This window comes from Nicotiana sylvestris, chromosome 11, assembly GCF_000393655.2.
Source record: "Nicotiana sylvestris chromosome 11, ASM39365v2, whole genome shotgun sequence".
In the NCBI taxonomy this organism is placed as follows: domain Eukaryota; kingdom Viridiplantae; phylum Streptophyta; class Magnoliopsida; order Solanales; family Solanaceae; genus Nicotiana; species Nicotiana sylvestris.
Window position 1 is genome coordinate 48217382 of NC_091067.1, and position 72089 is coordinate 48289470.

The window sequence follows — 72089 nt, forward strand, 5'->3', positions numbered from 1 at the left end:
TCGACCGGTATCAAAGCCTCGGACTCGTATACCAAATAGAACGGTTTCTCTCATGTGCTCAACTTCGAAGTTGTTCTGTATGCCCATAGTACTTCGGGTAATACCTCTTTCCATTTTCCCTTTTCATTTTCTTGTCACGCCCCGAACCTGGGGGGAGAGACTGGCACCCAGTGTCTTACCTATCCTTGCGTACCAACTTGCAACTAAGGAAATCTGAACATATGATGTCATACTTTAGCCATGGGCCATATCGCAAGATAACTACGAATGCTGACTAAATGTCAATATATAACTGGGCTGACAAGGCCGTCATAACTATTATAGCTAACAAACCAACCAAATATACATACAAGGCCTGCAAGCCCAACATATTGCACTAACTGACAGGATATGTCTACAAGCCTCTACTGATGGATATACTGTGATCAGAATAGCTCCCCGACCTACTCATAACATATATACATCTATATACAGGATGTACATAAGGCTCTAAACCCGGAAACTCCGAAAGGCATGGAGCTTACCGACCAAACTGAACTCGGGCAACGCTTATTAAGGAGGCCTACCCGTCTGTCTGTCTGACCTACACGCATGAAATGCAGCACCCCCCAAAAAAGGGACGTCAGTACGAAATAATGTACTGAGTATGTAAGGCAATATACTGAAAGCTGAAACTGAACTGAAAATATAATAACTACAAGTATGCAGGAAGTCAAAGATAATTTGAAGATATGCTTACCTGCTGATACTGACTCAACTCTCTCAATATAGTAAATAAATAGTTGTCTGGCCCTATAAGGCTCGGTATACATATAACTGCTCTGCCGTAGTAGGCTCGCTCATAGGCGCTCGGCCATTCTAGGCTCTGTATCTCGACCAACTGGGCTCGCTCATAGGCGTTCGGCCATAGTAGGCTCGGTATATAACTTACTATCTGATCAGAGGTTGCCCAATAGGGGTCTGCCCATCGGTTATAGCTTGATGGTAATGAAAATACTTTTAATACTATATATATGTAAATTCTCTGCTCTTTTGACTGGAAAAAGGAAATACTCAACTGAATATGAAGTCCCGATAAGGAGAATATTATAACTTACAAAACTAGGAAAATATAAGCAATTTGCGAGACTAGCAAAATATACGTAAATTCCGGGATATGAATTATTCTTTATGGCTCATTAACAAAATCGTGTAATGATAAGATCATGCAAAATGAAATAAGGTTTTAGCCTTAACATACATGTTCCTTGAATTATTCGAACAAAGTGAAGCTTCTGCTTCTATGAAATATGCTATAACGAGAGAATGAAGCTTCTGCGTTTTTTTGACTTTGAACGAAATGCTTGGAAAGAGCTCGTGACTTCTAACGTGTTTCCTTTATCAAAGTTAGTCTTATAACCTTTCAAACTAAGAATGGAAAATTTTGTTTGAAATTTGAAATGTGCTTCTGCTTCAAAATGTTGTACGAAATTTGCTTAATTGGTTGAAATTTAGACGAAAATTGTTCCTAATGATTTGAGATGAAATGTTTATGTTTCTTGAGGTTGAGAGTAATCACGTTTCTATTTTTAAGTTGGAAAGGATCAGATTCCTTTGCATTCATTTGATTTATAGTAGGCTTTTGCAGATACTTAGTCATCATTTTTCATTTATGCCTAGGTTGCCACCTAGGCATAAGCGACTTATTAGTCACATTCTTGACATGGTGGATGCTTTCCATGTGTTAGGAAATAATTTATTAATTATTTATCCATTTATTAGTTAACTGGGTAATGTTCTGTTACCCGATAATTAATCAATTACCCGCATAATTTAAAAATTACCACAAATTACTTAAAATTCTATTTATTTTTAATATACTTTATACATCCTACTACCATGGTCATATGGTACCTTGTATGGTACTACTCCATAATTATCGGGTATTTTAGCTCGGGCCGTATTTTACCCCAAAATGCCAAACTTGGACAAAATTTATTTTCTTTGACTTGCTCCCCCTTTTACCTTCACGAATTTACTAATCACTTGTGAAATAGTATAATTCTTATAATCTCCAAATAATATTTTACCTGGGCTGATGTCAATTACCTTACGTCAAATTCAACGTACAATACTTCAGGGTACAACATCGTCATAACTTAATACTGCAAAGCGTAACATCACCGTAATGTATTAATGCAGAGGGTAACATCGATGTAATACTGCGGGGGGTAATATTATTCCCCCCTTTGGAACATTCGTCCTTGAATGTTGACTGATGCACTTATCATTTTCATGACTTATATCTTCCGAACACTTTAGAACTTCCATTTCTATCTTGGCAACTGTTCTATGAATAAGTCCAAAGTCCAGGGAATTTCCCCCTTAGGCCTCCTTCTCACACCACAACTTGTAGTCGGAATCCTTTCAATCTCGTAACTGTTGCTACCTTTCATCATGCAGCCTGTATGATTTTGACCTTGTAAGTGTTGATACCCAATTTTTCCCTATATATTTTTCAATATACAAAATACCTTTATAATAGCATATATATGCATATGTAAGTATGTGCAAGTGTTTATTATTTTTTCCATAAATTTTAAAGGTTTAAATTGATTTATTTTCTCCCCTTTATCCATAAAATTCTCAATAATTATTTCCAAGATTATTATTTTGGTAATTCTACTATTGGATCTTTATATTTATGTCAAAATATGGCGAAGATAATTTTTCTATATTTTTACAATTATATTTAGTATTTTTAAAGCTAACTTGCACATAATTGCAATATTAGCCATTTTAATGTTTAATTGTGTTTTATACGCATAAAATTGGATCATGTATTTTTAAATTGTTAGTTATGTATTATAAATCACTTTAGTACTTTAAATTAGTTTTCAGAAACTATTTACTATTTCTATAAATTAAATAGGGAAAAATGGCTATTTAAAATCTAGCCAGATTGGCTTTCAATTGTAGCCCTAAATTAGACCCCATATTTCCCAACCCAATTCTAATTAAAACTTGACCCTAACCCGATTAAATCTTACCCGAACCAGACCCCTTCTCATCCTGGCTGTTGATCTTTATGATCAACGGCCACCGTTCACTCTTACCTTTTTTAACCCTAACGACCCCCCCCCAAACGCTCTCATTCTTACAATCTGCTGCCCTTGAATCCCCTCTCCTCTCTAACTCTATCTGAAACCTAAGCTAACCCTAGCCGCCGCCACCCAAACTAGCCCTAATCCCCTTCAATCCTCATCCAATCCATGGAGTCCCATGGCTTTTTGAGACGTGTACTTGTCTCCTACATCTCCTGGTGGCCCGTTTTTGTGATCTCGTGGAAAGATCTCGAAGAGATCTAATCCATACCTTTCTCAACTTCTATCCATGGTCTTTTCTGGCCATCCATGGCTATTCGAGTCAGATCCATGGCTTTTCCGGCTAAAACCGGTAACGATCTAATGTTCTCTCATCCTTCTTTGGGTTCTCTGAAACTCTAGCTCTTTAGACTTGTTACTTCTCTTTAGATCTGTCTTCGATCTAGGTGTATCCATGGGTTTTAACCAGTTTTTTCTTCGTCTTTTTTATTTTCTGAAAAAAACTAGTTAAAAATCCTCCGATCTTTTTAGATCTGTGATGGATCTATGGGTTTCTTAAGGTTTTTACTTGTTTTCTTCAAAATGTTTCTCCGATTTCAGATAGTTTCTTCATTTTCCAAACTAGGGTTTCAAAACCCTTTTGCAAAAAACGATTTCTTTCTGATAACTATGATTTTTTGCATGTTTAAACAGTACCTGAGTCTTTCCTTTTGGCTTGATTCATTTTTTGTCAAGAAACCCTAATACTTCTGGGTTCGATTAGAAGTTTGAATTTGTTTGCGGTGTGTTTGCATGACTATCATGAACATTCTGGGCTTTATGGGTGTTCTATATGCTATTGTGCTTCCTGTTTTAATTTGTTTTTAAGGTTTCTTCGATTTTGTCCAAACTCGTGTTATTTATAGGTCCGACCATTTATTTATTTGATCGTTCACATAATTTATGTTGATTCTGTATAATCTCCTTAAACCTACATCTTTGATTTGTGTATTTTCCTTGTAACTCTGTACTGATTTTTCGAAATTGCTTCCTTACTTTTGTGATACTTTCCTTAGTTAGTACTGATTCCCTGTGATTTTCCATCTCATCCATGATTCTTTGAACTGATTTTCAGAATAAAATGGTATTGTACCTTGTTTATGTGTTGTTAACTAACGTGCACTTTCCTTATGATTAAACTATTCTGTATTTGGTCTTTATTACGTGCTACATACTTTTACTATTCTTATTATGGTAAAATCAGTCTGACAAGCAATTCTTTTCCTTATTTGATACAGCTTGTACCCGTTTGAACCATGGCTCCCTAATTGAAGGAAGTCCAGGTCTTTAATTGATTCTGATTCATATTATTTTTATAATTATGCTAAGTCAGTACTTATTACCTTAATTTCTACCTATTTTTCGAAACTATAAATACTCTACCCTCTCTTTAGAAAAACGAACAATTAGTTCAGCACACACATACACACTCAAACTCTCTCTTCTTTCTCTACTACTTGTGCTACTGCTTTGTCTAGCCGGCTAAAAGCCAAGGCTAAACTGTGGAATTCTGATTGCTTTTACTTTTTCTGCACTTTGCTTCTTCAACCGGTATGTTCCTAATTCAAATTCTGAAACTCAACTCTATGTGTTCCCTTGTTTGTCAATACCTGTCTCTTTCTGCACTGACTTAATGGTTGATGTTGTTAAATTGCACTTCTTGTTTACTGCTTTTTTCTCAGCATGCTTAAAATTATGCCCTCCCTTGTTCAAATGTAATCAGCATGTTCACTTGTTCCTGTTTATGTCCCTCAACTAGTATGTCTCCTAATGTACTTGGTTAATACTAATTCATGACTGTTTATGTGTAATAGGCCCCTTTGCATGACTACTCTCATACCCTGTCCCTATGTTTTATTACTGTTATAATTTCAAGCATGATTCCCTTGAAGTAGTTGTTTGTGTTCTAAAGGCCAATCAGTCTCTACTTGTTGGTCTATATGCATCTCTCAGTGTTTACACGTTTTGATTTGGGTCCTCTATGTACCCAACCCCTACTTCCATGTTTGTAATTTCTGAAGCTGTATTGCTCTTTGAGCTTGTTCTGTATGTGATGTTGTATCCTTCTCCAAAAACTGTTCTGTTGCAAACTCACTTCAAAACATGATTGTTTTCAAAACTGTTTTCCAACTCAACTCCTTTAAATCTATGTCAAGCACTCTCACCTATACTCTTAGAATACTAGGTTCTGCCCCTTTTGTGTGAGCCTTGCCTTGGGACCCTTGAGCTCCCTCTGAACTTGAACACATGAAAGCTGGCCTTTCCACACTGCACTTACTCTGTCTTGGCTACAAAATCTGGGTGTGAGCACTTCCCATGATCCCTTGAGGTCCTTAGGGAACTCTGACACACCTAGATATGAGGGAAAGCTATGAACAGTATTGGCATTGAGGTGGTTTATTACATAACTCAGACAGGAAGTCCGGATCAGGCTTCCTATAGTTGCAACTTCTTATTTTTCATTTCTGCTAATGTAATTCAATCACATGGCCTGTAATAATTTGTAAACAAGTATTGGGATGGCTAGTGAAAAGGGATGGGAGAATATGCATGCTATAATTGTTAAGGATAGAAAACATGTTATTAGGTTTATATTCCTAATTGTGCAATAGAAACCATGTTTAGGATTCATACATGCATTATCAATCATGTTCTTACGGCCCACGTTTCTTGCTTCAGCACCTCACTCATTAATCCATGCTTTATGTCTCTCACTTAGAATCCTGCTCCAAGGACAATAACAACATTGGCACAAAAGCTGCTACTCATGAAGTCGTATTTCAACAATTCTGCAACTCTTGTGTTCATTTAGAAATCATGTCTTAGGGATTCTGTTTTTCAACAACCCTGCCATTTGCATGTGCATAATAGATATCATGTTCTAGGATCATGTTTGCATTTCGTTTAAAACGCCTAGTTAATTACTGATTTATGAAAAGGTAGTAAAGTAATAATTTTCACACTGTGATATTTTCTGAATAAAATTGGTAACCATCTTTGCAACTAGAACAACATGTTTTAGGCAAAGAATAATCTCCAAACTATTTTTAATAACTTGTGATAACTACTCCATATCTCTTTACGCCTAGACAAGCCTTAGGTAATAACTTAAATAAAATTAGAATTGCCCTTTCCTGATTATCAACTGGCAAAAATCAGTAGGCAAAACCTGATTCGGATTTCTTTTCAGAGTCATGTGATAAATCTGGTTCTGATGTTATCACTCAAACATCCTGCTTTAGGATTTTAAATTCAGACCTTAATTGTGTATAAGTCATGATGTCTATGTGCATTATCTGTGGAGGTATATCTGAGCCTTCTACTTGTTTCTGTGTTTTCCCCTTTTAAATGCAGTCCTACCTATTTTGTATGTCGCCTTAGTATTTTTCCTTTAAACCTGAGGGTTTGCCTAGAACCTCCTTCTTATAGGATAGGAGTCCCAAATTCCTCTGGGACTGATAGGAAGGGATGGGTAACAGCATGCAATAGGGATCGAGACCAACCCTCACTTTAATTACCTTCACGGGCGGGAAAGGGTAGATATGGATATGATGACCGGTGCGCTAATACCACGTGTAGCCCCTCTTTTGAGGAGTGTCATACCGGGTATTGCATTGATGTGATCCATATTACAAATAAACCTAGGACACCCCCTTTACATTCATAAGCTTACCTAGATTGTAATTCTTTCCGCTTTTAACTACCTGTTTTCAAACACTTGTGTATGTGAACTTAAACCCCCTATTATTTGAGCCTTACTTTTATATTTGCTAATTGCACAAATTCACAAAATTGTCTGGCCGGGAACCACACTAGTGGATCCTGAGGGGTGCCTAACACTTTCCTCTTAGGATAATTTCAAGCCCTTACCCTATCTCTGGTTATCAAACATAGTTAGAAATGAACCCTATAGGTGCCCTAACGCGCCTTAAAATCGTTAGGTGGCGACTCTTCAAAATTGAAAAACCCCTTTCCCAAAAGGAAAGAGTTGTCCCAAAATATCATAAACCCGATTCCGCGGAAGCAAAAAGGGGGTGCGACAGTAAGTATGCCCAATCTCTAGGCTTCATATGTAGAGCTTCCCTTTGGGCATCTATGAGTATACTGAAGTTCTTCGCTCAGTACTTTGTTGAATTCGCGAATATTGTTATATCTTATCACATAGGTCTGTTTAGCCATCCGTATGAATTTACTATCATAACTCTTACTTTAATTTATCGCTGTTGAGGTATGCTACCAAATCCCAGCTTACTCTTGTTGCTTATTCCGTATGTATAAATTTAAGTCCTTTAATGCTTCCTCATTACTGCTCATCTTTAGAATAACGACCCAATTTCATCTCATACTTTGTGACTTTTGTCCATCTATTGTTGATTCACCTCAATATTGATCTACAATATACCACTGATAACTTGAAACTTCTTACATAATACTTTGCCCCTAGGGCTTACGTTACCTCGGAATATTCGAAGTGATTCCCATAATCGTATTTCATAGTGCCTCAATGTGATTCACCTTATGGGAGTATTCTAGTTTCATACCGCCAGCGAAATCTTTTCTCCTTCTCTTCTCTTTTTTTCAAATCATTATTCGAACGAAGACCCAAACGTCATCTTGTATCTATCACAATTATACCCTCATTTTATTACTAGGTCAGCATTTCATTCCTTCTAATGCTATTAATCTTAGACTCCTTTGAGTTCATTAAATCTATAGCGAGCTTTGTATAACATAGAGAAACTATCTACTCTTCTTGTTTGCATGGGCTTAATCCTAAAGACTTATCTGTTCTCGTCACCTTTTCACTTTCCTTTCCTCATCCTTACTCATGCTTCCTTAATACTTTATCGCTCTACCATACTTTAGCTTGCGACCTATACATATCCATTTATAAACTTTCCTTCAACTTGCTTGCACCATAGATTTTCTTATATTATTCTGGAATGTCAAGCGAGACATCAAGTCATCTCCAATTTTTCTCTATTCTCTTAACTAGATCTCTCAGTACTTAGAAACCATAGGCTGGAAGACATGTCGCCGACGATGCTGCTATTATTCCCGGTTATTGGATCCCCATGCTTATAGCTTTCTATCCGAAGTATGGACTATTTACGATCTTCGGCCTTTGAGTATCTCGTACGTAGTTCACTTTTACCTTACTTACCTTAAAATCTCACATCGTATCTTCTATCTCTTTCATGACCTACCTTCCACCTAGGTGTAATTCACATTCATAACTTAAAGCTCTATTATAATACTCGCACCTCTGGTACATACACAATCTAGTGGGAGCTTCGTACTGACTTTTTATGAGGCTGGTACTTCTTCTAACTGGCTTCCTTGTAGAGCCATTGTAGATTATGGTTGTTGTATAATTTCTCTTGAACATTTGATATTAAGAGTGATTCTGTCATGTTCTCAAGCACAACTTCTATAATTTTTCTAGGTCCAATAATCAGACTCCTGATTTACTTAGGTGATGTAATTCTTTAGTTTCCTCTTCCTTATAATCAGCCTTTATATAGGCTTAAGCTATCTTCCGATCTGTGGCTCATGGTATCAGTTATTACCTTAGCTTTTCATGGGCGTTATGGAATATCCATGATACAATCTTCTAACAATTCAATCATTTGTCTATGCCCTGGGCTTAATTCTTTCTTTTAACTTATATCATAGTCTTCTATGGCTGTATGATTATCAACAAATATGTTGCCTAGATAATGCTCCAAAATCTTGAGTGTATCCATAACATACTAACTCTGGATCATTGATCGATTAATTCCTTTCGTTTCATCTCAGCTTTCTTTAAACGTGTGCAATTACTTTTCCTGGTCTTTCTGCCCCTTGTTGTGTCCATACTTAGCTTATCTTAGTACCCACACTTGCCAAAGTTTCCATACAACTCATATGATCTCGAATCTTAATTCTTACTTCCCATTCATTAGCCACGGTAGGTGCCATTTTCCTTTGGAATGCTTACAATGTTGTTGTGAGACTGTTGTTACACGACTATTTCCTCTTTAGGTCGTTGTGCTTAGGTTGAAGCCTTCTTTCTTATCTCCCCAGCTAGTCTTTCGTTGTAGTAATTAGGGAGAACCCTTGACTCTCGTAAAGCTGTAAGCTTATTATGGACCTTTTTGATGTCCTTACTTGCCTATAATCATTTGTAGTTGCTTACTTCCATGCCCTTGTGCTTGTATGGTTGCTTATGAATTGATATTTTGACTGCCTTCCCAGTGGTACTTTCTTTTATCCCCGTAACACTCATACAGTATCTTTAACTACCCCGACTCTTGTTTGAATATATCTCAAGTATTATAATGATATTCTTCGAGGCTGAACTCTTCAGGTTGGGTTCTACTATGTTTATCTCACATGATCTGATGACTCGTCTGTAACCTCCTGTTTAGCCATAACTGGGATCTTCTTGACCAACTACTAACTACTCATTGTCCCATTCTTATATTAATATTCCTCGTAATCTTTCTTGGGTTATTTCTTTTGTCTTAACTTACGTCTTGCACTGGCTTCTTATTTATTAATAACAGATCGGGTAGAAACCTTTACTTTCTCTCCTTGACGCTGTGCTTGCACAATATTCTTGAATCGTAGCGTATCTGTAAGATTTGGATAAGTGTCATCTCATTCCTTTTTCATTTTTATCGCATTCTTCCTTTATCATTCCATATTCCCCCCTTTAGGGGAGTACTAAGACTTGGAGCTATGACGACCTGCCTACAGATATTTTTGCTCTTCATCTTTGGCGTCCTTTCACATCATCAATGACCCTTACTCTCCTTGCGGTAATCCTTCTGTACCAAGGATAACAAATTCCTCACTCGCGATGGTGACACTTAGTGTAACTGGCACATACAATCCCTTAAGCTCAAATTTGCTCATATTGCTTGCTTTAGGGAAGCGTCTCCCGGAATGACCATTCTCTGAATTTATCATGAATCTTCTTCTATCGTCCATTCTATTATCATCAGAATGAAATCTGAAACTCTCATGATGCTGACTATTATCAAATCACTTAGTTCCTAATTCATGTTTAGTTTACCTTGTTCACCTGTCCATACTGATTTTTATTACTCTGGGGTCTAACTTTTCCTTCTGTTAATCACGTTAGAGTCGCAAACTTATTTATCGAAATGAGGATGTGACTGTATGGCCTATAATCTTTTGTTGTCTCCAGGCCTGGCACCCCTCATTTTTTTTCTTCGCTCAATTATCGACTATGTAATACTATCATTTCATTTTATTTTTCCATTGTTGTCCTCCATGTATCAGATCTTACTCATAATTCTTCCTTATCTCTCTTCTCATTAATCTGCTAATATTTTGCTTATCCCTTTCTTGTGAAAACTTTAACAAGACATTCTTTTGCTTTTAGCTCTCCTTGCTTCATTCATCAACTCTTCGGGTTTCTCAACGTCCTCGTTGTACTAGGGACAAGAGTCACACTAAGGTAATATTTATCCCTTCCATGGTTTTAGTGCATATCTTTGTAGTACTCATATCTAGATGTACTATTTTAGAGTGCGCCATCTGGGTGTCTCATAAAGAGATCTATTAGCATATTTGCAATATCCTTCGGAAATGTCAAATCACGAAAACAATTCATCCATCATATCTTCTTATACTACTTCTGTTAACCCCTATAGGGCATATCTGGAATGGGTGCGACCAATTGTATATACCTCTCTTACTATTAAATATAACTCAAAAAGCTTATGTTCCTCTACCTCAATTATAAACGTTGTTAACCTTCATTAATTGGGTGCCTCGTACCCTTCTTCATCTTGCTTCTTTGCTTGTTGAAACTTGTATTTATCTTCTTAATCTCTCATTTTCTTTCACATAAAGATGGATAGACATTCTTGTCTTAAGTCTTCTTATCAGGAAACTTACACATTTCAGTACACCCATGATCTGCTAAAGACCTCACATTTACTTATCATAGGCATCATATCAAAATCCAATTCCTCTGACTCAGCTCTTCCACAACTATCTCTCTTTCCAACCTTCTTTCCGGATGTAGGTATCGTCTTATTACGAATAAAAAAAGAATTTTGGAATTTGAATTCTTATAAGTGAGCTCTACCACACGATCTAGAGTAAGAAGAAAGAGTGACAATCCTAAATGCCTTGTAGCCTCCTGCTTAGAAGTGTGGTGCACGACACACCCATAAACAAGACTCTACTAGACACGGCTTGTAGAATCCCTAGGACAGAACTACTCTGATACCACTTTTGTCATGCCCCGAACCTGGGGGGCGAGACTGGCACCCAGTGCCTCACCTATCCTTGCGTACCAACTTGCAACTAAAAGACTCTGAAAATATGATGTCATACTTTGTCCATGGGCCACATTGCAAGATAACTGCGAATGCTGACTAAATGTCAATATATAACTGGGCCGACAAGATCGTCATAACCATTACAACTGACAAACCAACCAAATATACATACAAGGTCTGCAAGCCCAACATATTGCACTAACTAACAGGATATGTCTACAAGCCTCTACTGATGGATATACTGTGATCGGAACAGCTCCCCGACCTACTCATAACATATATACATATATATATATATACAAGATGTACATAAGGCTCTAGACCCGGAAAATCCGAAAGTAATGGAGTTTACCGACCAAGCTGAACTCGGGAAACACTTATTGAGGAGGCCTACCCGTCTGTTTGTCTGACCTGCACGCATGAAATGCAACACCCCCAGAAAAGGGATGTCAGTACAAAATAATATACTGAGTATGTAAGGCAATATACTGAAAGCTGAAACTAAACTGATAATATAATAACTGCAAGTATGCCGAAAGTCAAAGATAATTTGAATATATGCTTACCTGCTGATACTGACTCAACTCTCTCAATATAGTAAGTAAAATAAATGTTCGGCCCTATAAGGCTCGGTATACATATAAATGCTTTGTCGTAGTAGGCTCGCTCATAGGCGTTTGGCCATACTAGGTTCTGTATCTCGACCAGTTGGGCTCGCTCATAGGCGCTCGACCATAGTATGCTCGGTATATAACTTACTATCTGATCAGAGGTTGTCCAATAGAGGCCTGCCCATCGATTATAGCTCGATGGTAATGAAAATATTTTTAATACTATATATATGTAAATTCTCTGCTCTCTTGACTGGAAGAAGGAAATACTCAACTGAATATGAAGTCCCGATAAGGAGAATATTATAACTTACAAAACTAGGAAAATATAAGCAATTTGCGAGGCTAGCAAAATATACGTAAATTTCGGAATATGAATTATTCTTTATGGCTAATTAACAAAATCGTGTAATGACAAGATCATGCAAAATGAAATAAGGGTTTAGCCTTAATATACCCGTTCCTTGAATTATTCGAATGAAGTGAAGCTTCTGCTTCTGTGAAATATGTTGTAACGAGAGAATGAAGCTTCTGCGTTTTTTTGAATTTGAACGAAATGCTTGGAAAGAAGCTCCTGACTTCTAACGTGTTTTCTTTATCAAAGTTAGTCTTATAACCTTTCAAACTAAGAAGGAAAACTTTGTTTGAAATTTGAAATTTGCTTCTGCTTCAAAATGTTGAACGAAATTCGATTAATTGGTTGAAGTTTGGACGAAAATTGTTCCTAATGATTTGAGATGAAATGTTTCTGTTTCTTGAGGTTGAGAGGAATCACGTTTCTATTTTTAAGTTGGAAAGAATCACATTCCTTTGGATTCATTTGATTCATAGTAGGCTTTTGCATATACTTAGTCATCATTTTTCATTTATGCCTAGGTTGCCATCTAGGAATAAGAGACTTATTACTCACATTCTTGACATGGTGGATGCTTGCCATGTGCTAGGAAATAATTTATCCACTTATTAGTTAATTGGGTAATGTTCTGTTACCCGGTAATTAATTAATTACCCGCATAATTTAAAAATTATCACAAATTATTTAAAATTTTATTTATTTTTAATATACTTTATACATCCTACTATCATGGTCATATGGTACCTTGTATGGTACTACTCTATAATTATCGGGTATTTTAGCTCGGGCCGTATTTTACCCCAAAATGGCAAACTTGGACATAATTTCTTTTTCTTTGACTTGCTCCCCCTTTCACCTTCACGAATTTACTAATCACTTATGAAATAGCATAATCCTTATAATCTCCAAATAATCTTTTACTTGGACTGATGTCAATTACCTTACGACAAATTCAACGTACAATACTTCAGGGTGCAACATCGTCGTAACTTAATACTGCAAAGCGTAACATCACTGTAATGTATTACTGCAGAGGGTAACATCGACTTAATACTGCGGGGCGTAACATTTCTAACCTCTTTTTCAAGTTTTGGATGATGGTCTTATTCGTGGATTCGGCTTGTCTATTTGTACATGGGTGATAGGGCATTGATAGGATTTTCTTGATCTTATGATCTTTGAGGAATTTCGTAACCTTGCTACCTATGAACTGCTTCCCATTATCACATGTAATCTCGGAGGGGATCCCGAATCGACATTGTTTATCTTGAAAATGATAATTACAATTAGATTTGATTTTGTGGTTCTAAAAATACGTGATTTATTTTAATGCTAGTTGTTAGGCAATAGATACTAAGTGTGAGACTAGAAAATAGGGTAAGAGCTTGAAGGTAGATCGCTATGTAAACCGAGCAGCCGAGAATCGGGGTCTCAAGCTAGCCTACGCTGGGCCTGGGGGTCGAGCTATGTAAGAGTAAAATAACAAGTAAGAGATAGAGCAAGTGTTAATAATGTCAAATAAAGCACGTAAGGATAAATTAACACTTGTAAGGGTAGATTAACAATGAAAGATATAACATGTTATGACAATTCGATTAAAGTCATAAAAAGAGTCTAAATAGCCTAAACCGGTCAAATATCACATATAGCTCGTGTACCCACTTGTCACCTTGCATACACGACTCTCACATATCCCAAATGGCACAATTAATCCAATTCCTAAGGGGTAGTTTCCCCCCATACAAATTTAGGCAAGATATTTACCTCAAACAAGCCAAATCAATCCCCTAATAAGTCTTTTCCGCGGATATCTAACTCCGGACGGCACGACTCTAGCAAAAAATAACTTAATACCAAAAATAAAAACCATAGGAAACTATTCCGGACAATAAAGTTGTAATTTGTAAGGAAAATAAAAAAGTCAACTCGCACTTCGAAACCCAACCAAACTCACAAAATTCGAACACTCATTCAATAACGAGTTCAACCATACAAAAATTATCCAATTTCGACAACAAATCGACCTTCAAATACTCAATTTGTAGTTTAGGAGATTTTCACAATATTCTCCAGTTTGTCCAACTCAAAACACTACTTAAATGATAAAAACAATAATGGATTCAGGAATAATAATCAAATCCGAGTAAAAAATACTTATCCCGATCAACTCCTTGAAAATCCCTTTCAAAATCGCCTAAAATCGAGCTCTCTACCTCAAAAGATGAAAAATGGAACAAAACTCACGATCCAGCCCTTTTTTGCCTAGTTATTCCACTTTTGCGGACATTGGGTCGCTTCTCCAACTCCACACCTGCAGAAAATCCATCGCGGCTGCGGCCTCAAATAAGGCCCAGAGATTTACGCTTCCGTGGACAAAAATCGCATATGTGATCAGCTTCTGCCGACCAGCTCTTGCTTCTGCGAGCCCGCTTCTACGGACACCTGACAACACATGCGGTCTACGGTTCTGCACTTGCGGCCCAAAGTGCGCAGGTGGGATTGCACTGGAATCTCAGCTAGACAACAACCATTCTAAGTCCAAAATGAACTCGGATTTAAGCCGAATCACACCCGAGGCCCCCGGGGCCTCGTCAAAACATTTCATCAAGTCCCAAATCACATAACCGACCTACTCGAGACCTAAAATCACATCCAACAACATCAAATCTACGAATCGCAACCCAATGCAAATTTATTGAATCCATGAACGTTCAACTTCCAAAACTAACGCCGATTCATACCAATCCAACTCAATTGACCTTAAATTTTGCGCACAAGTCATAAATGACACAATGGACCTATCCCAACTTCGTGAACAAAAATTCGGGCTCGATATTGATAAAGTCAACTCTCGGTCAAACTTCTCAACCTTCCAAACTTTCAACTTTCTAACTTTCGCCAATTCAACTACGGACCTCTAAATCAATACCGGGCATACTCCTAAGTTCAAAATCACCATACGAAACTATTGGAGTCATCAAAACTCCATTCCGGGATCATCTACATAAAAGTCACACTTTGGTCAACTCTTTGAACTTAAGCTTCCAACCTTGAGATAAGTGTCACAATCTACTCCGAAACTCATCTGAAACCAAATCAACAACATCGGCAAGTCACATAACCGAAATATAATATAGAGAAGGAAATAAATAGGGGAACAGTGCTAATATACTCAAAATGACTGGCCGAATCGTTACAAAATGACTATTTATTTTAAATGTGTATTTTAATTTTCTAATCAAATAAAAAATATATTAGCTAAAGCTTTATTATTTTCTTTCTTAATTATAAAGGTATAGCCAAAATAATGGAGTTGCAATTTTTTCATAAATCCACAACATTCTTTAAATGCTTAAAGCCACCTATTACGTTGATTAAGTAAATAGAACAATTCTCATAATATATTCTGTTTCTTTCTTTGATAAGCACACACATTTTTGTTTCCCATCCAAAAAATTATTTTCGCAAAACTTGGAACAATTTGTACTCTGAGGCGAAAGACTTTACAGTCATTTAGAGTGTGTTTGGTACGAAGAAAAATGTTTTTCTAAAAAATATTTTCAAGGAAAATGAGTGGTTACCACTTATTTTCCATTGTTAGGTTGGTTAGCGGAAAATATTTTCCGAAAAATATCCTTTAGTGTTTGGTTAGAGAGTAGAAATTTTTTTAGGAAAATATTTTTTTATGCTACTCTCATCATCCCTCCCCTCCACCAAGTCTTTAAAAATTTACACAAATCCAAAGAAATTTACATTTTTACGTAAAAATAACGTTGAAATTTGTGCTCCATAACTAAAAAAAATACTCTTTTTTTGTCAAAAGAAAGTACTCTTTTTACAACTTGAAAAAAAAATACTCATTTGGTTGAAATGAAAAAAAAACCTTGTCTACATAAAAAGAAAGTATTTTTTTGTTAAAATAAAAAAAATACTCTTTTATATCATAAAAAAAATACTCATTTGTTGAAATAGAAAAAAATCTATCTATAACATGAAAAGAAAGTACTATTAATAATATTTTTATTTAGGGTGTGGTGGGTGAAGAGGTGGCGTAGGTAGGTGGGGTGGGGCGAGGGTTTGGGATTTGGGGTTTGGGTTTTTGCCAAAATGCTGGGTAGGGGGTGGGGTGTGGGGGTGGGTTGGTAGAGATGGGGAATAGGGTGGGGAAGGTTGAGAAGGAGTTTTGGAAAATGTTTTCCTTCTCTTAATTAGGAAAACATTTTTCTCCAATTGGAAGAAAATGAATTTATGAGAAAAATATTTTTCAAAACATTTAAACCAACCAAACATAAGAAAATTGAAAAATATTTTTCGGAAAATGTTTTCCTTCATACCAAACACACCCTTAATGACTATTGTTTTGGAAGATTCGAAAACCTTAGACAATAATTCTTACCCAAAAAATAATTCAAATAAGGAATGAATTTATAATTGATATTAAATTCCTATGTTAGGAGTTTTCACCTAACTCAAATAAGAAAAAGTTTAATAGTCAAAATTTTAATTAATTCTAAAAGTCTAAATATTTGGAAAATAATCAAATAACTATTTTGTCCAGTGTAAATTATATGTTAAAAGGAAAAGGAAAAAAAAAAAGACGAATGACATTTTGTTAAGGCCTTCATGCTTTTATTATTCGATTCAAATAAAGTAAAATCTTAATTGTAATGTCCTAAATGTTACAACTTAACAGTTCAAATACTGAAAGATTTAGTTGAAAATGTTTCGTTCATTTCAAGATTAATTTCTTAAAATTATATTTAAGACTTTAAGTAACTTGAGAATTTATCACTTTAAATAGTAAATAACGTTTCACCTTCTTAATTAATAAAATGTAATATTATTTCATAAGTTCTAGAGTCCAAGATTGGTATTATTCTAATAACGTGTAGTTATTATAGTAGGAAATAATTGGTGAATTTATTATTTATAGATGATAAACTAATGAAACTCTCTATTTTATCACGAATTAATATTCTAAATATTAGAAAAAATAATTAAATAATTATTCTTATATATTAGGGAAGTAATTAAAATTTTGTTTCTATATCTTAGAAAATAATACTATTTTGTTTAGTGTAAACTTTATTTTAAAAAGGTAAAAAAAAAGACGAACGATATTTCGCTAAGGTTTTTTATGCTTTTATACATAATAAATTATTTAAAAATATAAAAGTCAATTAATAATTTGAGAATATTTTTATCGTTCAATAGCTAACTTCTTAATATTCGTACTTTTATGATAATATAGACATAAATATAGATACTGATAATCTCATAAATTGATCATATGAATGGTGTGAAATATAAGATTTGCTGCACTTGTAATACTAGAAATATTATTACTCATAATGAAAATGCATTTATTATGTCAACAGAAAAGGACCAAGGTCAGATGTAGCATTAACACTTATTTTTCCAAGTCCCCTTATGTTCTTGCCAATTATGTAACAGACAAAATCGCAGATCAGATTTATTAATTACTATGTTACCTTAAGACAAAGTACGGATGACCAGTAATTTCTTTAACTAATTTCTTCTTTGACTTCTGTTCTAAAGTTTCCTATATAAACTCAGACCAATTATTTTTCATTTTATACAATATTATCTTTGACCAAAGCATTCAACAATGGCTGTAAATTTCTCCACGAGTGTTATCTTTTTCATGTTCTTCCTCCAGGGTAATCTTTATCTTTTTACCTATCCTTTAACTCAATTAGCCAATCTACTTTAGTTTCCTCTTTTAATTAGTATCACAAAGCAGTCAATCCCTATACCATGTTGGTTGCAGGGCTTTATATCAATTCAATCTTTTCTTTTTCCACTTTCCAGTATTGAAGGAGAGAACGTGGGAAAAGAACATTTAGCTTGTGCATTAGATTTGTAAAATAATGTTTCTGTTTACGGGGCGGATGCACTTTTAACGAAACGGTATTACGCGATACCGTCAGAAAATTTTATTAAATATATGTATTAATACTATGAGAAAACAGATAAGTAGGAAGAAAATGACAACATTTGACATAAATTGTCTATTTGTGTATTGGATATGTGCTTCATCTTGCTCAAAGAAGGGTCAAAGGTTCAAACCTCAACGATCACATTTTCTTTTGCAAATATTTGAAGATATTTGCAAATGTTCATGCTAATGTTTACAATGTTATTATTGCAGGATCGTATGCAGCCAACATCGTAATAAAAAATAATTGCCCTTACACAATTTGGCCAGCTACACTTACTGGTCAAGGACCCCAATTGCTAACAGGATTTGAATTAGCATCACAAGCTTCACAAACTCTTCAGGTACCAAATTCATGGTCAGGAAGAGTATGGCCAAGGTTCGTTTGCTCGAATGATGCGACTGGAAAATTCACTTGTCTTAGTGGAGATTGTGGGACTGGCCAAGTAACTTGCAATGGTAATGGTGCAGCTCCACCAGCATCCCTTCTCGAATTCACATTAGCAGGGTTTGGAGGCAAAGACTTCTATGATATTAGCTTGGTTGATGGTTTTAATTTACCAGTGTCTATTGTCCCTCAAAATAGAGCTGATTGTAACTCAACAAGTTGTCCAGTTGATATCAATAATCACGGATGTCCAGATGAGTTATCAGTAAAAAGTCCAGATGGTGGTGTCATTGGGTGCAAAAGTGCATGTCTGGCATTTCAACAGCCACAATATTGTTGCACTGGTCAATATAGTTCTCCACAAACTTGCAAACCAACCAAATACTCTTTACAATTCAAACATCTGTGTCCTCAAGCTTATAGTTATGCTTATGATGATGCAACTAGCACATTTACATGTACTGGAGCTGACTATTTGATTACCTTCTGCCCATGAGTTTGTTACATCTGAGAGATTACATGTAATAGAGCCATGATTTGCTTATCTTTTGTCCAGCCACCTAGTTGATTTATCTGGAAATAAAAATATTGAAGTCCTTTTTGTTAAATTTGTTTTACTCACTCTACCCTATTTTACGACGCTTATTACTATTTGGGAAGTTGGAACTTTTTTTTACCACGAAGTTTCCAAACATTTTTAAATATCTTTAATTACTAAAATTATATTTATATTATTTTTCATATAGTTTCTAAATAGGCAAAAAGTATTTTTTAAAAAAAATTAGAGATTCAACGTCTGAATTCACGTAGATAATTAAATTGTTAACCCTCTAATTTCGAATAATTACTTCATTCTTTTGAAATGAAAGGATACTTCTTAACTCTTTCATTTACGAACCTGCTCATTGTTTAGGGTAAGATTGGTTCACATTAAATACTCATATAATAGAGCGACATGTTTAATCGGAGATAGTTGGAAAGTGAGACAAGTGAAAACCAAGATCAGAAGCAGCAGCTTCGGTTGGCACCGGAAAGGCCCTTCGGGAATATTGCTAATGAAGACAAACGAATGTCTGCCACCAGATAGCATTCAATGAAGAATATTATGTAGTATTAAATATATAGCCTGTTATAGAGAATTATGTCATTCATAGTCTGCCATTACACATTCTTTAATGGTCCCCATAATTGTCATTTAAGAGTGACTTGATCCTACGACCTTGTTCCCTGGGTGCAACTATAAATAGTGATTTCAACCGCCATTGTAAGGACATGAATTTTCTAACAAACTTATGCTATACATTATTCTAAGCTCAATAATATTTTATTCTCGTCTATTGATATTCTTATTATTGCCTTCAGAAGCTTTGCTCCCAGAACCAAGTTATTTGCTGTCTTATCTTGATCTCAACGCTAAGTCTTGTATTTTTATTTAATTTATTTATCCTTTTGGGATTAAATCGATTTATTTGTCTATAAACCGCATACAAATTCAATTGTACCGTTTTATGGGTAAATAGTTTGGCGCCCACCGTGGAGCTTAGACAGTTGCATAATTGAATTGATCATTGCATCTATTAATAACCTGTTTAAATCATAAGAAAGTGACAGATAACAATGTCAACATTACACACAACGTTGAGGCACAAGGAAATACGCCTCGACACAAAGGTTCGATCAGTGATACCCGCAACGATGAGGGCGTAGCCACGCCGGTTATGGCGCGCAATATCCACAACACGTTCGAGAGGCAACTCCTAATTATGCTGAAGTACGAGCATGTTGTAAAAATGGTGAGAATCCTAAGGGAGCAACAAAGGGCTATTATGGGTCATCTCTCACGACAAGATCAAGTCATGACAGAGTTGAAGCAAGAGTTGTCGGGTGCTTCCAACAAAGCGAATGGAAGAGGTCTGGTTCCTCTTGGTGCTACCGAAAACCAAACAACACAAAGGGTTGATAACCATACCCCGAGGGGTGAGGTCGACTTCGACGAGGTCGGGGGTGGGGGGGACACAGAGGCTGATCCAGAATTTGATGGCTACGGGTGCCACTTTTTAATACAAACCTACCATTAGCCTAAGAGATTGAATTATGGTGTACATTTTATTGGTTTGATCCATTTTGAACTACTCGGTTCACTTTGGTTTAGTTCGATATATTTTGAATTAATTAGGTTCAATTTACCAGATTTTTGGTGCATAAATAAATATATAACCATCAAACCGAATAAATTTTGTCTAATTCGATTTAATTCTCTAACTCTATTGAATGATGTGATTAGATGCACAAAATTACAATAAAATTTTAAATTAGCAAATATATTATATGGATAAAAAGAGATAATATTAAAATCACATTCAATAAAATATTGAAGATCAAGGCAAAGAAAAAAAAAGCAAATATATTGTTTAATAAATAATAAAATAGTTGTACTAAGAAAATAAATCAAAAGATGAAGAACTACAAAAATTTTAAGAGAAGGAAAGGGGGAACATCAGGGATTCGATCCTGCATCTAAGATCTGGATTTATTGGTTTTTAACCGGCACCTAGAGCCAACATATAATACCAGGTGCCGTCCTTAAAATATATAGGTACTTGTTTGTAAAATGTCAAAATGCATATATACACGCACAAAATTTTACCCGAGCGTCCGGGTGGCATACCACCCCCGACTCTGTACATAGATCCGCCCCTGGGGGGACGGCAGCGGATCTGGTAACAATAACGGGAATGATCCTTCAAAATCAAACTCATGTGATTTATGAGTTAAATATATGCCCGAATGGATCATATCCTGGGTGTACTGCCAGTGTTGAAAGGACCGATCTAAAAAAAGCACACCTGTTGTCGTTCAAAGCAAGCGCGACATCAGAGTTAATCCCAAAGTGGTTAATGCCAGACGTGCCAAAATATGATGGGACTACGGATCCTCAGGAGCACATTGCCACCTACACAACGACGGTGAAAGGAAACGACTTAACTCCGCACGAAATTGAGTCAGTCTTGCTGTAGAAGTTTGAGGAGACCCTCACAAATGTGGTCTTGCTGTTTTTGCTTCTACCGAGCACTCAATAGATTCCTTCCAGATGCTCATGGATTCATTTATCAAGGCCCATGCCAGGGCCAGGAAGGTTCAGACCTGAAAGGCTAACATATTCAGAATTGCTCAAGGAGAGTCTGAATTGCTATGAGAGTTCGTGACCAGCTTTCAAAAAGAAAGGATACTACTACCGGCCATGTCGGATGAATGGGCAGCTGAGGCATTTATTGAAGGGCTAAATCCAAGGAGTTCTGACGCTTCCTGAAAATTGAAAGAAAGTCTGCTCGAGTTCCAAGCGACAACATAGACAAATGTCCACAACCGCTACAAATCGAAGATAAGAATAAAAGATGACCAACTCGGTTTCCCGGCATCAACTAAGGGTCGGGACCGAGAGAAGAATAAGGAAAAGTTGAAGGATGATTTTGACTCAAATCAAAGGTCTTCCAGAGGTCAGTTTTTGCCCTATGAAAGGGCCGAAGGACGCGGAAGAGGCTTCTGGTTAATGAATCGGTTCGCTACTGATAGGAGAGCGGATCGCGGCCGGAATAACAGATCGTTGCAGGACAAAGAGGTATCGGGCTCTCGAGATTCCACCTACCCCATATTGTCCGAGTATAACTTCAATGTCAGCATAATGGAACTAGTATCAGCAATGAGGAACATTAAAGTAGCACGGTTCTCGATGCCGATGAGATCCGACCCCAGTAAGAGGGATCCTAATATATGGTGTGAATATCATGGGATTAACAACCTCCAGATTGGCACTGCCGACATCTGCACGAGGAGGTGGTAACATTGTTGAAAAACGGCCATCTCAGAGAGTTCTTAAGTGATTGGGCTAAGAATAACTACGGCCGCAACCAGAATAACACTAAACCCTCAAAAGCAGGAAAAGATCCTCCTCATCTAACGATCAACATAATTTTTGTGGGAAAGGAGATTAATGGGGTAACCTTTTCGGCAGCAAAAAAGACAAAGGTGTTTGTGGCCCAGAGCAAGAGACTCCAGGAAATCGGCGAGGACGATATCACCTTCACGGAGGAGGACACAAATGGACACCTACCACTACCACACAATGATGTACTGGTAATTTCTCTTAATGTTTTAAATTTTAAAATTAAACGTGTTGATGAAAAAATCTCTATTTATTTAATTTTTCAATAATATTTTATTTAAGAGATGTGAAAAAGTAACACTAAAAATAAAAACGCTTACCGGAAATTATATATTTCAGATATTGTGACCATTTTATTATTAATGTGTAGTGTTGTGATTTTTAAGTGATAAAATAAAGTTCTATAATATTTGTGAAGAAACCTTATAATTATACGATTATTTTTAAAATTTACCACAACTCGTAGATACCAAAAGACAAAAAAAAAAAAGGGGAGTAAGCGAGAGGAAAGAAAAAGATAAGGGTGTTTATCGGACGGGCTGGGATGGGCTGAACGGGAAAACCCCCAGCCCGTTCGGTTAGCGGGCGGGCTGTTATAGGGCTGGGATTTTTCGGGTTTTCGTGGGCCCGTACGGGTTAGGGCTCTGGCGGGCCGGGCTCATTTTTTTTTTAATTTAAATTTTATTTTTCTTATTCAATGTTATTGATAGTTAAGTATTTGCAAACTTTTAAGGGTTAGAATTAAACTTTGAAGTTTAAAGTTTTAAATTTGAAATTTGTATTTTATAATTATAAAATTGAAATTGAAAAGTATATGGCTACAAAAAATTATTTAATAAGAGTATAAGACCAATAGGCAAATGTAAGGAACAAACTCCGAAGACCAATAGGTTCTTTTTTGATTTTCTTTTATTTTTGAACTTGCAAATTAAAACTTAAAAGTTTACAATAATTATAAAAAATAAGAAGTAGTACATCACATGCTTTGCATCATTTTTGTAAGTTCTTCCATATCAACATGAGGTTCTTGGTTTCCGGGATTGATTGAATCGGAACCATAAACCATTATATCTCCAATTTCTTGGTCCTCCTCTTCATCTACCTCGTCACGCCCTTTATTTCGCCGTTCTGATCTTATCCAATCTCCGAAGCACACTAGAATTTCCAAATCGTTGCTGCCCAATGAATGACGGGTATCTCCTAGCTGCTGTCTTGCTTGGCTAAATGCGCTCTCTGATGCGACTGTTGAAATCGGCACATTTAGCACGTCTCGAGCCATGGCCGAAAGAACAGGAAATTGATTTGAGTTGCTCCTCCGCCAACTCAGCGATAGAAAATCCTTTGTGAGGGGCTCTGGTGACTTTTGTAAGTAGAATTGTAGTTCATCAATATTTGTGCTACTGGTTTGTTGATGCTCTCCTAGTGTAGACCAAATCTGATAATCTTGAACACAATCATCCTCATCCATAGTTGTTCCAGATGTTGAAGGATTAGTTGAAGGAATATTTGCATCTACAACCGAAGAAGCATCAACAATGTTAGCATAATAATTATATAAAGTTTGTAAATGTGTGTGTAGCTCAGAAATACAAGTGTCAATATCAGAAGTTTCAGTTGGGCCAATATCCATATAAGTATATAAAGCTCTAATTAATTGGCGACACTTTATCATTTTGACAGTAGGGTTTAAAATAGCACCAATTAGGTAAATATAGGGAATTGGGTAGAAATACTTTTTAAACTTATCTAGCATAGATTCAACAACAGTAGCATATCCTTCTTTCTGCTTCAAATTATGTAGTAAAAGAGAAATTTCAGCAATATGAACTAAACCATTTGAAATTAATAAAATAAGTGTACACCAAATAAGAGAAAGAGATGGAACGAGTGTACCGGGATTCCTTATGCCGCACTAATTTTGAATTTTTGATATCAAAATTCAAACTTCAATTGATAGACCGAAACTTGATAGTTGATAATACTTGAATACTTGATAATTGATACCACACTTCACTTGAATAATTGATATTTGATAATAATAATTTTGTAATGGCTAAACTAAATAATTGATGAAACTTGAAATAATAAATAATTGAGAATTTGAGATTTGAGAATTTAAGAACTATAATATCAAGAGAGAATTGAGAGTTTGATACTTAGAGAGAATTAGAGTAGTAAGAGAGTGAATTGTGAGAAAAAATGAAGAAGAAGGGGGGCTATTTATAGATTTTAAAAGGTTAAAAATATAATTTTTCAATTATTAGGGGGCGAAATTGGCCGTTTCTGCAATTTCTGGCCGTTTCCCAACGGTCATTTCTGAATTTGACCGTTGGGAACGGTCCAATTTAATTGAAAAAAAAAAATTTCAAACGGAAATCGAGCTGTTAACGGGCTGCAGCCCGTGTTCAGCCCGTTAAGGAATTCGGATTTAACGGGTTCGGGGTACCGTTAGTCTAAACGTGAACGCACAACTCGGCCCCCGTCCCAACCCGCCCCAACGTGAATAGTAACGGGCTGAAAACGGGTCAGCCCGGCCCGTAAACACCCATAGAAAAAGAGTAAATAGCGCAAAACCGGGATTGCATTTCTCCTAAATCCTTCCGAGGAAAACAATATCACTGTCTCTTCTTTGTTCAAACTTCAAAACCCTTCTACTCTCCTTCCCTTAACGGGACGATGACCGACCGTGACCGAACTCGATACCGTGACCGTGAAATTGACCGGGATCGTGACCGTGACCGGGAGAGAGAGCGAGAGAGGGACAAGGATAGAGACAGAGATCGGAAACGTGACCGGGATGACCGTGACCGGAGAGACCGTGAACGTTCTTACACCCCTGACCATATAAAAACCAGTCGACACACTCGCTCCCGAACTCGTTCCCCTTCCACTGACCGTCACCGCCACCGCCACCGTTCTACTTCCCGCTCCCGTTCTCCCACTGACCGCCGCAACCGCCACCGTCACCACCGTCCCTCAGTGGAAAGTCCTCCTAGAAAGAGACGAAAAGACGATGGCGATAGAGATAAGGATAGGGATAGGGATACGCGGAGAGAGGTTGAGGATTTTGTGGACGGGATAGCGAAAGAACAGAAGAAGCAGAAGAAGAAGGAGGAGGGGGGGAGTGGCGATGAAGAGATGATGGATGAGGAAGAGATTGAGATGATGAAGAAATTGGGTATACCGGTAGGGTTTGATTCGACAAAGGGGAAGCCAGTGGCAGGGAATGATGTGGGTGCTGTAAGGAAAGTCACTAAACGGCAGCCTCGACAGTACATGAATAGGCGTGGTGGCTTCAATAGGCCCTTGCCTGCTGAGTGCAACCGCTGATTTTCCCAGGTTTTTGTTCTTATTCTCTCTAGAAACGAAGAGTTTAGTTCCTCATTTTTTTTCTTGTGGGTGTGTTTTTTTTTTTGGGGGGGGGGGGGGGAGGGTTAGTTTGAAATTTTAAGTATTAGAGAGTTGATTTATGTATATTTAGTGTTTGGTTGAGCTTCGTAATGGAATTATGATGTTATCCGTCAAATAAGGAGTATACTTGTTTGGTTAGGGACTAGTGATAAGAAAATGGAAGGGGGGGGGGGGTTAGTTTTGAAATTTTAAGTATTAGAGAGTTGATTTATGTACATTTAGTGTTTGGTTGAGCTTCGTAATGGAATTATGATGTTATCCGTCAAATAATGAGTAGTGAACTCTTACTTGTTTGGTTAGGGACTAGTGTAGCAAAGCAGTGATAAGAAAATGAAACTTGGGCCTAACTTAATCCCAAAAGCTAGCCATATGGGACTCAATGTCATTGTTTTGGATTAGTTGAAGAGTTGAGATGAAGGAGAGAAATTTAAAACAGTGTTATTCAGTGAAAATCCGACTATTTAGTGAATTTTGTTTCTTATTGCGAGTATAAAACATGTGCATGTTTAACCCTTTAAGCTTTTAATAAGGCATGATATACATTTTTACAAAGTGTCGGACTCATGGGTTTTTTCAAGCTTCAATTTTTTTACCCCTTCTAAATAAATTAGATAATCTGGAAGTGCATCTGAAGATAATATCCCCGTCCGAAAAGCTTTTCTTTTAAAAGTCCCTTCATTGTAGCTTTGCACTGTCTTTGTCCTTATGCCATGTTCATGAAAAAAGATTGTTTAGAAAGATTATGTGTCTGGGAAATGGTTACTTGCAGATTTTGGTGGAAAATTAGGAAGAGAGTGCAAAAGATATGATAGTCATGGAATTAATCCATTTGCATTAGTGGAATTAAGAATGCATAGCAACATTGATTCTCTTTCAATGCATACTTATACAATTTCCACACAAATTAAACTGAAACAAACTGATGCCCTTAAGTGTAATTACATGTATGCAGGTTGCGATTTTTTTTTTTTGATAATGGTAACATGTATATTAATAAATAAAACAGCACTAGGGCAGTGCCAAGCCATATTTACAAGGAACAAAAACCAGCTATGTCAACCTAAGATTACAGTGCACCTATCAGGTCCACTAAAGGTTCTGCCTCCTCTACACAACTTTCTTTACACCAGAAATGAAACAAAAGTAAACTTTTCATCTTGATTTTCTGTAAAGAATTGCTTCTGTCTTCAAAAGTTCTTAAATTTCTCCTTCCAGACTGTCCACCATATGCACGTAGGAACCAATCGCCACCATTTCTTCTGTTTCACTATACCCCCATTGTAATTCCAACACTTCAACAGTTCACAAGTGTTAGCTGTCATGCTCCATTTAACGCCCACAATATTAAGAAAGAGCTGCAACAGTTGGTCAGTAAAAGGACAATGAAGAAACAAATGGCTATTAGTTTCTATAGCTGTACCACATAATATGCATCTAGAGTATAGCTGAAAACCTCTTCTTCTCAAGTTCTCTTGGGTTAGACAAGCCTTTCTTGCAACTAACCATGAAAAGCATACCACCTTGAAAAGTGTCTTTACTTTCCAAATATACCTCCAGGGCCATTGTCCTAACTGTTGGTTTGAAGCATCAATTAGAGTATATGCGGATTTGACCGTAAAATTCCTACTCCTGCAAAGGTTCCAACAGAGTTTATCTTCAGTTTCTCCAAGACCTTGGAATTGTTCCAATATATTAGCGAAATCCACAACCTTCTCTAATTCCCAATCATTCAAGGCCCTTCTAAAAGTAACATTCCATCCTTGCTGACCCCAGGCAATGTCTAAGTGGATGTAGGCGATGTTGCAATGCTGAAAAAATCAGGAAAAAGTTCTTTGAGAGGATCATGTCCTAACCAGTTTTCACTCCAGAAAAGTGTTTTCCTTCCCTTACCCACCTTTATGGTTGTATTATAAGCCAGAGTATTCCAGTGAAGTCTGATTGACTTCCATACCCCAACCCCATGTGGACTATTAACAATGTTAGAGCACCATAGTCCATTTTGTCCGTACTTGTCACAGATGACCTTTCTTCACAAAGCATTAACCTCCAGATTGTACCTCCAAAGCCACTTCAAGAGTAAACTCTGATTGTGGGCTTTAAGGTTCCTAATACCCAAGCCCCCTTTGTCTTTGCTTGTGATAAGAGAATTCCAGTTAACCAAATGAATAGCTTCCTTCTCTCTGTTTCCTTGCCATATAAAGTTCCTTCTTAGTGCATCCATTCTTTTCCTTACCTTGCTTGGTAAGGGAAACAAAGACATTACATATGTAGGAAGTGCATCCAAGACACTATTAACCAATACCACCCTTCCACCCAAGGATAAATACTGGCTCTTCCATATTGACAGCCTCTTTTCACATCTTTCAAGAGCCCCATTCCATATTTCCTGCACTTTGTTCTTGGAGTCTAGAGATAAATCCAAATATATAGTTGGTAGAGAACCCACCTCACATCCCAGTATAGCTGCTAGGGCCTAGATATCATCTTCTTTAACTGGGAACAACATGCTCTTCCTCCAATTTACATGGAGCCCTGAGACTGCTTCAAATATAACAAGAATGACTTAGATATTTTAGTTGATCTGCCTTTGCCTCACAAAAAACTAAAGAGTCGTAAGCATATAGAAGATGGGTGATCTCCACACTATCTCCCTCCCTGTTTGAAGCTTTAAAACCTTTCAGCCAACTATTGTTGTTTGCATTTCTTAACATTTGGTTCAATCCTTCCATAGCAAAGAGGAAAAGAAAAGGTGATATGGGATCCCCTTGTCTCAAACCTATCTCAGAAGGAAAACAGCCCTCTGGAGAACCATTCACCAAAATGGAAAATCTGACTGTTTTGATGCAGAAAGATATCCAGTTGATCCACTTCCTACCAAAACCCATATCCTGAAGAACTTTGAGTAAAAAGTTCCAATTAACATGATCATAGGCCTTCTCAGTATCAAGCTTACAAAGAATTCCAGGAACCTGCCCTTTAAGTCTGGAGTCCACACATTCATTTGCAATCAAAGAAGCATCCATGATTTGCCTGCCTCTTATGAAGGCCATTTGATGCCCTTTCACTAGTTTGTCCGCCACTTTCTTGAGCCTCTCTGTCAACAGTTTGGAAATGATCTTGTAAATGCTTCCTATAAGACTAATAGGTCTGAAATCCTTGAGTTCCTTAGCACCTTTTTTCTTTGGAATAAGGGCTATGTAAGAAGCATTGAAACTTCTCTCAAAATACTCATTGTTGTGGAAGTTCCTGATGGCCTGCATGATATCTTCTTTCACAATCTCCCAGCAATTATGGAAAAACCCCATAGAGAAACCATCAGGGCCCGGTGCCTTGTCAACTGCACATAGCTTCAAGGTCTCAAATACTTCTTGTTCTTCAAATACACCTTGCAACAATTCATTATCTTCCTCTGTACTGCTGCATTCACCTTGGAAGTTAAAATCAGGTCTCCAGATTTCTGTTTCTGCATATAGTTTCTGATAAAAAGACACTATCTCGGTTTTAATTCCATGTGGCTCAATAATTTCTTCCCCTTGAACCTCCAGCTTATCTATATGATTGGCTCTTCTATGATAGTTGGCAATTTTCTGAAAAAACTTGGTGTTTTTGTCACCTTGTTTCAGCCATAAAGCTCTAGATCTTTGTCTCTAAGATATTTCTTCATTCTTTGCAATCTCTTGGAATTCCATGTGCAAGCTTGCCTTCTCAAGTAATTCGGCCTCATTTAATGGTCTTTGTTCCTGCAAAAGATCCAAGTTTTGAATTTGATTCAAAAGCTCAATCTTCTTCCTTTTCAAGCTCCCCCATTAAGCACATTCCACTCCTTTAACTTAACTTTCAACATTTTGAGTTTATAAGCCAGAATATAATCCGGCCTTCCAGTGATCTCACATGAATTCCACCATCCTGCCACCCTCTCCTAAACCCTTCCACTTCCATCCACCAATTCTCAAATTTGAAATAAGATTTTGAGAAATCCCATTCCCCACATTTCAGAGAAATAGGGCAATGATCAGAGACAATTCTAGGAAGAAGAGACTGCTTAATATTGTTAAACTTCTCGTCCCACTCAGCTGAAAACAAGAATCTATCCATTCTTGAAGAACAATCATGATTGTTTCCCCTATCCCAAGTGTACCTACCTCCCAATAAAGGAGGGTCAACAAGCTCTAGATCTTCTATTACTTCTGAAAAATCCTTCATAGCTCTGGTAATACCCCTGCTATTCTTCCTTTCAGTAGCGTATCTAGTAGTGTTAAAATCACCACAAACCACCCAAGCACCTTTACAAACTCCTCTAATCGCACCCAGCTCCCACCAAAGCTCCTCTCTCTCCCTTCTACAGTTTAGGGCATAGACCCCAGTAAGGAACCAAGAGAAATTCCTATTTAGAGAAGAATGTAACCCAGTATTAACTAATTCCCCGGCCCACACCCTTTGTCCCACATAATTAGAATACCTCCACTCCTCCCATTAGACTCTAAACCTCCATAGTCTCCCCATCTATTGCTACACAAAGACCTAACCACCGCACCACGCTCCCCTTCCATCTTTGTTTCTTGAAAACAATAGATATCTGCTCTCCATTCTTGCATTAAAGATTTTATTACCCTCTATTTTCAAAGTCATTCAAACCCCTCACGTTCCATGAAATAATTTGTACCTTCATCAAGAACTGGTAGAGTTGTTTGTTCCCTTGCTCCTTGATCCACTTTCTTTGAATTTGATGTCAAATTGTAGATTCTTGACTTCATTCACCCCTTTTTGTTTTGGGTAGATGGGTTAGAGCCACTAGTTTCCTTTCGCTTCTCGTGCTTCTTCTTGTCCAATTTCATGAACAGAGACCAGGCCTAAGTCCACCCCAAACTGCTTGCTTAGCTTCATGACATTTCGGTGAACCCATAATGAAGCTTCTAACTCAGCCATCTGAATTTGAACATCTAGCGGTTGGACATCTTCAATTGGCCAGTGTTGAGATTGTTCCACTCGAATTAATTGTAGCCCAGAATTTTCTTGGTTTTCTATGCCCGTTCCCTCGATATTCGGCCCTGCATCATAGTAAGTTTCTTCGTTTCCTTCAGAAATTCGAAGAAGATTTTGACTCTGATAACTAACATGAGCATCTTCTTTTGCAACCTCCGCTGAATCCACCATTAATAAAGAGTCGCTTGACTGAGAAGCTTGGTTAGCTTCGATCTCAACGAGGAAAGAATCCACTATATTCAGTGGTCTGGGCTCTAGAGGAGTGAAAGAGCACAAAATTTGGTCTGGCCCAATTTCCTGCCTTTGGGCCCGGCCCAAATCCGATTCTTTAGCCCCAAGAGACGGTCCATTTAAAACTAAATCCTCCACGTGCTCAGCATGCCCTAGCAACAATCCGAATTTGGAATTAGATGACTCCCCTTGTTCTCCCCCATAACCAGCCATTACAAGACTCGGCTTTTGTGGGTTACTCAAAAATAATTCTGGCCCAATTCCTTTCTGCAATATAAATGGCCTTTGAACCAAGCCCAAACATGAGTCTTTGGCCCCAGAGTTTGTTCCAGCAACAGGAGCCTCCACGTGCTCTGCATGCCCCTTTAGCTGTCCAATTTTAAAGTGTGACACTCCCCATGCTCTCCCACGCGACCAGCCACCCTAGCCCCTATATCTTCTGCCACCAGATGTGACTGTACACAGACCATAGCCCTAGAATCCCTTTCCTCAGTAATCCTCCGATCAACAGTCACCATCGGAGTAGATTCACACCAAATTGGCATGGAGAAAACCAGACCGTCGTTTTCCACTTCAATGCATTTGGGAATTTTGTCAATTGGCCCTCTTACTCTGATTCTTGGCCATTTCAGATGGTTTCTGAGATGCCTTTCTTCTGTTTCTACCCATCCGCCGCATTTCATCCTTATCTCCTCCATGACCTCTTTTGACCATAAATGTAAAGGTAAGCCGATAACCCTAATCCAAAGAGGCTCACTAACGAGACCTGCCGGAGAGCAGCTGGCCTCCGGCGACCACTAAATCAGTTTGATGGGTTCTTGTTTCCGTCTCCACACCCCAAGCATAACTTGTTCTGCCATCTTCTTGTTGGGAAATTCAAAAAGAAACTGTTGCTCGTTTAGGTCATAAATCTGGACGCCGCAAGGTAACTTCCATCTATCTGCGGCCCATCTTCTTAGCTCCGACCTAGTAGGAACTTCTGTCTTCCCAGCAAAGGATCCAACCAAACATCTGCTGAGAGTGTCATTATCTGTTAAAGCAACAGATCTAGGGACGCTGATACGCTGACTTTGATGTACGAAAGTGAGATTCCCCTGCTTAGGTTGCCATTTGCTCTGGTTAGTTGCTGCTGCATATGTGATCTCCTGGGTTTGAGGATTCTGCACAGCAACGTTGACTGGGTTTTCGAGGATAAACTTCTCAATTTTTTGCATCTATGCCTCCCCACCCTTTGTTAGGAGACAGTTCAGGAATTATAATGACTGATCTCCTCTCCCCTGCCACAATACTTATGAATCTACTGTATCTGTTGTACTTTTGAGAATAATAGTAGTTATGTAGAATTGTAGATGATCAGTTAATTTCCAAGTATTGTATTTATTACCTCTGGATGCAGATGTCATGTGCATTAAATCGTAAATCCACAGCATTGCCTTCCTACTAACTGTCATTCTACGCATTGAATTCCTTCTCCTTTCAACCCAATCGTACCACCTTTCGGAACTAGAGAAGTCAGAAATATCAAAAAATTTGTCCCCAGATGTGAAAAAAATCTTTTTAGCACTGTTACCATAATCACGAACCATGTTTTAATCAAGTTAGAATAGATTCAAGAAAAAACTCAGTTCCTCCAGTGATCTCCGATGATCAGAAAGCTTCCTAACAGCTTATTCGTACTTTACCTCGAAAGTCGTGCCTGAGAGCATTCTCATTTTTAACGTCCTTAAGATTATAGCACTGAAATTGTATGCAGGTTTAGATTGAGATATGTAAATTCATCAATGGTCAAGAATCTAATCGTGTTTAAGATTTGAACTAAATTTCAGAATAGCGGATGCTTGTCAGTCATTCATGTTTTCCTAGTAAGTTATTAACTCATATTGGGTTTACATTCTCTAAAATTTGGTCAACTCCCCTTTATGGTTGGTTATCTTTGTTTAACATTAAGATGGTTGGTTGAAGTTATTCAATGGGTTATTGCAAAATATTCCAGAATCCGTGGTGTAGCATTTACTGTTTAGTGATGGACGCATAGAAGCCCGGGGTAAGTAGAAAAATTATATAATCTTCACCTAGTGGAGAAAAATGTAAAACAAAAAGAAAGAGATACAGAAAAAAGAAATTTTAGTCTTATGTAGAGCTTTGGGAGTCAGTTTGATACAGCACTCTTATAGTTTCTTGATCTTTGGCTTTCCGTGATGCTTAGTGCTGCTATAGCCTTCTTAACATGGCCCAAAATTGGCAAAGGTTGGTTGGGGGCAGGGGAGGAGTATCTTTAATGTGCCAATGGCAAGCTATACCTTAGTAAGTTGTTTCACAGTGTTGATTTTCTTTTTATCTAGTTGCCAAGCAAAATATAAAAGAGCCACATGTGTTAGACTTGTTATTGTTTTCTTCTGATACGGTAAAACTTAGCCTCCCAAACCCCCAACCCAGGAGACCAAAAGTCCTTTCTCACTTTGTTTCCTTCGTGAGGCAAACCTCCAAGCTTGTGGTTGGAAGTGAGGGTCAGACCACTAGGCTAACAATGCGAACGCATACCTTCTTTATGTGTTCCCTACAGGGAAGTATCTAATATTGCAGAAGAGCATAACTTCAGCTGCACCCAATATTCGATGACAGCAAAATGACATGTATGATATCAACAAATCTGTTTATTTTTGATAAGTTTCTTTAGTCATTTCTTGGTAAACCACTTTTTAAACAGGTTTATCTGCAAACCTGTCCAAGAAGTGGAAACCTTCTTTTCTGGTTTGCTTCAAAATTGTCCTGATGTAGGAAGCGTGTTGTTTTCATGTAGTAAACGTGAGATTAATTGCTGTTGTGTAACTGGAAAGTCTGCGAGAGTATTGACTATTTGGAGCACAATAAACGAAGAAAAAGACAACAGGGGCTACGTAGATGGCTGATGAATATGGCATGTTTCTGAATGTAATGAGTAAACAAAAAAGTGGAACCTTTGTCACTCTTTTATTCTCATCAAGATTACGGGTCTCTTTTCTTCTTCCCTTATTCTTGCTCTTCCAGCTTCTTCCCGCTGCAGTTGCTGGAAAAGCACTGAATAAGGTAAGGAAGGATGGAGCTCCTGTTAGTTGTCTTTGCCCTGAGCGTGCTTCTTTTGATAAGATTTAGCTAACGTCTTTTGCCCCAATTGGCAGTTTGGTATGCTGAGTCTATTCCGTACTAGGGTTTCAAGCTTTTACCGTGACACATTAAGAGATTAGAATGGTTACATTACCATAATCCGAGTGTATTTTCCTGGAAATTCTTTGCAATTTGGACAGTCTACTGAAGTACAAATATTAAGAATTGTATTAAGGTTTATACATATTTAGCCCTATTAACTCCTGTATTTATTGCATTGCTTTTTAACAATACCTCAATTACTTTCTTAGCTCGATGAGAGTCGGTTTTCTGCGCTTAATGAAGAGAAACTAGAAGAGAAGACTATTAACATGACATGGTCGATTAGGAGTTAACTTTCGTAGTAGCGAAATAATAGAGGTGGCAAAAACATCGAAAACACATCAGACACCTACTTCTCACTCACATTAATTTTTTTGGATAGATAGTATATTTCTAATGCATCATAAAATAATGTTTTATTGAACCCATCCTAATGGGTGATTAGTTGGCTGGGTTGCTCTCCAATACAAGATACAGTTTTTTGCCATCTTTAGGAAGTAGTAGGAAGATGGTAGTAAGCGGTAACTGGTTGCCATCAGTTGTGAAGTAGCTCATGTAAGGATTAAGTTGCTACTGGTTTTTGAGTTTGTTTCATGGATACTTGTCAGTGTTGTCAAAGGTTCATTCAAGGCGCACTTAAGCCCTAAAGCTCAGAAAAGCTCAAGGAGGGTGCTTTGCCTCACTTAAGCTGCGGTTCGGCATTAGGCAAGGCACCAAGACATGCCCCTTATTGCCCATGAGTTCTATCTTAAATGGAGCAATACTAGACTACAAATATAACCGGCAAATAAGTGTATTAGTTGTTAAGGAAAACAATATGAATGAGTTTGTTACTTTTCTCTTGAATTACATGTATATTTTTAATTTTTTCTTGCATTGTGCCTTTTATAATTGCAGCCTACACTTAAATTGCGCTTTGCCCTTAAAGCCCAAATGGACCTAGAGCGCTTTTTAGAGCTTTGGCCTTTGACAACACTGATACTTGTGTTTGTTCTTATCCCCTTTAACGGTATTGATCCTCACCATTTATATGATACTACTAGTATTGACATGATGCGAAATGGTACCTTCGGAATTTGCCTGGACAATTGTTTTGCTCCTAATATTACCATTTATATATGATATAATACTTTATCGGGGTACTTTATCGGGGTTTTTTTCTTGATAAGTAATACACATACTTATTACAGGGTCCATTTTATTCATAGTTTGATTGACTTAAGCATCAAGGAAAGGTTGTATTTTGGAAGATGGAATGATACTTTGACAGATAGGTTTCAGCCCAATTCCCTTTGATCCTGTAGCTAGTTGTTGGATTATTGCTGGTAATCCTTTTTATCTTTATTTAAAACACTTCCACTGGCTCTTGTAAGTGGTCTTTGTACTGTTCTCAACCAATCAAAATTGAGCGCTTAGTTAAATGTAATATTACTGAAAAAAGGAAAATAAGTTTTCATCAGATAAACATTTCATTAACTTCAAAGAAATTGCCTCGTTGTACAGAGATAACAAATGTTATTGGTAAAGGACATTTATTTCCCTCTATACAGTTTGCTCATTTTGTAGTTTCATTTTTTTGTGGTGTTAAGAGGTACTGTGATATAATGAAGAGTGGATAGTGATGAAGCTTATTGCCTATAGGTTAAGATTTAGAAAGGGCTTTGCTTTCATGGGGGATGAGCATGGCTATCATGGTCCGATTTGGGAAGTTTTTAAGTTCACAATTGCATGTTTCAGGAATTTGGAATGAGGCATTTTCGATATGAATATGGTTGGTTATTTGTGAGAAAAATATTTGACAATGTGTTTGCATTTATTTGTTAAGGTTCTTCCTTCTTTGTGCTACTTCTATATTGAAGAACTCAAATAATGATTTTAATGTGATGTTCGCTCTATCTGCAGATGGAATGCACTTTTTGCCTGGCTTCTTATGTGAGTGTGCCTCTTTGTCCAAGTACCGGAGACAATATAAGATCCTTTCAATTGTATGTTTAGGTCATAATGTGCTGTTTTTCTCAAAACTTCATGGTAATTGGACTTCTGCGGTGGAGAATAGGTTCACAGTTTGCTGCAGCCTGCAGTCAAGCAGTAACAGATGCGACCAGTACTTCAGGGTCCTGCCAAATGGTTTGCTGGTTAATGGTGCCCCCTCCCTCCCTTTAAAGCAGTCATCTTTTAGCACCATCTGTTATCTCATTGATGCAAACATGCATTTGGGCTATTGCTTCTTGTCTTACCTGCTCTCAGATCTCTCCCGAATGATAGGCATTTCTTCATAAATCAACTTACATTTGGATTTGACTATAGTGTTGCTCTCTATGCACTTTGGTGTGTGCACTAAAGTCTTGGATTGATCCCTTTACCTTGTATTGATATTTGTAATCTTGGCCATTGGTATGAACTGTCATTTACTTTCTTGATGTTGTAGAATCTGACCCAGCTTTGGGGCATAAGCTATTTAACTCAGGTTGGAGTGATCTGAAGGATATCTGATGGTTCCTTACAGTATGAAAATGGTTATAACGGACAATGAGTTTTCGCTCAGGATTGATGCTTTTTAGTCATTGAGAAGGAAAGAAGATAACGGAGGTGGGAAAATGGTTCTTTTTTTTCCTTTTTTTTTTTTCTGGTAGTTCTATTTTTTCCAAAAATTTTTGGGCGTGGGGCTAGTGGTGTCATTTGATTTTCTATTGCATAATTTGTTGGGAGAGGTTGTTTTTAGAATCAAGGATGATATTACTTGAACAAGTTGTGTAGATGGATAGCTTGAAGCTAAGTTGAGTTACCTCTTGATTTATTTTTAACATTATCCTTTTCGGCTAATTTTGTGATCTTTTTGATATCTTTGGTCAAACTTTAAAAAACTGATACCTTCATATCAATTAATTTAGTACTATAGTGATTTTGGCCATGTTATATGTTTATTCTAGTTTGATTCATGTGGAAATTGCATGTTCCTATTTATTGAAGGTTAATTATACATAATCGAATTACACATGAATCAAAATTGGAATAAACCTATAACACGGGGAGTAAAATCACAAACGTAACTTATGCCTCGCCAGAAATAGGGAGGGGAATACCACGAAAACTCTGATCCAGGATCAGAATGATGAGATTAAAGAAGTAGAAGGAATGCTGTTCCGGAATAGGGATTGCAATAACGCCAAAAAGGTTATTGATTTGAGCAAAAACCACAACACCAAAGGCGAAAGTAACGCCGGTTGACAAATTGCAGAGACAAAGAGCACATCGACCCAACATAGGAGATTTGGCCAGCTCTCCCTTTCGTGCTGAGGGAAGTAAAAGCCTAGCAAGTAGTGGAATTACTCCTGTAACCATACGGAGCACGATAAATAGGGACAATTGAATGAAACAGGAACAACGAATGGTGGCACACAAATGAAATTGCAATTGGAGCAAAGGCAACTACAAGCTAAGTAGGGGGGACAAAGAGGAAAGGAATGAGCTAATGTGTTTGAAGGGAACAAAATGGCAGGTAAAGGTATGAATCTCAATTTTATTGAGGGCATGAAATAGTGGAATTAGAGCATGAAGATGTAGCTACTGTAAATGATAGGTGGAAATTAGCTATCATCCTTATACGTGGTAGGGCGAACTCCAACCATTGGAACAATAGAAAGATTCATAGCTGCACATGGGTATGTTTCGATCTAGTCACAGGCCTATCTCTATAGTGATGGCTATTTCGTGATTAGATTCAGCTTCGATGAGGATATGGACGTGATTATGTGTTTGGGGCCTCATAATTTGAACAACATACCAGTTATGATTAAACCATGGACTTCGAAATTCAATTTCAATGATGAAGTTTTGAAGACAGTGCCTCTATGGATTAAGCTACTTAACCTTTCTTTCAACTGTCGGACTGCAAATGCTCTAAGCAAAATAGGAAGCAGTTTGGGACAGCCAATCTATGTAGATGAATGTACTATTCAAAGTAGTAGGATATCATTTGCCAGGATTTTGGTGGAAGTTGACATAACCAGAGATCTCCCAGATAGTACTAAAAAGATCTACCTGGATGATTTTGGTGTACAAATGACTCAAATACAACTAGGGGAAGGATATCGGTGGCATGGAATCCTAATATAGTTCAAGTTAATGCCATAGAAATACACACACATTTCATATATGGTGACTACTCTAATTTCCCAAAAGGCTTACTTTAATTTTCTTATATTTGAACAAATGTCAATATTATAGGGAAAGGAGTGGGATTGACCGAGTGTTAATTGCTCTCCACTCCTTTTACATCCTCCACTTTGCAAATTATGCCCCTATATGTTTGAAGTTGCAAATACGATTTTCAAAAGTTTTTCTATCTAACAAAATACAACCATATTAAAATAGAATTGTACCACAACAATCAGTTCAAAGTAGCTTGCTAGTACATTTTTTTCTTTTTCGGAAAAGTTTCAAGTAAGCGATAGCTTTCTTTCAAGCATGCTTATTTCTCCTACCATGTAAGGGGGGATGATGTTGCAAATATATCATGCCCCAATTAAAGTAATATTTTGCCCTTTCAATGAACTTAACACGAAACCAAACTACATAATGGAAATCTTAAACATTGCTTTCAACACAAGCTTGTGTCTAAAATTTCTTTGAAAATTCTAAGGTAATTTGCAACAGTTAATACAACCATGTTGATAAATAGCATGTAGCCATCTTCTTATTTTCCAAAACTAGATATACGACTTCAACCATAAACCTTGAGGTCCAGATTTCAAATTCCATGGCTTTCGCCCTTAAGGGATAAGCTTGCTTAATGTTATTCAAACAAACAGAAAAGAGCTCAACAATTACAAACATAAATCTTGTGACTTCTTCTATGCTGCTGCAGGTTTCTGAATGAGAAAGGCCATGCACTGAACCTGTTTAACATTGTCAAATGCCAAACAACGAATGAAAGCATTTGGGTACGCTTTCTTGCATTCTTGGATTTCATTGAGAACTTGGGATGAGTCATTGCAGCCAAACATGGGCAGCTTCCACAGTGTCCAATACCTTCCATCATAGTAGCCTGGCATGCTGCTATTTTCCCTGCGTACATATCCCACCTGCCGCATATCACAAAGCAAACATTAGTGAGTCCTCAGATAATGTATGAGTTTGACTAATTTATGCTGATAATGTAAAAGGTCACCTAAAAGGTAAACTCTATATATATAGCAATTCATAATTGGTTGAGGTCCCAGGGGCCTCGGGTGGATTTCAAATTGCTAACGGATTGAAAATTGGACTTAGATGATAGCTCGTGTTGCAGGTCTGGTTTCCTTATACGTAATCACGGTCTCATTTTGGGCCGCTGCTATGCGGTTGCGTGGGAAGGCCCACGATCGCGAAGCTGTTGGCCATCAGTGCATTGCGAACGCGTGGGTTAAGCCGCGTTCGTGTAGAGGAAAGGAGGGAGCTAGAGATTTCACGCGCTATTCTACGTGATCACATGGGGTTATCCGTGATCGCGTAGGTCTGAGGAGGTTGTGCTTAACGTTCGCATAAGGTTAATTCTTGCCAGTTAATTTTGTTCTTCGCGATCACGTAGGGTAAATGACTGGGCAAAAGAACTTAAGTTCTAAAAATGAATTTGGGCATTTTGAGTTCGGTGAGAGGCAATTTTTCGAGTTGTTTTCAAGGAAAATATTGGGGTAAGAATTCCTAACTCAATTTTGATTAAATTACCCGAATCCATTGTTGTTTTTAGCATTTAATTGTTGTTTTAAGTTGGAAAAGTTGTGAAAATCCTTTTGGTTAAATTTGAGAATTTGAGGGTCGAGTTGTAGTTGGCATTTACTACTTTTGGTATGGTTGGACTCGTCGTTGAGTGAGGGTTCAGATTTCGTAACTTTTGTAAATTTCGAGATGTGAGCCCCACGTTGACTTTTTATTTCTTGCAAATATCATAAATTATTGTTCGAATTAGTTTCCTATGGTTATAATTATAGTATGAAATTATTTTGGCTAGACTCGAGTCGTTCAGGATTGGATAATCAAGGAAAAGGCCTACTAGTGGAGTGAGTTGGCGCCAATTGAGGTAAGTGGCTTGTCTAACCTTATGTAGGGGAATTACCCTTTAGGAATTATGTTGATTGTGCTAAGTGAAAGCCGTATACGCAAGGTGACAAGTGTGTACACATGCTAAATGTGAAAATTTCCTATTTTAGCTATGTAGATTCTTTTCATGTTGTAGCTGAGTTACCTTAAAATGTTATGGTCATCATTTCTAGTCTATTCTCACATGTCTACTTGTCTTATCCCTTTTACATGCTAATTTCCCTACATGCTTAATTGAAGTTCATGTTTCCTTTATTCTACGTTCATTATTTAATTGTTGAATTCTTTACTTGAAATTGCTATTCTGAGAATATTTTGTTGTTGAAAATGGCAATGAATTTATAAGGGTCGTGATTTCCATTGAGGCAAAGTGTTAAATTGTGAAATACTATTCTGTTGAGTTATTCACTTTCAGTTGTTTTGTTGAAACTTTGTGTACATTTCTGTCTGAGCCGTGTGCTCTTTATTGTGAAAAAAATATAGTATTGTTGATTTCTTTGGCAAGTTGTGATATTTGGGCACTTGAGGTGCCATTTGTAATATGTTATGATATTGATACGCATGCGGTGGTATAAGGTTTGAGTGTTGAAATATATGCGGTGATATAAGGTGGGCTTGATACGCGTGCTAGTAGGGGAACTATTAGAAGTCATGCGATGTGATAAAGTGGGCTAAAATATTGGATGCTATTTCGGAAAAAGTGATTCTTAAAACTAAATGTGAAGGCTCCCGCAGTGATATAAGGAAAGATTGTAAATTTATTTGTGATTTGGGACTACGAGACGGTACATCGGGAATGACCCTTGTTGATATTTCTCTATTGGTGTACTTGTCTTTGGTTGTTTTGTAATCCTTAACATGTAAATTCTTGTTTTCTTCTGTGGTGTATTATTTGCCGTTATTCTGTGTAGCTAAATTGTGGTATACTTGTTTCATCTCCATTATCATTATTATTATTATTATTATATTGTTAAATTTTTCGTCCTATTTCTTATTATATTCAGTAGGGCCTTGGCCTGACCTCGTACTACTCTACCGAGGTTAGGCTTGGTACTTACTGGGTACTGCTGTGGTGTACTCATGCTACGCTTCTACATATCTTTTTGTGCAGATCCAGGTACTTCCTACCAGACCAGGCATCATTGAGCTGAGTCCTTACGCGGAGACTTCAAGGTATACTTGCCGGCGTCCGCAAGCCTCGGAGTACCCCTTCTACCTAAATTATTTTAGTTCCTTATCCACTAATAGACTCTAGTGTATAGAGATCACCAACATTATTTCATAGAGCTTGTGACTTGTACTTCGCCGGGTTTTGGGCAATCGTGTATAAACCAGTTGTTGAATTTTAAGATTTTAAATTATTATTTCAGTTATTTACGCATGTTGTTAGACTTACCTAGTCTTAGAGATTAGGTGCCGTCATGATATCCTACGGAGGGAGATTGGGGTCGCGACAGATTATTTTTTCAAAAACTCCACCTACCATCACATCTAACCTAAACCCCCCCTCCCCACAACCTTCTTCCCCTACCCCACTTCTCCCACCCCCTCTCTCCAAAAAAGGCTCTTTTTTAGATTTTAGTTTTTTTTCTTTTTGGTCACTACTCAACCCCGCCCCCCCTCGATGCCCACCCTCCAACCCCCTACCCTTTGCAAAATTATTTTTGTTTATGTTTGCAGTTATGATTTTTTTCATTTTTCAGTTTAAATGTTCAAAATTTTACGAGTTTCAAAGTTATGAGTTCGGAGGTTTATGTGTTTGGAAGTTTGCGGTTTTAGAAATTATAGAGTTTACGGGTTTAAAAGTTTAGCGGTTCGGAAGTTTATGCAATTTTTGGGTTCGGAAGGTTGTTGGTTCAGAAGTTTATGGCTTCATGTTTATTATATCTAAATTATTTATGAATACTCCTGAGAAGTTATTTTCCTTAATTTGCGTACCAAACACCGGAAAATGAGCAAGATTACTATTTATTTTCCAAGAAAATACTTTCTTGGAATATATTTTCCACGGAAAACATTTTTCGTTATACCAAATACACCCTTAGAGAGTGTTTGGCTAAGCTTATAAGCTGGTCAAACTAGCGGATAGATTTCACAAATGGTCATATAACTATGACATTTTTTCACCAAAGTCATATAACTTTGTTTTCTCTCACAAAAGTCATACAACTTTCATTACTTTACTCAAAAAATCACAGTTATCGGAAAAGAACACTGTCCGGTAATATTTTCTTATTCTATAATTTTTTTATTTTTTTATTCAGTCTAATAAATTATGACTCAATTAAAATATGCCTGACCCGACCCGACCCAATATCCATATCCACAAATTAAAACATCCCCCACAAATTTGTTTTCATGTTGGGAAATGCGTACCTGATCAAATTCAAGGCAAGGAATCCAACCCTTTTGGATCATGTAATCAACCTCCTTTGCAATCGAATCTTCTGATAGAGGTGGCAGATATGAGAGTGTCTCAAATTTCTTGTTGTCAATCGGATTCCAAGTCTGCTAATTTAAATTTTAAAAAAACAATGGTAATGAAAAGAAAGAAAATTTCGAAATAATAATAAAGACGAATTGCACTTTTTAATACTCACGTTAGCGGGCTTGGATGAGGAGGTTAAGAGGCACTTTTGGGAGGGTTTGGACGAGATTATGCGCAGTATTCCACATACTGAAAGGTTATTTATTGGAGAGGATTTTAATGGCCATATTGGGTCAGTTGCTGGTAGTTATGGCGAGGTGCATGGCGGCTTTGGCCTTGGGGATAGGAACAGAGGAGGTACTTCGCTGTTAGACTTCGCCAAGGCTTTCGAGCTGGTGATTGCGAAATCGACTTTTCCGAAGAGGGAGGAGCATCTGGTTACTTTCCAAAGTTTGGTGGTGAAGACTCAGATTGATTACCTTCTCCTCAGAAGGTGTGATAGAGATTTGTGCGAGGGTTGCAAGGTTATCCCGGGAGAGACCCTCGCGACTCAGCATAGGCTCTTAGTGATGGATGTCGGCATTATGATGAAAAGGAAGAAGAGGTATGCTCGTGGACGACCGAGGACTAGATGGGGAGCTTTAACTAAGGATAAAGCCCAGGAGCTGGATGGGAGATTATCTAGGAGCTTGGAGGAGTAGTGGAGACGTGGGCACTATGTGGTCAACAACGGCGAACTATGTGAGGGAGGCGGCAAGAGAGGTGCTAGGGATATCGAAGGGTTTTTCTGGTAGGCACCAAGGCGACTGGTGGTGGAATGACGTAGTCTAAGGTAAAGTGGAGGCGAAGAAGGTAGCGTACGCGAAGTTGGTAGGGAGCACAAGCGAGGAGGAGAGGAGAGCGAATAGAGAGAGGTACAAGGTGGCAAGGAAGGAGGCAAAGCTGGCAGTCACGGAGGCTAAGAATGCAGCGTCTGACCGCCTATACGAGGAATTGAGGGAGAAAGGCAGGGACAGGAAGTTGTTTCGGCTGGCTAAAGCGAGGTAGAGGAAGGCCCGGGATCTGGACCAAGTAAGGTGCATCAAAGATGAGGATGGTAGAGTATTGACAGGAGAGTCCCAGATTAAACAGAGATGTCAGACGTACTTCTATGGTCTTCTAAATAAGGAGGGGGGCCGGGATATAGCGCTAGGGGACTTGGGGCATTCGGAGAGTCTCCGAGATTTTAGGTATTGCAGGTGCATTAAGGTGGAGGAGGTTGTGGGGGCTTTGCATAAGATGAGTAGGGGTAGAGCGATCGGGCCAGATAAAATTTCAGTTGAGTTTTGGAAGTGTGTGGGTAGAGCAGGATTGGAGTAGTTGACTGGGTTGTTCAATGTAATTTTTAGGACGAAGAGGATGCCGGAGGAGTGGAGGTCGAGTACAGTGGTACCGTTGTACAAGAACAAAGGTGATATCTAGTGTTGTAACAATTATAGGGGTATCAAGTTAGTTAGCCATACCATGAAAATCTGGGAGAGGGTGGTGGAGGTGAGGGTGAGGAAGACTACGTCTATATCCAACAATCAATTTGGGTTCATGCCAGGTCGCTCCACTACGGAAGCTATCCACCTTATTAGGAGGTTGGTGGAACAGTACATGGATAATAAGAAGGATCTACACATGGTGTTTATTGACTTGGAGAAAGCGTATGACAAGGTCTCTAAGGAGGTGCTCTGGAGATGTCTTGAGGCAAAGGGCGTGTTGGTAGCCTACATAAGAGAAATCAAGGGCATGTATGATGGAGCTAAGACTAAGGTTAGGATCGTGGGAGGCAACTCAGAGCATTTCCCGGTTGTTATGGGATTACACCAAGGCTCTGCGCTTAGCCCGTTCTTATTTGCCTTGGTGATGGATGCATTCGCATACCATATTCAAGGGGATGCACCATAGTGTATGTTATTTGCTGATGATATAGTTCAATTGATAAGACGAGGGTCGGTGTTAACGAGAGATTAGAGGTTTGGAGACAGACCCTCGAGTCTAAGGGTTTCAAATTGAGCGGGTCTAAGACAGAGTACTTGGAGTGCAAGTTTAGCGCTGAGTTGAGGGAAGTAGGTAGGGACGTGAGGCTTAGATAACAGGTCATCCCCAAGAAATATAGCTTCAAGTATCTTGGGTCGATGATCCAGGGGGACGGAGAGATCGACGAGAATGTCACTTACCGTATATGGGCGGACTGGATGAAATTGAGGCTTGCATCTGGAGTCTTGTGTGACAAGAAAGTGCCACTGATACTCAAAGGTAAGTTTTATAGAGTTGTGGTTAGACCGGCCATGTTGTATGGGGCATAGTGTTGGCCAGTTAAAAACTCCTATATCCAGAGGATGAAGGTAGCAGAGATGAGGATGCTGAGGTAGATGTGTGGGCAAACTAGGATAGACAAGATTAGGAATGAAGATATTCGGAAGAAGGTGCGCGTGGCCGCTGTGGATGACAAGATGCGGGAAGCGAGGCTCAGATGGTTCGGGCACGTGCGGAGGAGAAGCCTTGATACTTTGGTGAGGAGGTGTGAGCGGTTGGCCGTGGTGGGTACGAGAAGAGGTAGAGGGAGGCCTAAGAAGTATTGGGGAGAGGTGATCAAGCAGGACATGGTACAACTGCAGATTTCCGAGAACATGACCCTTGATAGGAAGGTCTGGAGGTCAACCATTAGGGTTGTAGGTTAGGGAGTAGTAGAGCTTTCCTTACTTCATACCGGGGGTGAGGCGGGGTTGGATTAGGGTTGATCTTAGATGGCTTGCAGTTTATGTTGAATCCACACTATCCTTGCTGTTCATCTTAGCCCCGGGCCTTAGTTACTGGTTACTGTTATTGCATGTCATTTATCTTTTGGTTGTTATGCTTCTGTTACTATTATGGTTTCTACTGGAGTTACTAATGAATTGTCTTTTCTTTTTCTTTTTTTGTTTTTTTTTGTTTTTATTTCCGTCTTTCTGAGCCGAGGGTCTATCGGAAATAGCATCTCTGCCCTATCGGGGTAGGGGTAAGGTCTGCGTACACATTACCCTCCCTAGACCCCACTTTGTGGGATTTTACTGGGTAGTTATTGTTGTTGTTGTTGTTACAATATGATTTCCGAATAAAAGAGACCTTTAAATTCGCTCTAAAATGTGCACTAAAGATTTTCTCACAATCAGTTCAATTTAGAAAATAGTTATTGATAATTTAGAAGTCCCTTTTATAAACTTTAATTGATAACCTGGTAAAAGTCATAACTAACCTGTAAAATTAAAAATAGTGTTCTTTAATAATGTAAATTTTTTTTATATTATTGGTGTATATGGTTTAAATCCTAAAATTAAACAGTTCATTTGACTTTTATCAATGACCTTGCATTCCAGATTTACAGCTCATTCCCATCATCACTTCGATTTCTTCTAACACCCTTTTCAGTATTCCCTATACCTTAGTTTTACATTATCATGTTATTTTATTGTTGCGTAATATAAAGCTCAAATGCGTTAAGATTGTTAAAACACGAATTAAATAAAACTTAGCTTAAAAACAGGGACAAAATTGTAAAGAGAACCAAAAAACCCATTTCTATAAAGGGCAAAGAAAAAGGATGACAATATTTGTGTACCTTCATGCAGCAAGTTTTAGAGCCATTGGAGATAGTTTTTCGACTCCAACTAATTGTATCCTTAGCAGGAAAAAGGTTGATGCTGTTGGATTTCAAACCAAGATAGGTTGATCCAGCAATTGGAGCTGCAACAAAACTTGAGACAGACATGTTCACCTTGACTTTCAACTACAACTTTTGTTATGATAAAGAAATATGTATAAAATACTCAAACAAAAAACTGAGTTTATATGAAAGGGAGAGAAGTGATGCTTCAAAGTTAGGTGGATTTTTGTAAGTATACTAGAAACGGTTACATAAGAGGACAAAAGAGAGTGAGGTAATTAACAGAGAGTAAGGTGAATAAGGGGTTAGGGGTGTGTAGGATTGGGCGGAAGACGGTATCTACGAGGGTTAGTTAGGCATAGTGACATAGGTTTCATCACCTTTCTCTTTTGCCATTTTAATTAGGCAAAACATATGTGTATGGCAAAATCGGGGGTAATGTCTACCCTGATTTTTTGATGAAAAAATAGAGAAAGAGCACGCATATACGAGATTGTAATCGAGGTTAGAAACCCTCCGTATTGTGATCCATGAAAAGCGAACGATGTGCCTGTCATAGGGTATGCGTTCTAGGCCAAGAATGAGTTCTAAGATCTCGGGAGACACGATAAACGATTACATATGGCAAATAGAGGTTCTTGATATTCGCAATTAACCGGATATCACGGTGCGGATCTCGCTCGATGTCGATCATGGATCAGTAATAACCAGGAAGGGAAGATTTTTACCTTTTTAGACTTATACTAGAGATGAAACTCTCCTACTATATAAATGGGAAGTTTTTCTTTTGTAACACGAGTTGTAATATGTAAATCAAAGCAATACAAGTTTACTTTCTGCCTTTTAGCTATTGTTAGAGTTTTTGCTCATTTGCTATGTTCTTCATTCACGGCTGGGCTAAAATCGAAGGTCCAACCGAGGACGAGGTCATCGGTCAGTTTAAGCTCAGGCTTGGCTATAATATTGCAATTGGTTTAAATGTTTACTTTATCTCTAATTTGTTTATTTGATATTCTTAATTATTCGTGTTGAGTGAAACCACATATCCTTAAAATCATGTACAAATTTAATTGTTACCCGATTTCGGAGTAAATAATTTGGCACCCATCGTGGGGCTAAGGATAATAGTGGTGATTTGATCTGAATCTCAATAACACCATATTTTACGTTTGTTCTTTGAAGTCTTAATTTCAGGCCAACCCAAAAATGTCAAACTCTCATCCTGCTCACTTGAACGTTGACGCTGAGTCTAGCTATTACGGCAAAAATAATAATTTGGTGCCCAGCAATGAGGTACCTCCTGCCGATCACAACAGTGTCCCAATTGCTAATCCGGCCGATGTTAACTTGCAGGTGGCCATCATTGTCAATTTGCCAACTGATCCTGAAAACAACATTCGTGGGGGACCCCGACCAACAACTCGTGAAGCGCCCAAGGGAGAATGTGATAGGGTAAGACTTCGACTAATCTTCTAAATGTTGCAGGCTCTACAGGCGGCGATAGTACAACTGCAGAATCAAAGTCACGCCCCTAATAAGGTCGAGCCCAAATGATCCCGGGAAAGCACTTGAAGAGATGAGCAAATTATCAAGAGACCGGGTGAAGCTGAGCCCGGAGTAAATCTTGAGGTGTTGAAGATGCTCGAAGAGTTGACAAAATGAGTGGAGTCGGGTGAGAAGAAGATTGAAGATAATGACAAGAAAGTGGTAACACACAACTCCAGGGTCGATCAGATCACGAGGGTACCCCTGATATTGAAGGGACCAGATTCCAAAAACTTTATCCAGAAGCCCTTTTTCTCTAAGTGCGGCACCAAAACCGATCCCAAAGAGGTTTTGTATGCCCAACATCCCCAAATATAATGGGACCACAGATCCAAACGAGCATGTAACCTCCCACACATGCACAACCAACGGGAACGATTTGGAAGACGATGAGATTGAGTCGGTATTACTAAAGAAGTTTGGGGAGACTTTGTCCAAGGGGGCAATGATATTGTATCACAACTTGCCCCCTAATTCCATTAATTCATTTTCTTTGCTTGCAGATGCTTTCGTAAAGGCCCACGCCGGGGCCATCAAGGCCGAGACCAGAAATTCAGACCTTTTCAAGGTCAAACAAAGGGATAACGAGATTCCAGCTGGAACAGATGGACCTACCACCGGTTGTAGATGATTGGGTCGTTAAGGCATTCACTAAAGGGCTCAATCCTCGAAGTTCCTTGGCTTCTCAATAGCTAAAACAAAATTTGGTGGAGTACCCAATGGTAACCTAGGTCGACGTCTACAACAGGTACTAGTCAAAGATCAGGGTCGAGGACGACCAACTCGTGGCCCCTTCTGGGTCAGTTTAACTTTTTCAGGGCCGATGATAGATCTAAGAGAGCCATTTATCAAAAGGCAAGACTGGTCCGAGATCGGTATCAACCATACAGTGTGGACTGAAGGGGAAATGGATCTGGATGTCATCCCGTAAGAAATGAGAAGAGAAGTGATCGAGGTCTTGGCGACCGAGGCCTGATGAGCAAAAATATATTCAATAGGCCGCTCGGAAGTAGGGAAGCACCGAGGTTGTCGAAATACAACTTCAACATAGACGTTGCCAACATCGTGTCAGTCATAGGACGCATTAAAGAGACCAAGTATCCCCAACCTTTGCAGTCCAATCCTTCCCAGAGATATCCCAATTTGATATGTATGTATCACGTCACTCACAAATACTGGACTGAAGATTGCCAACATTTAAGAGAAGAAGTTTTCCGGTTATTCAACAACGGGCACCTTCGAGAATTGCTGAGTGATCAAGCCAAAAACCACTTCAGAAACAGGGACACCAACAAACAGGTCAAATAAGAGGAGCCTCAGCTCGTGATCAACATGATCATCGGAGGAGTCGATATCCCCCAACGACCAATGATGAAGCATACTAAAGTATCTATCACAAGGGAAAAATACACCCGGGATTATGTCCCCGAGGGAGCTATTTCGTTCAGCGATGAAGACGCCAATGGCATCATACAACCTTACAATGATACACTGGTAATATCCGTACTTATCGATAAATCTCGAGTTAAGGATGTATTGTGGGTCGGGACCAGCCCGGGACCGCGTGCCAAATGGGCCAAATAGGCCAGTTCAAACGGGCCGGTCTCTAGAGGTGCAAAAAGCCCACAGCGGGCTAGTCCTCACCAAAAAGCCTGCGAGCCCGGGACCGTTTAGCCCGAGACCGGAAGGCGGGCCTGGCCCGGTTCAACCAGGCCAAAAGGGCCCAACGGTTATTTTTTTTTTTTTTAAAAAAAGGCCAACGGTCAGAATTTTAAAATGTAGTCGTTGGCCTTCATTTTTAGCCGTTTGGCACTTTCAAAAATAGCCATTTGGCCCCCAAACTTTGTTTTAACCCCAAACCTTTTATAATTATACTTTTTTCCTATTCTCAACTATAAATACCCCCTCATTCTTTTATTTTTACTCACAAATTCATCAATCTCTCTCTAATTTTCTTCTATAATTGCTTACTTTATTATTGCAATTTCGTGAAAAATTGTGAAGTTGGTGAATTGAAGTATTCAAGTCTTCAATGATATTCAATTTTCAAGAAGTTGTTCGTCAATTCGGTAAACTCGTTCCAACTCTTAAGTTTTAATATTATAGTTTTGTTTGTTTTATTTAGTATAATTATAATTAATATGGACTTTTGGAAACAACCAAAAACAAGAGGTAAGGTCTACGGTAAGCGTAAGCAACCTCCACTTCCAACCAAGAGGTTGTGAGTTCGAGTCTCCCCAGAGCAAGGTGGGAAGTTCTTGGAGGGAACGATGCCGGGAGTCTATTTGGAAACAGCCTCTCTACCCCAGGGTAGGGGTAAGGTCTGCATACACACTACCCTCCCCATACCCACTAAGTGAGATTATACTGGGTTGTTGTTGTTGTTGTTGTTGTTGTTGTTGTTGTTGTTGTATAATTAATATAGACTTTTTTTTGAAAAAATATTTGGTGGTAAGGGTAAAGGAAAATCTAAAATTGCTGAATCTAGTCGCCAAGCTACTACTCTTCCCCCGGCTCCCCGACCCAGACCTGTTACCCGTCCTCCTCCACCTGTTATTCTTGATAGTGATAACCCTTGTTTTCAATTTTCCGATAGTCAATTTTGCCATGATGTTGCACCAGGTCAACAATTAAATGAAGAAGTTATGAATGCTCTTTATCCTAATCAAACTATCTTTGAAAATGATGAGGAAATTGATGATTTATATGAAACGCAACCGGATTTAGATGATACACCTACTAGTCCTGTTAATAACCCAACTGATACCCCACCTGACCCTCCTGTAGTAACCCCTAATTTTAATAGAAAACCTTCTAAACGGCCCGAAACATCTCTTGTTTGGCAATTTTTTACTCAACTAAGAGAACAAAATAAGGCTAAGTGTAAAACTTGTGGGTCTTTGATGGCTCATAAATATACTGGAGACCGTAGCGGTACGGGTAGTTTGACTAGACACATATTGAAACACCCTAGAGATAAAGCTAGATATTTACAAATGAAAGATGCTCAAGAGGGCACAAGTGTAGATACTATGGTTAACCCTAGTACAGGTTCAAATCTAGTTCAACCGGGAATTAACACTGTTACCGGTGACATTTTACATTATGATCCAAATAAAGATCGTGAAGAATTGGCAAAAATGGTTACTGTTATGTGCTTACCCTATAGTTTTCCTTCTAACCCTCATTTTGTGCATTATATTAGAAGAGTTTTTAATCCTACTTATAAAGGATGGCCTCGCGCAACCGTAAAGAGTGATATTTATAAATATAAACATGAATATGAAAAATATTTGCGCTATTGCTTACAACTACACTAAATCCTACATTTAGTAATATTTTTCATGTTAGATGTATTTGTCATATTTACCATTTAATCGTCGGTGATGGTATGGAAGTTTTAAATGTAGAAATTGAAAAGGTTAAAATGACTCTTAATTGGCTTTTTTATTCAAACCGTAGAAGTAGACTTAGAGACTATTTTAAAAAATGTGATGAATTTTGTCTTAGAGAAAGAAAGGTTCCTAAACCTTGTCCGACTAGATGGAATTACTTGTATGAAAGTTTAGTTCTTGCATATGAATATATGAACCCAATAAGCACAACGTATAATGCTCGTGCAGGTGATGATGATGATGAGCACCTTAAAAATCAAGATTGGAATAATGTTAAAATGCTTGTAGACTTTTTAGAACAATTTCATGTTGCTACAAATGAATTATCTAGGCAATATTATCCAACTATTTCTAACTGTTTGGTTTATATTGCAGCACTTGCAGATTTGTTTACTCAATTTTTAGAGGGTGGGGTAATTTATCAACTTGCTATTGATTATATGAAAGCTAAGTTTAAAAAATATTTTTTCCCTATCCCCCTATTTTTGGTGTTGCTGCAGTGTTAAATCCTACAATGAAATTAGGAGGTCCTCACTTTTGGTACTCAAAAATTTATAACGCTTTATCACTTTCAGCTGAGGAATTTGCTACACTTGGAGATGCAAAAGCCTCAACTAAAATAAATGCTCAAACAATTTATAAGGCTTATCAACTTGCCTTAGATCATGCTAGACCATATGTTCCAACTCCTACTTCGTCTAGTTTGCAATCATCTAAAAGAACTACGAGCCTAAAAACCCTTAGTTCTTGGACGGAGTTCAGGGGTTCTCAAGGTGATAATATTGGTGATAGTTCACAACTAAATGAGCTTCAAGTTTATTTGTCGCAGGGACTTGAATTAGAGAATCCCGACGGCTCCTTCGATGTTTTGGAATGGTGGAAGGACAAACAAAAATACTATCCAGTTCTTTCAAGGATGGCTCGAGATATTTTAAGTGTTCAAGCTTCAACAATGGCATCGGAGAGCGCTTTTAGTCAAGCGAGACTTCAAATCGGTGATCATAGAGCGTCTATGAGGAGAGGTTGGAAAAATCAGTAATCTTCAGAGATTGGATCCGTTCGGAAAGAAGAAATTTTGGACTTGCAGAATCACAACCGGAGATAGACCAAGCTTATGAAGAAATGCTAGCGGAACTTGCACAGGATGCTGCTTCGCCCCGAAGCGGTGATGAACAAGCTTCTTTTCCACCACCACCAATGGAAATTCCTCCGGACCTTGAAGGATTTATGAGATTTGTTAGAGATAATACATAGACTAATATGTAACTTGTATTTTGGCACATCTTCCTTAGTTTTTTTCCTTTTAATGGTGGTATTAGTACCTTGTTGTGCTCATTCCATTGGGGGGAGGAAGACTAACAAAGATATTGCCATTTTTTTGTTAATGTCGTAATAATAAAAATTATAAGACATTCCCTTGAATATTCTTTGCAATTTATTTTGTGTTTAAATTTGATATAGTATATATATATTATATATCTAATACATATAACTATAACTATATATAACTATAACTATAACTATATATATATATATATATAATACATATATATATATATGTATATGTATATGTATATCTAATACATACATATATATAAGTCAATATAGATATATATAAACTATATATATATATATATTTGTAGATATATATATTATAGATATAGATATAGTATATATAATATATTTAAGCTATATATTATATAAGGCAATATATAATTATATGCACATGCTATACATACTATATATAGCTATATATAAGCAATTTATATTAGTATATACATATATAGTTTACAAGAAATTGCCTTAGATAAAAAAAATTTAAAAAATAGCCCGGAACGAAAAAGCCCGTTTAGGTCCGTGGGCCCGGCCCATTTAGCCCGGGACCATGTGGGTTTAGGACAGCAGTGGGCCAGTTCCACTCATTTGGCCCGTTATGCCCGGGACCATTTGGCCCAAGACTGCCAAAGCCCGGCCCGCCAAAGCCCAGGCCCGTTTGGCCCATTTAGGCCCGAGCCCGGACCACAATACAACCTTATCTCGAGTTAAATGTATACTAATTGATCTAGGTAGCTCGATTAACATCATCAGATCGAGGGTCGTAGAGAAATTGGGGTTACAGGACCAAATTGTACCAACAGTCCAGGTGTTGAACGGATTTAACATGGCGTGTGAGGCCATTAAAGGAGAAATAACCTTGCCAGTGAACACCGCCGGGACAATCCAAGAAATAAAGTTCTACGTGATCGAGGGGGACATGAGGTATAATGCTCTATTTGGAAGGCCATGGGTTCACAACATAAGGGCGGTACCCTCGACCTTGCACCAAGCGTTGAAATTTCCCTCACCTGGGGCAGTCAAGATGGTCTACGGAGAACTGTTAGCCACAAAGGAGATGTTTGTTGTCGATGAGGTAGTCTCAATGCTCGCAGTTTCGACATCGAGGAATGAGGGACCGAACAGGAAGGAAGAGATTAAATAACAATCACTAATACTATCCTCGATCGAACTGGAGAAACAGGAGGAACGAGGAGCAGACGAAGAGGGCGATTTCGGCATCCCGAGATCCTTCACAACTCCTGATGACATCGGTACCATCAAATCGACGATTGAAGAGTTAGAGCAAGTCATATTAATCGATCACCTACCAGTTTGAAAGGTATAACTGGGCACATGATTAACCCCCGACCTCAGGAAAAAACTTATTAATTTTCTTAAAGCTAACGTCTATTGTTTCGGTTGGTCTCATCTTGACATGATAGAGATTCCATCGTAGGTAACCACTCACAAGCTGAGTTTGGACCTGAAGTTCCATCTGATTAAGTAAATGTGGAGGCTATAGTCCGAGATCAAACATATGTTCATCTAGGATGAGGTATCCAAACTTCTAAAAATAGGATCCATCCGGGCGGTTAAATACCTACACTGGTTAGCTAACATGGTGGTAGTGCCTAAAAAGGTAAATAAACTAACAATGTATGTAGATTACAAAGACGTAAACAAAGCATGCCCTAAGGATTCTTTCCCTTTGCCTAACATCGATTGAATGATTGACGCGATGGCCGGGCACGAGATACTCAACTTTCTCGACCCCTACTCCGGGTACAACCAAATTTGGATGAATCCGGACGATCGAGAAAAAACTTCTTTCACTACCAAATTTGACACCTAGTGTTATAACGTAATGCCGTTTGGATTAGAGAACGTCAGTGCCACCTACCAACGCCTAGTAAATCGGATGTTCGAAGAACAAATCGAGAAATCAATAGAGGTTAATATCAACAATATGTTTGTCAAGTCCCTGTGAGTAGAGGACCATTTGAAACATTTGCAGCAAACCTTCTACATATTAAGGAAATATAACATAAAGCTAAACACGGAGAAGTGTGCATTCGTGGTTGGATCGGGATTCCTCGGGTTCATGGTATCTAATCGGGGGATCGAGATCAACACCAACAAAATAAAGGTCATAGAGGATATCACCGTGGTGGACAACATCAAGGCAGTTCAAAGACTGACCGAGTATAGACGCATTGGGCCGGTTCATCTCGAGGTCCTCACACAAGAGCCATCAATTCTTCTCACTATTGAGAAAGAAGAACAACATTTCCTGGACCCTGGAATGCCAGCAAGCTTTGGAAGAACTCCAACGACACTTGTCGACCCCCCCCCCCCCGCTATACACTCTGAAGGCATACGAACAACTAGACCTCTACTTGGCGATTTCTGAGGTAGCAGTAAGTGGTGTCTTAGTCCGGGAGGAAGAAGAATATACGCAATTTTCTATTTACTATGTCAGTAGAACTCTAGGCAAGGCCGAATCAAGGTACCCTCACCTGGAAAAGTTAGCGCTCGTTTTGTTTAGCGCTTCCAGAAAGCTAAAGTCGTACTTTTAATGCCACCATATATGTGTCGTAACCTCTTACCCACTGAGGAATATCATGCATAAGCCCAAGCTCTTAGGCCGGTTGGCCAAATGGGCCATGGATATTAGCGGGTACGATATCGAGTATCGACCCTGAACCGCCATAAAATCTCGAATTTTGGTAGACTTAGTGGCCAACTTTACGCCGACCTTAATACCCAAAGTTGAAAGGGAACTATTGCTCACCTCGGGGACTACTTAGGGAATCTAGACCCTCTTCACGGACAGTGCCTCCAACGCGAAGGGGTCCGGGATCGGTATCGTATTAAATCCACCTACAAGAAGTATAATTAGGCAATCTATTAGAAATGTGAAATTGACTAACAATGAGGCCGAGTATGAGGCCATGGTTGTAGGTCAAGAATTGGCTAAGAGCCTTGGGGTCGAAGTGATCGAAGCCAAGTGCGAGTTCCTCCTTGTGGTAAATCAAGTCAACGGAACGTTCGAAGTAAAAGAATAATGGATGCGGAGGTACTTGGAAAAATTGTAGGTAACCCTAAACCAATTCATGGAATGGACCCTGCAGCATGTACCCCGAGATCAAAACAGTGAGGCTGATGCATTAGCTAACTTGGGGTTATCTGTCAATTCCGATGAATTCAGATCGGAAGCAGTGGTGCAGATAATGAATTCGGTGATAGAAGAAGGTCATGCCGAAGTTAACTCAATGAGTTTAACTTGGGATTGGATAAACATATACATAGACTACTTGAAGACAGGAAAATTGCCTTTGGATCCCAAAGAATCGAGAGCCATGCGTACTAAAACTGCCAGATTTTAGCTTGGTCGAAGGGGCATTGTTCATGAGGTCTTTCTTTGGCTCATTATCCAAACGCTTGGGACCACGAGAGACCGGATATGCCATGAGAGAAGTCCATGAGGGCACTTGCGGGAACTATTTGGGGGCAGAATCCTTGGTTTGGAGCTAATCAAAGCCGGCTACTAATAGACCGAAATGGAGAAGGATGCAAAAGACTTCGTAAGAAAATTCCACGTGTGCCAAAGACATGCCCTGATGATCCATCAACCGGGAGAAATGTTCCACTCGGTCCTATCTCCATGGCCATTTATGAAATGGGAAATGGACATCATCGGTCCCCTGCCATGGGCACCGAGTAAAGCTCAATTCATACTCTTTATGACCGATTATTTTTTCAAATTGGTCGAGGCCTAGGCGTTCGAGAAGGTCTAAGAGAAAGAAGTCATTAACTTCATCTGTGATCACATAATATGTTGATTTGGGATACTAGCCGAGATTGTTTGCGACAACGGAAAACAATTCATCGGCAGTAAGGTGAGTAAGTTTTTTGAAGATCACAAGATCAAGAAGATACTATTGACACCTTATCACCCTAGTGGGAACAGACATGTTGAATCAATGAACAAGACTATACTCCAAAACTTGAGAAAGAGGTTGACCGGTTCAAAAGGAAAATGGAAAGAAATCTTACCCGAAGTCCTATAGGTATATTGTACGACTTCGAAATCGAGCATCGGGGCCACCCTATTTTCTTTGGTCTATGGAGCCAAAGCCTTGATACCAGTCAAGGTGGGAGAACCGAGCCTTAGTTACAGTATGTTACCGAAGAGTAAAATAGCGAGGCCATGATCATGAGCCTGGAACTGTTGGATGAAAGGTGATAGGCCACCATGGTCATATTGGCTGCCCAGAAGCAGCAAATAGAAAGGTATTACAACCGAAGAGCCAGCCTCCGACACTTTCAAGTCGGGGACTTAGTATTAAGAAAGGTAACACTACACACCAAGAACCCAAACGAAAGGGAAAGTAGGCTCGAATTAGGAAAGACTGTATCGAGTTGTCTGAATAACCGACACATGCTCATACAAACTCAAAGCGGGAAATGGTGTACAACTACCAAAAAACTGGAATGTGTCACACTTAAAACGGTACTACTTCTAAGGTACGGACTTTATTACTTTTTTGTTTTGCTACATTACGGGCTAACGTATGCAAGTACTTGGCCAGGGGCATATGTGGCAATTAGTTCTGAAAGCACGAGTTGCATTATTTTTCCCTTAAACCGGTTTGTCTCGAAGTGGGTTTCTTGGCAAGGTTTTTAATGAGGCAACAGTAAAACATGCTACCTTAGATATGAAGACTGGCTCTAAAATTGGAGTTAGTGATCGTTGGCATCAGATCAATAGTATCCGAGCCCTCACAAGTTCGACCTCGAATACTGGGGGTCATTACCCCTAGATTAAGATCGTTAGTAAGGGGAAAGAAAATTTTATGTGCCAAAATCTAAGGCTTGATGGTTAGGATTCATTGTAAGGGTCAAACAGTCATGCAAACCATACGGACATAGTCCACTCTAGCCACGACACAATGTTTTTTGTGCCTTTGATCATGTACCTTACATATTAAGAAATGAAAAAAATTTCTACTTCCATTACACTTTATTACTATGCATTTTATTTCTTCAAGCTACCCCTACTCAGGGACTGTCAAGCCCACGGGCTATCCCTACTCGGGGACTGTCGTCCAACTAAAATTCGAATGACCCGAGCTATCGAATCCTGGAGGCACCATGCCTATTAGGCAGTGCCCGAATATGAAAGGCTATGGCCACCATAAAGATGGCTCAAAGATGTCTGAAGTCCCTAATAAAAAAGTAAGTCCTTTACAAAAAATCAAAACCTTTTAAAAGCTTACCCCGACAGAAACATCGTCTAAAGTACTTAAGCATCACAAAGGCCTTCACTTTTATCAAAGACTCAAAGCCACAAGTAATCATTAGTCGCCATCGAAATCATATGGGCCTCCAAAGAATAGATGCTCTAGACTACATTTGATTTTATGTTAAGGCATTAAAAATGATGAACAAATAAAAAATTACAAGTAGATGCTGAAATGATATGACATTTCCATAGGGGAAATTTTATATATTCAAAGAAAATTATTTACAAAGTCACGATAAAACGGCCTCAAAATAAAATTAAAAAAAGGTACACAAGGAAAAACTAAAAAGAAGTAAGGTAAAAATGGTCTCTCTTTGGGATAGTCGTTTTACGTATTCGGTCTTCGTCTTCAAGCGGGCCTCAACTACCACCACATTAGCCTTGTAATGGGCCAACATTTCCTCGATGTTAGAAGAGGTTGCATCCAATTTGGACCTCAGTGCGGCATATTCTTGTCTGAGGGCATCCCGTTCCACAACGGCCAAGCTCAACTGTGCTCGAAAATCAACGTTTAGCTGAGACCACTTATCGGTTTTGTCCTTTGCCATCCTGAGTTAGTTCTCAACCGATTCCAACTCTGCTTTTGCAACTTCTTTCTTCGAAGCCAGCATGTCCATCCTGCCCTTCCACACCTCCGTCGTGGCCTTGACCTCATCCATCTCAGCCCGAAGTTGATCGATCAGGTCTATCTTCTCTTGGACCTGTGAAGTTGTGTTGTTAGTCACCACGACTAGCTTCTCATTTTTAGCCTCAAAGATCTTTACCTTCTCAACCAGGTTGGTGTGTTCCCACTTCAAGGTCGAGGCCTCTTTCTGGGCCTTTTCCAGCTCATCTTGTAGAATCGAGAGGTCCTTAAGGGCTTCGTCTTGCTGCTCACTAGTAGCCATGTACATGTACTTCTTCTGGACTTGCACTTTGAGCTCAAACTCGAGATGGATAATCTCCAAGCGAGACCGGAGGAGGATTACATGATAAAGCATTGAAGCTTGAAAAAGCGATGAAGTTATTAGAGCACATCAAAAAACCAAGTAAGTTCACAAAAGGGTACAAAGGGAAGACGCCTTACCCGGTTCAGTTCCTATTGCACCTCATTGAAGAGGCTTCACATGCCCACTTTGTTCATCTTTGTCTGGTTCTCCTTGGTCACCAGGCATCGAAGGTAGCTGGCTACGCCACCGGAGTAGACAAAACTGGGGCGTTCACCAGGATTGTAAGAACGACCATCCTCTTGCGCTCGGGGTCTATGCTCGGAGCAGGAAATTGCTTCACTAATTTTGGGATCGAGCTCGGCTCGCCTTGCCCCTGATGGAAAATCCTTTTTTGGGATCTCTAGGTGACCAAGCTCGGAAAAATCCTCCAATGTGGCCATATCCATGTCGTCGAAGAATGTGTTGAGGGCATTGTTCGGGCCCTGCACCATCTTTCTTGATTTCTCTTTGCTCACTAGTGCCTCTTCGATCATGGACTCGGTGTAGGAGGGGGTTTCCACGATATCTATGACACCAGCTACCTCCTTTGGGACAAGAGGGGCTTCCCGAGAGGCCGCGACCTCCGTCTCTCCATTTGGTTCTCAAGATAGAAGGGGATCAACCTCGTGGTCGTCCTTCCCAAGTGCTGCCTGATCCCCCTTGTTAAGGGTCAATCCATGAGCAATTAAAAGGTCATATTCCTCGAGCTCATCCCTAAGCTGGTAGAGGGAATCAGAGTTCGGTATCCTGGAACCAGTACTCTTTTTGATTTTTTGGACCCGGATAGTCACCTTCTTCTGTTTTTCCTCAGTATCCAGGGAACCCGAGGACTTTATTTTCTTCTTATTTTTCTCCTCCTTTGCGGCAGCCCCGGGTTGTACCGAAGCGGAGGGTTCAGCAAGAAAGGACTAATCTTTGTCCTCATCCAACGGTATGAGTTCGGTGGTCTTGGGCAAACCTGTAAGAAAATAGGAGACTTAGAAATGTGTAAGCTAAAAGTACGAAAGAAATTATTTGGGAAAGAACCTCAGCATAGGAGAGGTCCTCCCATTTGCCCCTCGAGAGCTTGCGCCATGTGCTCTCGGAGCATGGCATCTGTTTGAAGATCCCCTCGATTCACTCCTTAAAGTGGGGAACTGCATTAGAAACTTGGGCGACAACTGCATGGCAACAAACACAGGCAGTGAGAGGAAGAACGAAGGGAAATGACAAATACCCGAAAAGGAAAATACTTATGGTATGCGTTCCACTTCTCGGGGAACGACAGGCATTCGGAAGGTATGAGGTATTCGGTTTTCACCCAAACTAACCTCCCCTACCAGCCTCGACCTCAGTCCTTGTCGATGCTCGAGAACGGAGCCTTGCTTGCTCGATAAACGACTTGATCAACCCCCTCGGAAGATTCAGGTATTGTATAGGCGAAGCAGATGTCAAGGGTGAACCGAGGTGCTTTAGTGTTGTTCACGAAGTGTTGTAAAAGGATTACGATCCTCCAAAAAGACAGGTGGATTTGCCCAACGCAAACGTTGTACCTTTTGCATAAGGCAAGGACTTGAGATCCACCGGGGCGAACGTGAAGGGGTAAGTGGAAATACTTAAGTACTCCTCCACGTGAGTAGTAATGTTGTCATCGGGCCAGGGGACAACCACCTCTTTATCCTCCCAATGATAGTTCGCCCGTACTATGGGTAATGTTTTCTCTGTAACAGAGCATATGTATCTCCATGCTCCCTCGCCTCGGTCCTGTTGACTAGAGGCCTTCTCGACGTTGAAATCGTTCCAATAGAGCAGCCCCCAGGTACAAAGATCTTCAAAGGGGATTCCTGAGCCACCTCGGGAACTGCCACCTCGGCATCTGTGGCCGAGTTGGAAGATGAAGGAGCAGTTTATTGGGGAGGACATGGAGGTTTTTGCCATCATAATCTGGGAAATATGAAGGTTTGAAGAAAAGTATGAAGATTTGAAGATAGTATGAAGGTTTGAAGGTCTGGGTTAAATATCCAAAGAAAATGCATAAGGATTGAAGGTGAAGATATGAAAGTTTAAGCAGAAATGTATGAAAAATTGGAGGAGTTAAAAGCAATTACAGAGTTCGAGGGTAAATTCTGGAATCGGAAAGTGGAAGAAGTGAAAAAGGGTCGGAGTTTTTCTAGGGGAAGAACAATTAATGCGCGATGTTACGTATTCGAGCATAGTCAACCAGCGATTGACACATTTCTGAAGTTAGTACGACACTACTGATGGGACGTTTCGTTGACCCTTCAACTTGGTTGTAACATACAAAGGAAGGAACCGGGGTTCATCTTTCACTCCCCATTATTTCGGTGAACCTACTCTTTGGAAAACGAGAGGATAATCTGTGTACGGATAAAATTGGAGGTAATGCCTACCCCGATTTGCCGATGAGAAAATAGAGGAAGAGCACAGATACACGAGATTGTAATTGAGGTTAGAGACCCTCTGCATCGAGATCTAGGAAGGGAGAACTATATGCTAGTCATCGGGTATGCGCCCCGAGCCAAAAATGTGTTCTAAGGACTCAGGAGTCACGATGAATAGTTACACATGATGGATAGAGGCACGGGATACTCGCACTCAACCGGATATCACGGTTCGGATCTCTCTGGTGTCATTCATGGATCAATAATTACCAAAGGAAGATTTTTACCTTTTTTAGCCTTATATTAGGGTTGAAACTCTCCTACTATATAAAGGAAAAGTTTTTCTTTTGTAACACACGCTGTAACATGTAAATCAAAGTAATACAAGTTTAATTTCTGCCCTTTAGCTATTATTAAAGCTTTTGCTCATTTGTTCTATTATTCCTTCACGGCTGGGCTTAAACCGAAGAACCAACTGAGGACGAGCTCATCGGCCAGTCTAAGCTCAGGTTTGGCCATGATATCGTAAATGGTTTGAACGTTTATTTTATCTCTAATTCGTTTATTGATATTTTTAATTGTTCGTGTCAAATTTAACCATATCCTTAAAATCACATACATATTTAATCGTTACCCGATTTCAAGGCAAACAAGGATAAATTTTCTCCTGCACTATTCAAAATTGTTTAGTGTTATTTTTGTTATATTTTTCATTTTTATATTTTTTCCATTAACAATTATTTCCCATTTACCATACTATTAGCGGAGCTCCGCCATAAAATGGGGAACTCCATGTATCTACATTTTTCGGAAAAAATTATCTAAATCTACGTACTCGTTATCTATTGAAGACCTTTGGTTGTTGGGACCAACAAACTGGTATGGTGCTAATAACTTATTTTACCGAATTATGATATGGAGAACGAACTACTCCCTTATATTTTACTCTCTTCGGTCCATAATATTGACTTTTTAGCTTTTGATATACCCCTTAAGAAAATACGAACTTCTAGGGGAAAAAAGATGTATTCACTAAATTACTTTTAATTAATTATTACCTTTTTTTTGGAGCAAAACAGGATATTTTATATTAGTACTACAACGGAAGTAAAATATTACAGATATTGTTTGTGTCATTTAGGACACATTGATTCCCTAGTGAAGCTAATGCATTACAAGCATCAGTAGTTAGATGCTTTACAAAAACATATTGTTCCCTCTTGTCGTTGATTACATAGGATTCAACACAAAAAGGGGGTTGCACAAAATATTTTTTTGTCCTTGTTTGCTGGTCGTCCATCTTTGCTAGCTGATGGACCACTTCATTTCCTTGCCGGAACACGTGCCTGAGGATCACTTCTTTCCCTTAGTGGATTAATAACCTGCATGTGTTAATAATATTATTATACATTTGATTGCCTTGGTGTATGGATTATATTACCTCAGTGGAGTCCGATTCCACTTCCAGCGGGAACAAATTCCATTCTTGAGCAATTTGTAGTCCTTCTTGTAGAGCCATTAGTTCTGGTTCTAATGAGCCATTTGTATGAGTTCATTTTGTAAATCCTATTATCCAATTCCCATTGGAGTTCTTGAATACGCCTCCCAGGCCGCTCTTGTGGTTTACTTTGTAGCTGGCATCAACTATTTAATTTATTCCAATCTTTTTGGGGTTTAAACCATTTTATGTTGATTGCTGTTTTTTTGATAGGGTAGTGGTGATTTCCGGTTATCAGCTTGTATTTTATGGCCCATTGCATGATGAATTCAATATCTATTGGGTTTGAAGTATTGTTTTGATTATTATAATTTCTATTAATCCAAATGTTCCATAAAAGGGAAAAGACCATTCCAGTTGATACAACTATGGTGTAAATCGAGATTAAAATCTCTTACTTTAGTAAGCCACTTTGTTTGCGTTAGATTACAATATTTCGACCATCCCACGTTATTCCAATAGGCACTAGTTGTTTTGCAATAAAAAAAAATATGCTCAATAGGTTCTTCTTTTGTCTTGCATATTGGACACATGGGGTCTATATTGTTCCCTATATGTGCTAGGTATGCTCTACATGGAAGTCTATTGTGGAGGCATTGCCATAAGAAGAAGTGAATTTTTTTTGGACAATTTAATTTTCAAATCCAATCGAAATCTATATCACTGTCTTTAGGTGATTCAATTAATTCTTAACAAGATTTTGTAGTGAAAACACCCTTTGTATTTCTTGACCAAATGTGTGTGTCACATCGGGCACCCCTAGTACGAATATTAACCTTATAAATATTTTCTTTAATATCCTCAGGTATTTCTATTGATAAAATATCCAGGTTCCAATCGTGATTACTATAGATGTCTTTAATTTTTAGAAAAAGATCATCGAAAGAGAGAGGACCCTCTACTGTGCTTCTAAGATTTTTAATGTTAGGAATCCAGCTTGTATGCCAAATATCCATGTTGGAACTCAGATGGGGTGACCAAATGATACCTCTATTGAAATATTCCTAACCTTTCAAAATGCTCTTCCAGACAAACGAGTGGTGATTTTTAGCTTTGCTAGTATCATAGGAGGTGATTATTAAATTTTTCCACGGAGTAGTTGTGTTAGTGAGCAATCTCCAGGCTAAGCTTGTTAGGGTGGTGAGATTTTTTGCACTGGCATATTTTATACCGAGCCCCCCATTGGACTTATGTTGGCAAACTGTAGACCATTTGATTAAATGGAGTTTTTTCTTCTCCATAGTAGAACCCCATATAAAGTCTCTTTGGATCTTGTCTATGTTCTTTAAGGTTTTTTTGGTAGTAAGGTGTATTGCATGTAGTGATTAGGAATTGAATTTAGGCATGCTTGAGCTAGTGTGGTTCTTCCTGCTATATTGATAAACTTTGTTTTCTAGTTTGCCAATCTAGCCCTCATCTTGTCTATGATGAAATGGTAATCTTTAGGTCTTGGGCTATTTTCTAGAATTGGAAATCCTAGATAAGTTCCAAAGGAGTTGCCTTTTTTAAGACCCAAGGTGTTTGTGATGTCCTTAACAGTGTTAGGATGACAATTGTTAGAGAAAATAATTTTTGACTTGGTAATATTAATGCTTTGACATGATAAGTTACAAAAATTATTTAGACCATTTTTTATGGCTTGGCAAGATATATCATTAGCCTTAGCCATCAATGTTAGGTCGTCTGCGAAAAATAAGTGAGAGAATTTTGGACTATTCCTTCTTATAATAATAGGATCCCAATTGTTTATATCTACGTGGTGGTTTATAAATCTAGAGAACATTTCCATACAAAGAATAAAAATGTACGTATATATAGGGTTTCCTTGCCTAATTCCCCAGCTAGGTTCAAAGAAGTTTGTGATTGAACCATTGACTAGAACACTTATTGAACTAGTAGAGATGCAGTTTAGTATGAGTTTGGTAAATTTTGGGGGAAAATTAAAATATCTAAGGGTACGATAGATAAAAGACCATTTTAGGCGATCAAAAGCTTTTTCAAGGTCGATCTTTAGGATCATTTGCCCCTTTTTCTGTGACGACCCGAAGGGTCATCACCGTAGTTCTTCCTTGTTCCGCACTTTTGAGGCCTTGAAAACCTCGCTTTTAGTTGCCTCGATTGGCGTGCGCAATTCGGGCGCGTAGCCGAAAAGTTTTTATGTTAGAATATGTGAATTATGTGAAGATTTTGATGAATTTCGATATTAATATGCATAATATTGACTTCGGTCAATATTTTGGGTAAACAGACCCGGACCTATGATTCGATGGTCCCGGAGGGGTCCGTAGAAAAATATGGGACTTGGACGTGTGCCCGAAATTAAATTCCGAGGTCCCAAGTCCGAGAAATGAATTTTTGTGTGAAATTGTTTTTCTGAAAATGATATGAAAACTTGAAATGAAAATGAGTTAGAAAATATAGGTATCGGGCCCGTAGTTTGGTTCTGGCGCCCGGTACAGGTCTTAAATATGTTTTAAGCACTATCTGTAAAGTTTGGCTAAAAACGGACGTCATATGACATGTTTCAGACTTAAAGTGGAGAATTTGAGTTTTATGAAAGTTGAGAGAAAAATCATGTGTTTTGAGGCTTGATCCTAGGTATATGATGTTATTTTGGCGATTTGATCGCACGAATGAGTCCGTAAGATGTTTTTAAGATCATATGTATGTTTGGTTTGGAGCCCGAGAGCTCGGGTGAGTTTTGAGTAGGGCCCGGGAGGTTTTAGACTTAAGAAAATACAGGTTCAGGTGTTGCAGACACCAGCGCGGCCGCGGTCATTTCCGCGTGGTCCGCGCTGGAGCCGCACGGCCGCGATGCATTTCTGTGCGGTCCGCATGGCTGATTCTAAGGGCTAGGATTTCAGGTTAACCAGTGCGGCCGCGCACCAAAACAGTGCGGTCCATGCTGGAAGGGTTCAGAGAAGCCCCAATGTTTCTCCCACTCGGCGCGGCCGCAACACATTTTTGTGCGGTCCGCGCCAGGTCCTCAGAAAGGTATACAAGTTCGGAAAATCTCAGTCATTTTTCACTTTTCAAAAACCCAAAACCTAAGAGGCGATTTTCCAAACAACTTTTCTTCTCCAAAACGATTGGTAAGTGATTTCTAACTTAACTTCTTTATCCCTTAACATCTTTTAACATAATTTCAACTTCAAATCAAAGATTTTCAGTGGTGAAATTGGGTGTTTTGGGTAGAACCTAGGTTTTCTACAAATTGAGGAGTTGGACCTCAATTTGAGGTCCGATTTCAAAACAAATCATATATTTGGACTCGTGGGAGAATGGGTAACCAGGTTTTGGTCCGAACCTCGAGTTTCGACAACGTGGGTTCGGGGGTGTTTTTGACCATTTTGGGAAAAACCTTGTAAAATTTATTTTCATGCATGGGGAGTGATTCATTTAGTAATTATTAATGTGATTAAGTAACTTATGACTAGATTCGAGCGGATTGGTGGTGGAATCAAGAGGTAAAGCTATACTAGAAGCGTGAGTTGAGTTTGGAGCATTCGAGGTAAGTGTTTGTTCTAACTTTGGCTTGAGGGAATAGGATTAGGATGTTATTTGCTACTTGCTAATGTGGAGTACGGTGTATAGGCATGGTGACGGTTATCTATGCACCGGAGTCTAGCATGACCGTGAGTCTTAATTGCTTTTAATTCGAATAACGTGACACAACCTCCTTGTTTATTTGATGAGTTTCATATAATGTGAACGGTTGAGGTAAAATTGTGATTGGTGTACTTTTGGAGTGTTAGCTCGAACATGAATGTGTTAGTTGAGGAAGAATGGATTTAAAAAGAGAATGTGTTGTGATTACTCCCTTGCCGGGATGTGTAGACCAATATATATACTCTCCCTTGTCGGGATATTTTGGGCTGTTAGTTGTACCCTTGCCGGGTTAAAGGTATTGAGTTGTTATTCTCCCCTAAAGGGGTCTACTATATGAAGTCAGATGTTTCGAATTATATTATGGGATCGTGTGGCACGCCGTCCACTTATATATGATATTATGGGATCGTGTGGCACGCCGTCCACTTATACATGATATTATGGGATCGTGTGGCACGCCGTCCACTTATATATGATATTATGGGATCGTGTGGCACGCCGTCCACTTATACATGATATTATGGGATCGTGTGGCACGTCGTCCACTTATATATGATATTATGGGATCGTGTGGCACGTCGTCCACTTATATATGATATTATGGGATTGTGTTCAAATAAGTCTAATAGGCATGACTCCCTACAAGTGCTATAGCACAAATTTTAAATTCACAAAAGGAGAATTTAAACACATAAAATTTTCACCACCAGGACCTCGTCCTTATATAACATCCACCGCAGCTTGTAGCCCGATTTAAATATTTCATATCATATAAAAATGTGAGGATCTCATCCTCAACTCTGAATCACAAGTATTTTGCACATTGTGCCAACTAAAATTTTTCATTTCCTTTCTTCCTTCTTTCAAATAATTTCGGTTAAACAAAATCACAACATACAATGATCCCTCTTACCGGTAGGACATATAATTTACAATGGAAATCAATTATTTAGAAATTAAATCAAACTCATCGAATTAATTCACAAAAGTCACTTTTAGCCTCACAACTATTTTTAATGACCAACAGATAATGATAGACATGACTATCTCCATATAATCTCCCAGCAGAAGTATTCACAAATGTAGGTTTAAGAATTATGAAGCTCACTCATAAGTGGAGCACAATAGGAGAACTTTCCTCGATACTCAAAACCGAATCAAGTTAAGGAAATTTTGAGTTTATAATAATTCGAGACCGTACTTATAACGATACCGTCTGGTGTAGCAACCTCAGCCATACCATAGAAAACATATCAACGGACTGAGTCTCCACCTCTAGGAGTCTCACCTCCACCTCTAATATCCTTACCCCTACCTATGGTTGGTCATGCAAGTGGAGTAGTAACTGCAATGGGGCACGTAGCATGAGTGCTTTGACAAAATTTGTCTCTCCCAAGTCTAGGATAATTTTTTCAAGATGTTCCTAGTATCTCCATTTTCATAACAACCCATCCGCTGTTCGGCTGCTCATACTAGGTCTGTACCGGATAACTTAAATAACCATTGCAAGAAATTTCATGCCACTGGTACATTAAAGATGACTGCCCCACGCGAGTGTTGTGATTAACTTAAGCACTACGAGTATACTGAATATGTTTTCATGACCCCGCTGATACTGAAATGTAGAATTATTAAGGACGCGGGAATACCTCAAGTCTCATCATCATCCCATTCAAATCTCAGCTCTTGATCATATACAAGTTTTAGAAAACCTTTCAATACCACATAAATAAATCTCAGGCCCAAAATCGGTATAACACACGACCCTGCAATTTGATCATAGATAGTAGACTCCCCTCACTTGGCACGAAGCCATATGTCACAACATCTGATAATCCATAATATTTGACCTTCACAACTCAAATAAATCAACCAGACGTCAAGGTACGTTGAACCCCAACATGATTCATTAGGTGATATTTTGAGACGTCTACATCTTCCGTCGGAACCACAACTGGTCTAGTAAATACATTATCTTTCCACTACCTCTACTTGTCATCTCCAACACAGCAAAATCAACCCCATCGCTTTCGACTATCTTCACGTTCTGCAATACTTCATAGCAACGGTCAAGAAAATCCCGCGGGTCCTCAAAAGATGCACCGCTGAAAGTGGTAGCGAAGAGCTTGGTGAGACCTATCCAGCCTCCGCAAAGTCTCCGAAGACATAATTGATCTATCACCGGTCTGTGACATTGTTTGGCTGAAAAAGCGGCACGTGACCTCGCCATTTGTGAAAGGACAAGAGTAGAGGTTTCAATTTAGCAATGAGAGAACAAAATTGCACAACAGAGAAGAATGGGAGTGAAACTTTTTCTAACTCTGTAGCCTCTAGGGGATAAATACAGACGTCTTCGTACCGATCCCTCAGACTCTACTATGTTTGTCTGTGAATTGTGAGACCGATGTAACCTAGAGCTCTGATACCAACTTGTCACGACCCGAATTTCCCACCCTCGGGAGTGGTGATGGCGCCTACTAGTGAAAGCTACGCAAGCCAACCAACTGAACTATCTACCTTATTTCCATTTTTAATTCGATAACGGTTAAGAGCCAACAATTAGATAACAATATAATTGAATAAGCGGAAGACTGCATTGTAGAGATTTAATAATAACCAAACCATAACAAATCTACCCAAGACTGGTGTCACAACTTCACAGACTGTCTAGGAGTGCTACAAATAAAGGTCTGAAAGAAATAAAGACAATACTGTCTCTGGAAATACATGAAAGAAACAAGAATAGTAGATAGAAGGAGACGCACCAAGGCCTGCGGACTACCTCGGATCGCCTGATGAACAAGAAAACAACAATCTCACTACGGTCCGAAGTCTACAACCCTGGGATCTGCACAAAAGAGTGCAGAGTATAGTATCAGCACAACCGACCCCATGTGCTGGTAAGTGCCTAGCCTAACCTCGGCGAAGTAGTGACGAGGCTAGGACCAGACTACCAAATAAACCTGTGCAATATAGCGTACAAAAATAATATGAAGCAGATAAAAATGATGGCAACAATGACCAACCAGTGATGTAAATAGCAGGCCACAAGAACACCATAAATGTTTCTCAACAAATAATAGATACAAGTGCAATCAATTCATCAAGTCCTTCAAATATAAATCTTTCGCCTATAAATCCTTCAAGTAATAATCTCCAAGATAATATGCTTTTCAATGAATATATATCGAATATATTTCCTTTAAATAAAATATCTTTCAAATAAGCATCTTTCGAATATAATTCTTTCGAGTAAATGTCACCTTGTGACGCCTCATTCACTTAACATAAAGTAGAGTACAACTTCCAACCCAATTAGGAAATCAACAAGAAAATATGAAGTTATTTTTAGAAATCATTTGATAAAGAAGATACCCTTTTCAATTAAAGTACAATATCGAATGAATCCTTCACCTTTAATACAAGAAATCAATAAATCAAAACATAGTAGAAATTCCTTTTTTTGTAAAGTACAACCTCAAACGGTCTAAGGAAAATTTAGTTGAGAAATCAATTGAGTTAAAAAAAATGTAACAATTGTTGAAATTTGGAGTATTGAACATATATAAAAAAAAGTAAAAATAGAATATCAAGAAAATTATAAAGGAATCAAAATCCAATCACTAACAAGAATAAGGGAAACAAAAGAATATTTCACTTTCTTTTCAAATCTTGTTGCAGGCGTGCAACCCGATCCCATTTCATGTATCTCGTGGCAGGCGTGCCACCCGCTCCCATTTCATGTATCTCGTAGTAGGCATACCACCCGCTCCCATTTCATTATGTCTTGTGGTAGGCGTACCACCCGCTCCCATTTCATTATATATCTTGTGGTAGGAGTACCACCCGCTCCCATTTAATTATATATCTTGTGGTAGGCGTACAACCCGCTCCCAGTTACAAGCCAACAATAATCACAAGGAATCCCGGCAAGGGAACAAGAGCAATATAACAACTTTCCGGCAAGGGAACAATAATATTTCAACAACATCCCGGCAAGGGAACAATACTATCCAAAAAAACATCCTGGCAAGGCAACAATAATATCAAACAAACATCCTGGCAAGGCAACAATAATATCAAACAAACATCCTGGCAAGGGAACAATGGTGATAATAACATATGAAGCGCAATAAACCACAACAGAGTCATAACAATTATAATACAAGACTCACGGACATGCTTGACACCAACATATAGATACTCGTCACCATGCCTATACGTCGTACTCTACAATTAACATGTAGCAATTAAGACACAACTCCTAATCCCTCGAGCTAAGGTTAGACCAAACACTTACCTCGCTTTGCAACCAATTCAAAATTCCAACAAGCTTTTGCCTCGCGAATTTGTTCGATGCTTTAAATCTGGTCATAATAATTCAATATACTCAATATAAATCGTACGAATTAATTCCATATGGAAATACTAATTTTCCAACAAAATCCGAAATTTAACTCAAAATCGCTCGTGGGGCCCACATCTCGAATTCCGACGAAACTTACAAAATCCGATAACCCATTCAACTACGAGTTCACCCATACAAATTTTATCAAACTCTGATAACAACTCGACCTCCAAATCTAAAATTTTCATTTTTGGAAGATTTTGCAAAAATTTTGATTTCTTCCATTTAAATCCGAATTAAACGATGAAAATAACCATGGATTTATGTAATATAAACACTTTCGAGTATAGGACACTTACTTGAGTTGAAATCGTGAAGAACACCTCAAAATCGCCCAAAATCCGAGTTTGAAACTCAAAAAAATGAAAAAAAAACGTGTTGTTCGTCCTTTAACTGCCTAGAATTTTCGGGGGCACTATTCATGTTTTTTACTGTTCACGGGGTACTGTTCATTGGTACTGTTCATTGGTACTGTGCATTTAGAAGAGATGGAATGTTTCCTGGCAGTAGAATAAGGGTCTAATTGTGATAGATAAGAGGATGATGCGGACGCCTTTTCTGGCAAAAACTACCAAGCTCAGCTTTGGACTGTAGTCTATCATTTTTAATAAGACTTTTAAGTTTTAGGTCTGTACATAAGTCTAAACAGGTAACATTGATAAAACTTATTAAGTCTCCATACGTAAAATTGTTATATGGAATTTGACCATTAAACCTATCTCTAGTTTTAGTTCTTACCTTTTCGGCAAATAATCTGGGTAATCCACTAATAAATCTTTCATTCCAGAAAGGTTTATTGCAGTCTTCTCTGACCATTACCTTTTCTATGAACATATCTTTATACCACCTAAAGTCTGTTAATTTTGGGCAGCTAAGATTATTTAGAAGTTCAAGACTTCTATCCTGAAATAATTTTGGTTCACCAATAAAATGTTTGGCTATACAGTAGATTAAAGTTGCAGTAGCGTCTTCTTTAGATTCTTGCTATGCTATTTGAG

General features: G+C 38.6%; 3 protein-coding genes across 4 annotated transcripts; 2 read left to right on the top strand and 1 right to left on the bottom strand.

Annotated features, from left to right (window-relative positions):
- Window positions 1-17994: 17994 nt before the first annotated feature.
- LOC104240810 (thaumatin-like protein 1b) lies at window positions 17995-19343 on the top strand. Its single transcript, XM_009795695.2, has 2 exons — window positions 17995-18069; window positions 18561-19343. The coding sequence occupies exons 1-2, from the start codon at window positions 18018-18020 to the stop codon at window positions 19229-19231; spliced, it is 723 nt and encodes a 240-aa protein (XP_009793997.1). The 5' UTR covers window positions 17995-18017; the 3' UTR covers window positions 19232-19343.
- Window positions 19344-25265: 5922 nt separating this feature from the next.
- Window positions 25266-37293, top strand: LOC104240818 (uncharacterized). The gene is made up of 2 exons (XM_009795706.2): window positions 25266-26017; window positions 36392-37293. The coding sequence occupies exon 1, from the start codon at window positions 25355-25357 to the stop codon at window positions 26006-26008; it is 654 nt and encodes a 217-aa protein (XP_009794008.1). The 5' UTR covers window positions 25266-25354; the 3' UTR covers window positions 26009-26017; window positions 36392-37293.
- Window positions 37294-39070: 1777 nt separating this feature from the next.
- On the bottom strand, window positions 39071-47026 carry LOC104240838 (ribulose bisphosphate carboxylase small subunit, chloroplastic-like). 2 transcript variants are annotated; one of them, XM_070162567.1, is made up of 3 exons: window positions 46621-47026; window positions 42944-43078; window positions 39071-39573 (listed from the first exon to the last, which is right to left on the bottom strand). In XM_070162567.1, the coding sequence occupies exons 1-3, from the start codon at window positions 46768-46770 to the stop codon at window positions 39343-39345; spliced, it is 516 nt and encodes a 171-aa protein (XP_070018668.1). In that variant the 5' UTR covers window positions 46771-47026; the 3' UTR covers window positions 39071-39342. The 2 variants fall into 2 exon arrangements, with proteins under 2 accessions (XP_070018668.1, XP_009794031.1); XM_009795729.2 differs by having other exon boundaries at window positions 42944-43075; window positions 46621-47023.
- Window positions 47027-72089: the final 25063 nt, after the last annotated feature.

What these genes read in the sequence shown, in the direction of transcription:
- LOC104240838 (XM_070162567.1), bottom strand. Translation starts at nt 46,770, where the DNA reads ATGTCTGTCTCAAGTTTTGTTGCAGCTCCAATTGCTGGATCAACCTAT. An exon ending in CTAAAACTTGCTGCATGAAG is followed by an intron (nt 43,079 to 46,620) that starts GTACACAAATAT and finishes AATTTAAATTAG; the next exon opens with CAGACTTGGAATCCGATTGA. An exon ending in CTTGCCTTGAATTTGATCAG is followed by an intron (nt 39,574 to 42,943) that starts GTACGCATTTCC and finishes GATATGCGGCAG; the next exon opens with GTGGGATATGTACGCAGGGA.
- LOC104240818 (XM_009795706.2), top strand. Translation starts at nt 25,355, where the DNA reads ATGACCGACCGTGACCGAACTCGATACCGTGACCGTGAAATTGACCGG.
- LOC104240810 (XM_009795695.2), top strand. Translation starts at nt 18,018, where the DNA reads ATGGCTGTAAATTTCTCCACGAGTGTTATCTTTTTCATGTTCTTCCTC. An exon ending in TTTCATGTTCTTCCTCCAGG is followed by an intron (nt 18,070 to 18,560) that starts GTAATCTTTATC and finishes TTATTATTGCAG; the next exon opens with GATCGTATGCAGCCAACATC.